This window comes from Synchiropus splendidus, chromosome 15 (assembly GCF_027744825.2).
Source record: "Synchiropus splendidus isolate RoL2022-P1 chromosome 15, RoL_Sspl_1.0, whole genome shotgun sequence".
In the NCBI taxonomy this organism is placed as follows: Eukaryota; Metazoa; Chordata; class Actinopteri; order Syngnathiformes; family Callionymidae; genus Synchiropus; species Synchiropus splendidus.
The window spans coordinates 9,240,448-9,304,361 of NC_071348.1; the positions used below are offsets into that span (position 1 = coordinate 9,240,448).

General features: G+C 42.9%; 3 protein-coding genes across 5 annotated transcripts; 1 reads left to right on the forward strand and 2 right to left on the reverse strand.

Annotated features, from left to right (window-relative positions):
• Positions 1–5,300: 5,300 nt before the first annotated feature.
• Positions 5,301–8,479, reverse strand: aldh8a1 (aldehyde dehydrogenase 8 family, member A1). Its single transcript, XM_053843544.1, has 7 exons — positions 8,110–8,479; positions 7,106–7,253; positions 6,860–7,015; positions 6,656–6,805; positions 6,184–6,440; positions 5,945–6,106; positions 5,301–5,890 (listed from the first exon to the last, which is right to left on the reverse strand). The coding sequence occupies exons 1-7, from the start codon at positions 8,254–8,256 to the stop codon at positions 5,438–5,440; spliced, it is 1,473 nt and encodes a 490-aa protein (XP_053699519.1). The 5' UTR covers positions 8,257–8,479; the 3' UTR covers positions 5,301–5,437.
• Positions 8,480–9,156: 677 nt separating this feature from the next.
• Positions 9,157–28,966, reverse strand: hbs1l (HBS1-like translational GTPase). Of its 3 annotated transcripts, XM_053887913.1 has the most exons (18): positions 28,819–28,966; positions 28,368–28,433; positions 27,922–28,053; positions 27,531–27,782; positions 16,707–16,815; positions 16,333–16,568; positions 15,662–15,827; positions 15,373–15,490; positions 14,307–14,453; positions 13,991–14,065; positions 13,549–13,666; positions 13,177–13,245; positions 13,007–13,111; positions 11,882–11,972; positions 11,702–11,810; positions 11,432–11,532; positions 11,223–11,367; positions 9,157–10,184 (listed from the first exon to the last, which is right to left on the reverse strand). In XM_053887913.1, exons 1-18 carry the CDS (start codon positions 28,859–28,861, stop codon positions 10,173–10,175), a joined length of 2,094 nt encoding a protein of 697 aa, XP_053743888.1. In that variant the 5' UTR covers positions 28,862–28,966; the 3' UTR covers positions 9,157–10,172. The 3 variants fall into 3 exon arrangements, with proteins under 3 accessions (XP_053743888.1, XP_053743890.1, XP_053743889.1); XM_053887915.1 differs by lacking the exons at positions 27,531–27,782; positions 27,922–28,053; positions 28,368–28,433; positions 28,819–28,966 and adding an exon at positions 25,713–26,528; XM_053887914.1 differs by lacking the exons at positions 9,157–10,184; positions 11,223–11,367; positions 11,432–11,532; ... (9 more) ...; positions 16,333–16,568; positions 16,707–16,815 and adding an exon at positions 16,852–25,707.
• A 3,999-nt stretch (positions 28,967–32,965) lies between these two features.
• On the forward strand, positions 32,966–38,917 carry myb (v-myb avian myeloblastosis viral oncogene homolog). The gene is made up of 15 exons (XM_053887906.1): positions 32,966–33,100; positions 34,483–34,600; positions 34,679–34,750; positions 34,902–34,994; positions 35,285–35,505; positions 35,686–35,905; positions 35,988–36,056; positions 36,127–36,231; positions 36,642–36,866; positions 36,944–37,062; positions 37,133–37,238; positions 37,318–37,410; positions 37,474–37,572; positions 37,644–37,730; positions 37,801–38,917. Exons 1-15 carry the CDS (start codon positions 33,078–33,080, stop codon positions 37,915–37,917), a joined length of 1,767 nt encoding a protein of 588 aa, XP_053743881.1. The 5' UTR covers positions 32,966–33,077; the 3' UTR covers positions 37,918–38,917.
• Positions 38,918–63,914: the final 24,997 nt, after the last annotated feature.

Here is a 63,914-nt window from a genome sequence, read left to right on the forward strand (position 1 = left end):
TACCTCTGGGATTGTGCAGATCTAGCTCACTGTAACTTGAACAAATGTTTAAGGTGTGTTGTGTGTTTAATATTGAATTGAATTTTCTGGTTCTCCACTGCAAAAGGATGCAACAGTGCGGCGGTGTGTTGCATGAGGCGCCACTCACGCTGCGATGAGAGTCCAGGACTGTGTAGTCTTAGATTAGACTCGGCCAAGTCTGACCACTTTCGAAAACCGGGTCCATAGTGGGAACTGTCTGTGACAGATTTGGCATTGACGCAAAGTTTTCAGCTCCACTGCAAACGGTGCCGGTGTAAGTATGTGCCGCAGGTATGTACAGACTGTGACACCTTGTACCACATGCAAAACATTTACAGCAAAAGACGATGTGCATTCATCGTCAGACCAGGAAGTAGAACATTTACATTCTTGACATGTCGCTTATGCTGATACTAATATTTCATGCGAGGCAGAAATTAAAACATGACTGCCAGATGCCAGATGTGATGTGATGACCTTCTGTACCTACACAGTACGTCACCTTGGTGTTTATCTTAATGCGCTGCATCCATCAAAACAATGGCAGCGGTGTTTATGGCGCATGGACAATGAGGTGCTGTTCTTTGGTGACACCCTTAAAAATACACTGCCACTCAACAGCACCCATTTCTACTCTATAGTTGCGGCACCATCGCTGCGATATCCTCCAAAACCGAACTGGGGGAAAAACCATGAGAAAGTGAGGGATGCTCCGTAGAAGTACACATGGTTGATAAAAGACACGACCACAGAAAGACCAGAATTGGAACAGATAACTTGAAAAAGGGAAGCTTTTTTGTGGAGTCATTTGGTGAATAGGTCCAGCTGATGGTCCCAATGACACCTTTTATCATAGCGGAGTGGAAGCAGGGCTTGGGGGCGACAAAATAAAAACGGAATCGAACAAACTCTGGGTAAAAATACTGTGTCTAGCAGAAGACTGCAATCCTCAGACGCAGCATTTTGAGCTGCACAAAACCCAGTTGATGAAAACAGTATCAGCTAATTCCTGCTTAATTGGACGTTTTGTGTTTCACATTTCCTCCCCTTCTCTGCCCTCGCCGACTCAGCAGGTCACTGGATTTGCGAACAACATCCGCGCGGCCCCTTTAGTCATCTTAATTCATGCCAGCAGCCGCTCTGCTCCGTCTCCCCACGTCTATTATCTGGCAGTCTGTTGCAGCGACACGACACCGAGGCCAGTCCTCCTGTAAAAGCACACCACTTCATTTCCAGACGGAGGGTTACGTAACTCACAGCGAGAGAGAGGTGCGCCGCACAATAGCCAGCGCTATATCATCCAATTAGCAGAGAAGTGGCAGGAGGGGAGAGGTCGGCGGCTCTCGGCTTATATGAGTCGATTGGTATTCACTGCGCGCGTGTTGCCAGCGGGAGTGAAAGTTAGTAAAACTGCAGACGAATCTGTATCGGTGTGTGCGCGGAAGAACAATGAGCTTTGAGCTTCTAGCTCTACAGAAGACGGAAGTCATCGAACAATACCGACATGATCCACCGGGACTCCAAAGTACACGGAAGGGGATGTCCCAGTTTGATGTCGCCTTTAATGGAGGGCTGTGATTCTTCTTAACACACTCTTTGAAGGTAGAGCTGGAGTTCAAGGGAGATCAGGAGATATATCTGCCACACAGAGCTCCAGACTGCACTTTAGACTGATATAGGTCTGTTTCATCTGCTCTGACATGTTGGGGGCGGGGGGAAGTCAAGATAACCGCAGAGATTAATCGCGATTAATCGCGATTAATCGCATATGAATGGCATAGCAAACTAGTTCAGGTGCTTCCTTTATACATTCATGTGTTGAGTAAGTGTAATCCCCAGGTTCATGTGGCTTTAACCTCTAAAACAACACCCTGGAACTGTGCTTTATCTTCACTGACCCTCCTACTAATCCTATAAAAATGAAATGGCTTTATTTGTGAGGTCAAGTGTGAAGCGCAGATGCTTTTATGAAGGCTTGAGTCATTGTTAGAAACTCATCAGCCGCCCACATAGACCATTTTATAGCAACTTACTGCCAAAGAGGGAAATTAAATAATTGCCGGTTGTCATTGTGTGTTGCCGTGTCTGTGTGTGTGCCATTGTCATGGAAGAAGAATCCCCGGAAAGTGTCTCTTTCTCCCCTGTGTGAGTCAGGAAATGTCAGTAAGACAAGTCGCTATTGTGAGGAAAGAATTGTGTGTGTGCGTTCAATGATGTGTGGTATTGTCGGTGTAATAATACAGTAATAACAACGCTTTATTTATCATGAACCTTTCTGGCCATATGTGCCGTACATGATTCAAAAACACTACAGCAGAAAACAATGAAGCATAATAAATGCAATGTGAAGTATGTGATGCTGTTATTTAAGTCACCTGACTGGTTATTTGAATTTCGAGGCGTAGGTTTTATGTTTCCACAAAGTTGCAGTATATAAGGTAGAAAATAAACCAGGAGCTAATGTTGAACCTTGCGGTGCACCACAGGGAAAGAACATCATGCTAATTTATGTAAAAGCAAGTGACTGACTGAATAACTTCATTCGAATAAGTTCCGAAAACTGGCTTCAAGACAGTGGTGATGCTGCCTTCTTATCAGTGTGGGGCAGGAATATCCATGTCGTGGTGTGTTCCGCAGGTCTGGGGTCACAGTGTGACGTAAACCCATTAGATGTGTTACGAAGGGTCAGATGTTTGTGTGGACAAGCTCGTATTTGAACCAACGATGTTTGCAGAGATGGTGTGTCCCAAACCGACCAATGGGAGAGCGGGATATTGGGGGTGAGCGGGGTGAATGAACTGACGTACAGTGACCAGGTTCGGGAAGTGACGCTGGTGTGAAGAGACAAACAACTGTGACAGAAAGCTTGCTGGAGATTTGGGGGGGTCAATGGAAATCCCAATGTTGCTTACTTTCAAATACATGTATATGAATATACATCATTTGTCGCAAGCTCACTTTTTTCTGAGCATCTCCTGGATTATGGTATTATGCTGGTGGAAGTCATTCTTGTGTGTAAGATGACTGTGAGTCGCTTCAGGCGGGGAACTTGTTGGTGTGTGTGTGTAGGTCTCACCTGGACAAGCCATCTGCTCCTATGGCTGTGATCTGACCAGTCAGCATTAAGGAACCTCGCTCCCAGTCTCTTGCTGGTGCCCTCACTCCTCCACCCACCCACCAAACCCACAGGTCCTGGCCGCTCCTGTGGGCCAGTTATGCTGGAGGTGTGACATCCTGGCTCCCTCCAGTGCTTTTGTCAAGTGAAATCGAGCTTTTGTGAGTCTTATTTTCCTGCAGGAGACTCTTATGACACCACACATACTTTTTAAAAAATCCATTGTGGCTCATTTCCAATTCATATATTCATGCAGCAGAGCCTCTGGCCTTCAGCGGATGAAGTGTCTCTGCCGGTCGCGAAGTTTGAGGGTGAAACTGGCTATTCTTAAAGCCATTACCATGAAGAGAGGTCCAGAGCGCTTCCATCGCAAGGTGCTGTGAGTGTTTGATCTGCTTTTATTTGTAAACAGACCGGCATTTTTCAAAGCAATGAAGTGACATACAGACGCAGGTGACAGCATGGTCGCAATTTGGTTCCTGACAGGTGAAGTATGGAGGACGACCGCCATGCTGCCCCAGATCAGCAGTTTACATAGACAGAGAGCAAACAACTATAAGGCAGTCTGACCGTGACACTTGCTAAACAGGTCAGAGGCATCTGTGTAACCTGAGCTCCGGTTTTATAACTCCATTATTGTTGCGCGACTGAGTCATTCAGAATTGATCAAGGCGTCTGCAAGGTTTGGCTCCATATCAAGAGGTCAGCGCGCGGATCAGCTCTGACCTGGATTCTGTGTTTTGTTTGCTCGGCAGGGACTGACATCCAAGCCTTTTGTGTTCTCTCGTGTCTGTTTTGTAACACGAGCGAGGCTTGAGAGGGGAGCGACATCTACAGCATCAGGCTGACGTCAAATGTTGCCACTGTGCTGCTGGAACGTTGATACATGGGCAGATTTGTGACTGATGTGCTTATATATGCGTCAGTACTGACCTTGTTTGAGCGATATCTGGATCATTACTTTCTACTACTTCTACCATTATTGTTATTATTATGTTTTCTTCATTATTGCACACTGTTCCAAAGCACGTTCCTGGTTGGTGGGATCCTCACCGTCCTGCAACAACAACACTGTTCCACTGTAACATCATGCAGGAGTGTGACACCTGCCGACTGGAGGGCGCCGAGTTCAGCTTCTCCAGCAGACAGACAACAGATGAGAAGAGAATGCTCCCCGCCAAAAAAGTACATTTCTCACGTGTCTTCACTTTCCGTCACATAACAAGACAGTGTCCCAGTTTAAAGGAAACATTTGCTGTTTGAAATCTGTGAAGGTCAAGTTGATGTATCCATCCTGTCAAACCTAACTGCACAGTGACTCCTGAATCCTCTTTTTTAAATGTATTTTTAATTCATTTTCCAAAACCTCAGTATCTGATATTGTTTTGAAAAAAGAAGCAACTTTGCTGGATGTATTGAGTCATGAATTACTGCTGAGGAATGACCTCATTGTCAACGTACTTTTAGATCAAAGCCACTACTAATGATACGTTTATGTTCACGTAAAACACAATGTGCGTGTCAAAAGCAGCCGAATAACTTGTAAAATCAACGTAGCAGTTTCTAGCGACACATTCCAGGCGACATCCGAAGTATCAGATGTGAAAAACACCAATGATAAGTCACGTTACCGGCAGCCCCCGGAAAGTCACGTACCTCGAGGGCGGACTATTTCTTCTGAACGAACTGTGGACAAGCAGAGAGATGAAAGATAAATGAAGCAAAGGAAGGAAGCCGGGAAACCAAGTGAAATGTGCCTTAGATTGATTGCCAAGATTGGGTTTGAGCATCAGTGCAGGAGATCACGTCTGGGTTTTGGTGTGGTCCACAGTGGAGTTAGTGAGAGAGCATGAGAAAGGCACAATGCCTCCTCTCTAGCCAAAACATTTGGGGGGAACACCCAGTGGCTGCGTGGGCAGAGTCACATACGAGCCTGGAGGATGGCAGGGCCCACATGAATCTTCTCTCTCCGAGGTCCCCAGCATGGCGTTATATTCCATAACCAGTCAGACTTTGACCATGTTTACAAGTCTATTTCATTGAGAGTCAAAGGTCCCCTGATAAACATCCCGATCACTGAAATATAAACCCTTCCTTCAACTCCAAAAACAACAACGGATCAATGGCTGTCGACACATGTGGCAGAGCGAACTGCATTCCACTGACGCGGTGATGCAACTTGTCACATGACTCATGAGGCGAGATCTTCTGACAGCGAACCAGCTGTTGTGATTTTATTTCAGGCAGTTGTGACACAGTCGTACCGAAACATCTCAACACTTTTCTACAGGAACTGGCTGCTCAGTGTTTGATGGTCACACACTTGACCTCGGTGAAGAAGTGATAGGAATCCTTCGCTCCCTCCCGGCCCACGCCGGAGTGCTTCATCCCACCGAAGGGAAGGTTCAGGTCTCGCAGCAGCCAGCAGTTGGTCCACACCAGGCCTGCCTGCAGGCTCTTGGCCATGCGGTGAATCTTCCCCACATCTCTGGACCACACCGTCGCCGCCAGGCCGTAGCGCACACCGTTGCCCTTAGCAACAGCCTCTTCCTCGGAGTCGAAGGGGCTGACGCAGGTGACCGGCCCGAAGATCTCCTCCTGCATCACCCTGGAGCTCTCGGCCAGACCGGAGATGACGGTGGCCGGCATGAAGTAGCCATTTTTGTTGGCCTCCGGCAGATCCAGAGGGTCCACTCCTTCACCGCAGTGGACTACTCCGCCTTCAGATTTGGCGAGCGCAACAAAGCTGCGGACCTGGAGGCGGAGACATTTTTAAAAATCCTACTGCACACACAAAGCGCTCTCCACCTTTTCCAGATGCTCTTTGCTGATAAGGGCTCCATTATTGTTGCCCGGGTCAGACGGAGCTCCAGTCTTCCACATCTTAGCTGCAGCCACAAACCTCTCCAGAAACTCGGAGTAGATGCTCCTCTCCACGTATATCCTGCTGGTGCACAGACAAATCTCTCCCTGTGCAGACGAGATTGAACGTTAGGGGTTTGTCGCCCCCGTGTGGACAGACTACAACGGCGCTACTTCACACTCACCTGGTTGGAGAAACTGGATCGGACTGTAGTCTGGATGCACGAGTCCAGGTCTGCGTCCGCAAATATGATGGCTGGGTTTTTGCCTCCAAGTTCCATCGAGAGTTTCTTACAGTAGGGGGCGCTGCGTGTTGTGATGTGCTGGGCAGTTGCAGTGGAGCCAGTGAAGGACACAAGTGGGACGTCTGGGTGACCCACGAGGGCATCGCCAGCTCGGGGGCCGACTCCAAACACGATGTTGACCACACCTGGGGGAACACCTGGACACAACACGGTCCAAAATTGTGGAACTGAAGCGTTATTTTCTCCTACTTCACTCCTCGCCTGTGTCTACCGCCACCTGCTGTCCAATTGAGCTCATTGCAATCGCTATTTTTAATGCTTAAAATGTATCAAATACAGTTGATATTGAGTGAAAGTAATTCTAATTCAAGTGTATGTGAGCTTCTTGGAGGACGTTTCAAGCATGTCCGACCTGCCTGCTGCATCAGCTTGCACATCATCCAGGCGGTGACTGAGGTCATCTCGCTGGGTTTGGCCACCACCGTGTTGCCGGTGGCGATGGCAGGTGCGATCTTCCAGGTGAGCAGGTACAAGGGCAGGTTCCAGGGGCTGATGAGTCCGGCTGCGTGACAGAGCGCTTACCAGCTGAGGCGGAGTGAGAATGTGAGTCGCTCACCTACGCCCACCGGGCAGCGGATGGTGTAGTTGAGGGCGCCCATGTGCGCCATCTGGCTGCAGTCGTCCGTGTGGTGCAGCACGGACGACGCAAAGAAGCGGAAGTTGTGGACGGAGCGAGGAATGTCCACCGTGCGGGCGAAAGCCAGGGTTTTACCTGGGGGGGAGGGAGGAATGTGGCACTTTATTTTCATGTTTCAGACCACCCAGCACCAGATACAATGCTAGGGCTTCATCACCATGTCACCTTGGTCTCGGGACTCAGCCTGAGCCAACTCCTCCAGGTGGGCTTCCATCAGGTCGGCCAGCTTGTTGAGAACCTGCGCTCTCTGCTCCGGGCTGCGGGAGGACCAGGCCGGGAACGCTGCCTTCGCCGCGGCCACCGCGGACTCCACCTGCAGGCAAGATAACAGTACTGCACCCTGTGCTCCAGACGCTCACATTTCAAGGCGTGTGTATTGAAGCGCATGTGGTTTGAACAGGAGGAGGCGTTTCAAAACGCCACAGCTGGAGTGCGTCAATCATCCACAGGCCTCCAGTGGGGCCTCTCTTCCTGTCTGGAGGTCAAGGTTCGCCTCCATAATCTCCCACACACTTTTCCATCGTGTCCCTAACAATGACATTTTGAGATTGAAGGTGTTTGTTGCCGCTCTGCTCAGTGACTCAACGCTGTTCCTTGGTTTAAAACTCAATAAGTTAGATGTGCTTTTTTTCATATCTTTGTTTTATTGAGGAAAATACAGCTCAACAACTGCCCGAATGTTTGCCAGTGCAGCTGCCAGAGATAATTTAATAGTCTTTTAGATGAAAGATCAACTTCTTTTCTGACTTTCTGACATGGCTGCACTCTTAAATCTGATAATATTAAACAAAGCTTGCATGAAACAGAGCTAATATAGAAAACAGTCACTTCAATAAGCAGTAAAATATTGAGGCCAGTGCATTCTCCAATCTGCCTCAGATTCATGGCATCATGTGACTTCAGGAGTGCAGGGAAAAAAAGTACTATTTTGTCAAGCATCAAAATTTGACTGATAAATTCAAGATCAAACAACGAAGCCGTTCACTTTCTCATGCACTTGTGTCCCTCTGCTCGGTGAAGAACGTGCTTCAACTTCTGTTGCAATCCACTGAGTTAATGCATGACCAGAACAGGAGAGCAGAGTTTGTCCTGCAGCCCGGCGCTGACAGTTCAAGAAATCAGGTTTGGAAAAAGAGCTTTGTTTTCTAGTTGAAGACAGGAAGTCCCACCTCTTCTGCACCGCTGTCAGGCACTTGGCAGTAGACCTCCCCGGTGGACGGGTCATAGGAGTCAATGTGACGCTGACATGGTACGAACGTTCCCCCAATGAAGTTCTCCAGCAGTAGATAAGATCTCGGCTCAGCAGATTTGGCCATGTTCGCTGCAAAGACGAGGCAGAACCAGACGGGCGAGTCGACGGCGCGCAAGAAAGCTGTGGCTGTTCTTCCCCGCCCACTCCAGAGGTCACTCACCCGTCTGACTGAGACACGTGTTTGCTTTGGCAAAAAGAAAACAAAACCTCACTGTTTTTTTCCACTTTCTTTGACACTTAAACCGAGTCGAGAGTCATAGACTCACCGCTATCCTCGTGAAGAACACATTTTTCATGTCGCCAAATACTCGCGTTTTTTTAAACGTTTTAATTGCCTTTTACCAAGATCATATGCGATATTGATGATTGATGTACTGTAGCAAAAATGGTGTCAAATCTTAATTTTAAAAAGTAGAAAAGTTCAAAAAATCTCAACAGTAAGCAGACGTATTGTAATATTTATTGAAATACTACTATTATTACTTCTACTACTACCGATAAGTGTGTAAACTACATATATTTCATGAGCATGTTACCCAATGTTGGACAAGAAAGAAGCACCTGCAAAACCAAAAGAGTAACTTACTTTACCATCCTGTTTTGCTGTTTTAAAATGGAAATATTTCACATTAAAAAAATATGAATTGTAAACTGCAGTTTTCAACATTAATTATGCTACATGGCTCCAGCTCATGAAAGGTTTACTTTTTAACAGGAAAATGTGCTTTCACAATCTACCATTTTTAACTCAATTACTGCACAATTTTTTTTATTTGAGAACTTAAATATATATACTTCAAGAAAAAAAGAGAGGTGGAAAATGTCTGGCTATGTTGTAAAATGCACATTAAATCTTCATGCTGGAAAGTCTGACTTTATTAGGATTAAATCTAACACGTGCAAAGGTGTTTTGGTGCAGCCGAACAAGTTGCTGCAATACTTGCAATACTAGAAAAAAATAAACTAAAGGAAAAATATTTATTCATTAATGAGCATTATTACATCAAGTACTTGGACAAAAATGGCAATACTTTGCTGCTGCACTATTTTAAATCCGCTTCATTAGAACCTGTTACATTCTGACTCTGAACCTTGGTTTTCTGGAAACGCTGCGTCATATCTGCTTCCTGTTCGGGCATTTATGGTGTACAATTCAAGAGTTATGACTGACTGATGAAGTGGTGCTTTCCCTCACAACCTTTCCTCTACGCAGCAAAATCACATTTCAAACCAAGGCCTTTTTTTTCCAGAGCCTCTTAACTCATCTCGACACCGAGCAAATCCAAACAAACCTGACCTGAAGAAGCGTTGCATGCACGCCATCCATGCCAGGAGCCAAGCCACACTTGAGTCACTTTATTTTTCATCACACCGACTCATCTTCAACACTCTGCAGGTGGTGCATCAGAAGCAAGGCTCCGCTCCCTGTACTGCAGTACATGTTACTTGGAAACACTTGTGCATTGACTTGACAAGTCAATTCCCTCATTCACTCATCAATCTTATTGATCTGGAATTTAAACAGCAACCCCCATTCTATCCTCACATTGATTCTTAATGTGAAGGAGGAATTTAACAGAAACCTACCACGTTATCAAGAAACAGATGCTTTTCATTTCACTCCGGATTTGTTCTCTTTTAAGACACTATCGTTACAGTTGACTAGCTGGACGTGTCGAACCTTTTTGATTTGACGTGGAGCAGCATGTTCTGGGCTTATTATGCAGAAGTACAGTGAAGTGACTCACTGTAAAATACCCCGCTGACAACTAGCAGTCCCTTTTTAGTGATGCTCAGATGAAGAGCTTTAGTGAAGTGTAGTGCGACAGCCAAGCTCTGCAGGGTGAGTGTTGGGGTCCTGGACGTGGTGTGTCCCAGAGAGGTGGATGGACCAGAGTGCTGCATCTACAGCAGTGATACACTTAGTCTGAGGCTGCAGTCTTCAAGTTTAATCCCTCCAACTTTGCCCAGGAAAAGCCTTCATTCCTTGATCTGCAATTGAAGGAACAGCTAATAAGATTACAGCAAAAACAATTTCAGTAAATGCAACTGTATAAATGGTCCTCTCAGAAGACTTTAACTGAGATGTCCTGGGTCTTGTCCAGGGTCTCCTCCCAGAGTGCCTCCCCAGTGGTTTATGCATCTAAAAAGATGCAACTACTGCACCACAACTGGTAGAGCAGGGCCAAGAAACTCAACTTTCTTCACCTCAGCAGTGAGAAGTTGACGTCAGCAAACCGAAAGACCCTTGTGAGCAGCGGAGGCTTGGCCCCGCCCTCACTCCTGCAAAGATCCTTGCAGGCAACTTAAATTCCACTGCTTCTATCAATCAGTCAGATGAATTAAAGAATCGCTGCATGTGTTCAGTCGACACTGAAAGTGCTGAATCATCCTTTTTCATTATGACGACCTTGCAAATTTGTACAGTGAACGCCTGAAAGTAGATTTCCCTGCAGCACAAAGTCCCCCTAACTCTCTACCTTCATTTTATTTTTTCCCCATCCATCGCTCTTCAACAAGTTCAGTGCTACTTGTGAACTATATTGGCTTTTTTTTTTATTCTTACTGTTCCCTTGCAAATTACTTAGAATTGAATTGAAAAATGAGTCGATCCAGAAGCCAGTTTTTGAATGACTTCAAAGCTCAGAGGTCAATGTAAAACTGACTGCAGGTCTGTTTCTGATGTCTCACCTCTGATCCGGTTTATGAAACCCAACCAGGTACAGCTTTTGTTTTTGCTGAGGTGAAAGTTCAACTGCAAAGACTCCACACATAATCCTTCATTCTCTTCAGAGGTATAATGCACCCTGTTTTCTTCACGACCTGAGCGCAACTGACTTTTTTTAAAGGTGAATTTCATGCTGCCATATCATCATCAATTCACAAGTGAGATAAAAACTTGGGGCTTTTTTAAAGTGAAAGTGATGAGTCATCAAAAAAAATGCAGACACATAGTTTTCTTTTTTTTTTAAGCGAGCAATCGCTGAAACAATAACAAATATAGAAACAGAAGTGCTGGCAGTTTTTTACCTCTGTGACGACGCCAGCTGCTATAGTGGATCCCACGTAGCGCAGCATGAACCGGCCCAGTTCCTTGTAGTCTTTGTACAACTCTAGTGACACGGGCCTTTGTGTCTGGATCTCCACAATGGCGTTCATCCCCTTGCCCAAACACCTGACGACACAAACAATAACAACTCATCTCCGAATCCGATGATGCGGCGTAATAAAACACGCACTTTGGTTTCTTTTTCAGAACTTCCCCACTACTCTTGTGCAATACGCTGACAAGCTTCCGTATGGTGGCCGGCTCACTGACCGTCTGGTAGTGCAACAGCACCTGCAACACACACACATGAAGACCGTTACACTACAGTGTTCTCCCTGGATTTAAGACAGCAATCTAAACATTGTACTTTGGTCCAGTCATCTTCATGATCCCACAACGATGCTGCTGCATCGATCTACCTCCCTGTTTTAATAAAGCAAATCCAACAGGTCTGACTCACCGGGAAACCTTGTGTTATCGGCACTTCAATATTGAAGAGCAGGACTCTGGCCCTGAATCGAGTGCAGGCTCGGATGGGTTCTTTCGGATCACAGAAGACGCATCCCACACTGAACGGCACAGTGACAGTCAACAACAGAGTCCAAAATCTCATCCAGAGGCAGAAAATAAAGCCTCTAACTTGATCTTGATGATATCCATGCCGGTGACCGTCAGGCTGACGTGATCCCCTGCCGCAGCCCAGTCCATCGGCGAGTCATGTAGAGTTATACCTGTCGAACCATATGCCAGTCAAAACGCTATAACCAGAACAAACCACTAAGGGGCAGTGTTCATCGCAGTTGGTTGCTGAGTTAGCGAGGAGGACAATCGCGAGAAAAAAATGATCTAAAAAACTATATTAAGGTCTCAGATCTCTGTGTTCTGTATCTGACAAACCTTACAAGTCAACTCATGAAAAAGTTCAAGTGCAGAGGCAGAATGATCATACAGCTAATTTATGGCCATAGAGTGTAATAAGTAATCTAATAAAAAAATTTTCACAGCACTATAGAAACCAATTTTGAATCCATTCACTCACTTAAGTTGGGAATATCTCAGATCATGTTGCAAGGTCAGCACTTTTTTTTCAACCAACCACTCGTCTTCCCACTGCAGCTTCCTTTCATCTACCATTCAGTCACATGACTAACAAAAACAATGGACTACATCATTCTACTAAACAGCTTTTTGCCAAGTCCAACAGTGTTTTTTGGTTGCTGGAGCCAACCCCAGCTGTCAAGGAAGAAAAGGAACCCAATCGAAGGAAAATCCTGGAAATATTAGACCCTGAGATAATAAATATGGGACTCGTCTGGATGTGCAAGTGCTTGTTAGTGCATTAGTACAGTTAACAATGGATGGAATTAATAAACAAATCAGTCACCAGACATTCGGAGGAAGTGCACATCAGGAGGATCTGTGTTATGGCTTTTGAAACAGAAATAAAGCCTGTTACTAACCCCTGAGCTCAAGTGAAAGTTTAAATTAATGAATTGTATTTTTAGCTACACACCACACAATTATTATGTGTGTATTCATAATGAACACGCCAAGTCAAACGTTTATATTTCCAAATCATGGAGGTTACTAAAAAGAGGTCACTTTCACAAAAAAGTGATTAAATTCAGGGAAATATTCTGGCACAGGAAGTGAGGCCCGCTTTACTGTAAAAAAAGGTCAACACTAGTTTCGAGAAGTTGTAGCCTCACTTTTCCACTGGAATGATGTAAACACTTGCCAGAATGGCTTTACACAATATACAAACCTTTCACTGTGCAAGTTTCGTTGGGAGGCATTGCTAAAATCTTGTCTCCCGTCTGTATGTATCCGGCCTCGATCTTCCCAGTGACGCAGAAGCCAGAGCCCTGGTCTGCAGGAGGAGAGTAAGGATCAGCATGGTCAGAAGCACGGGCTCTTCTGTCACTCTGCTTTCACCTTTAAATACGTCCGACACGCACAGTCTGAAAGGTTTCTCCACGGACCTCGGCGGAGCTTTGAAAGCGTCTGGGGGGGGAAAAAAAGAGGAAAAAAGAATGATGTAAATAAAGGTTTCTCTAGCAGTGGATGAATAACACGCTACACGGCAGTGATTAGTCAGAGAAATTGTGAAAAATTCTCGTAAGCAACAATGGCATCAGACTAGCTGTGAAGCTCTTGCACAGGCTCATAGCTGCATGGTCACAAACATTCATACAAACAACATTAGCATGAAAAACATTGACTTGATGCATGTCATTTTCTTTTTGCGCTAGGTCAGAGGTATGAGGTTCAAACGCTAAGATGAAAAGGGTGGACTCCAGCTATTACCGATTTGTTCCAGTAGACTAGGACCTGAGAACCACGAGGTGAGCTGTGAGACAGAACTTCTGGTGGTGAGGTTCTCCCCTGACAACCCGCTGGTGGGGATGAAGTAAACATCAGACTCCTGGAGGAAGCAGAACAACACAACAGGAGATGAAATACACAAACACTTCAGGGATGAACACTCAATTTGGCATTCCCAGATGTTCTCAGTGTCTCCTCACCTGGTGATGCCGTCATAACATCAGTCTCTCAAAACTAGGCCTGATATTATTAAGTACATATTCGCCCACTAAATGTCTTATGAACCCTTGAACGCCAGTGTTTTTATGAGGAACTATTTGCACACAAAAACGCACATAACGCTTCAAGCCTAAAACAAAAAAGTTTTTGCTTTGTTTCTCATACATAGAAGTCACGTAGTGAAGTGTTGACGTTTTTCACAGACCTTAAAACCAGCTTGTTTGAGGAAATGACCCAGTTTAGAAGTAATGTCCTGGAAGCGATCCTGCTGCCAGTTCACCTGCAAAAGATTAATGGTGGGATGAACTGAAGAGCAGCAGTTAAACGTTTGATTTATGATGACATGAACACGTTGGAAAGTAAACAATTTTACGGAGACAGATTAAAAAAAAACTACATAGTAGGTTTGATTCAAGCCAAGTACAGCAATAAACTCAGAAGAAGTGTTTCTGATGATCACTCGAAGACCCCACAGTGCTTCTGCAAGAATCTGAATTTGAATATTTTGTCGAAGGTCTGACCTGGTCCATCTTGTTGACAGCTACAGCCAGTTGAGTGACTCCAAGAGACCGCACTAACAAAGCGTGCTCCCGGGTTTGACCACCGGACTCAAACCCGGCTTCGAACTCTCCTCTGCTGGCATCCACCACCAACACCGCCACATCAGCCTGTGCACAAAAGCCACAGAAGTGGGAAAGTCAAATGTGAATATGGGCAGTAAAAGCAGACAAAAAAATGTCCTTCTGAAACAACTGAAACATGCTCAAACCCTGTCTGTGTTTTGGCATCTGACATCAGAAAATACAGAGAAAAAGCTTTTTAAAATGAAACAAACATATTCAGTTGACTGGGTGAAAGACATAGCACTTCACAGTTGAGAGATCAAGCATCCTTCTATATGAGGCATGTTTTATTAAGCACTATTATTTAATAAAACATTGATAACAAATAACCAATAACAGCAACAATTTAAACTTTCTTTGGCATGGAGCATTTTTCCAAGTTCCAAGTGAGTGATGATGACAAAAACATCCATGATGAATGAGACTAAATGAGAACTTCAATGTGATCATTCAAATATTAAAATGTGATTGATTCATATGAAAACCTCCATTTAAAAAAAAAAAAAACAATTTTTTATAACCCATAATTTTTAATAAAGTAAATTTCAAGAGACCAGCGACTCCAGTAATGATAAAACTGAAGATTAAATCATTCCAATATGATATGACTTCCATCAATCACCCACCAAGAACTGGCAGGTCATATTCGACCAAACCTTCTGAACATCTGAGCAAGACAGAAGTCTCTATATGATGCAGCATGATCTGAGAACAGTCATAAAGAGTAAAGAGAAACTACATTTCAGCCCCAAAACAGACAGACACACCCAGTAACGCGACAACACCCACAGACATCAACAGACAAACCAAACCAAAAGGTTTCTATGAATTAAGGTGAATTTTCAAGGACAGTGAAACGAGACAGGGAAGCTGCAGCTACTAAAGATACAAAGTTTTATTAGTTTATAGCTGATTAACGACTTTTTTAAATAGCTGGCACCATCAGGAGACAAGAGCGCCATACCTGTGCGGCACCGGTGATCATGTTAGGAATAAAGTCCTTGTGTCCTGGCGCATCCATGAGGGTCACCACCTTTGAGTTTGTCTCAAACTTGGTCATGCCCACGTCCATAGTCACACCCCTGCGAATGAAGAATCACCATGAGGAAAAGTTAAGACTGAAAATGAAAAAACAAACAAACTGAATGCTTGTATCGCCTTATGCTTTATTTCACTGTTAATATTGTAATTAACCATCCTACTGTCTTGGACACAATGTGGTTTCCAAGTGTATTTCTCCTTCCTGTTCTCACCTGTCCCTCTCCTCGCCAGTCTCATCGAGGACCCAAGCGTAAGCAAAAGAGGCCTTCCCTGCCTTCTTGGACTCCTGTTCATACTTGTGCATGGTGCGCTTGTTCACGTTACCCAGCAGATACAGCAAGTGGCCCATCAGCGTGCTCTTCCCAGCGTCCACGTGGCCTGCAGGGAGGACCGGTGGTCAGTCAACAAAGCAAAGGACTGAGAAGCGGCTGAGATGGTGTCAGATAAAAGAGGGGACCAGTGGCCAATGATAGGAGATAAGAGGGACGAAACTAGGGACAAATGTAACCCTGTGATAAGACAGGTAGGAAGGCCGAGCAGATTAGACGTGGCAAAGATAAGCTCCAGACGACTACGGGCAACCAACAGAAATATACAAGAGAAGTTGTGGTGTCTGAGGCAGGAAGAAGGGGGAGGGACAGCTGTGGGAATGAACTAGTGAAAGTACTGCGCTTAGTCCAACTGAGAATGATGCACATCATTCAGTCACTTTGTCCTACTTTAAACAATCAATCCTCAACATCATTTCTCCTCCGCTTCCATTCACTCACAAAACACTCACAGAATTACTCACTATGCTTTTTATACTTGTCAGTCATGTGTTTGTCATGTTTCTTTTGGGATGGGTCATCAGTGGATAAGAAGAGAAAAGACTTTTGCTCACCGATAACCACCAAATTTAAAAGTGGTTTGCCGCCTTGTCGCTTCTCCAGCTCGTCTTTGATGTTGATGGTCTGCTTGGTTTTTCCAGACACGCGGCCTGGAGTGGGAACTGATGAGGCATCATCTGCATTTGAGGCCTTCGATGGAGTCTCGGGGCGTTTGGGTGTGCTGGAGTCCTGCGCTGTAGTGTTCTCCGGGCTGCCGCCTCGACGCACCGCGGCTCCGTTATTCCCCGCGCTGAGACAGAGATTAAATGTTAGTTAGTGGTAGTAGTATGATCATCAGACAAAGAGCCTAAACTCTGATGAAGCATGGCCACGCCCTGCATTCAGACATGCTCCTAAACGTGTGACTATAGATGTGTGTGTTCGGTACCTGGGGACGTCGAAGCCCATGGTTGGCTTCTTGCCACAGACTGTCATGCGAGCGACTTTAGGTACAATCTCAGAATCCAGTTTGCTGTCGGACACGTTCCTGCTTTTAGCTAAATAAAAGAAGCAGAATAAAAGGATTACTGAACATATACCAACACTGGAACAAAAACTCCAAGATCATAACAAGTCATGTGGTCTGTCGAACAGCCCACTAGCCAACTCAGATCATTCCTGGCTTACCGTGCCGCACAGGTGTCCACACTTCCAAGGCTCGTGAGCCACTTCTACCATGCAACTGTTATTTACCCAGCTTTGAAAACTAGAGCTTGAAACTGCCTTAGATTCTTCATTCTAGCGTTCACCCAAACCTGTGGTACAATTATGTCACCTTCCATCACGTACACTTGCAGATACCAGAGAGATATACGCCATTAATTGAACATTTTTGCGTGTACTTGTCTGTGTTTTTGCTTTTAAATGTGTGAATAGTGAAGCCATAAGTTAGTTTGAAAAAGAAATGTGGCAGTAAACAACAGCCGGACCATGTTTCTGGTCGCGCTAAACGCATTTGTGACGGGAAATGGAACTGCTAAATGGAAGTAAATGATGCAATTATCAGCCCAAAATCTTTGACAAGTAGTTGAGCAATTTATCATCAGATGCACAGTGAGTGCTTTGTCATCCTGATTCCAAATGACCACCAGTCCAGTCATTTCAACCTGTTAATGATTCATATAGATGTGACTGCTGCAGGGTGTGTTTGCCGACATCCTGGCGCAGCAAGAGTTAATTTCAGAACCACCCGTGGTCTCGTCTCTTCAGAAAGTGATGTGACAGTTTTGGGAAATGCTTTTTGGAGCGGTGCAGGGCAAACTGAAATATACTATACACCCTCACCATTACATCCAACGGCAATAAAATATTTTCCATGTGTCTTTGCAATATAATCATTCAGATTTATGCCACTAAAACACAAGTTGTTTCTTTCAAACTGTGAGAAAAAGTAAGCGCTTAGTGTGACTCAACAAAATTATTTAAAGGACTTTCTTTAAAGTCTTCTCAAAATGACTGGATAGATGACAGACAAAAAAATCCCTCTCATTCTGAAACATGATACGCACGTCATTATGCAGACATTTCACTTCACACATCAGAACAGTGTTTATAAAAGGCAATGGTTGCATTAAAAAAGGAGACAAAGGTAGAGGAATAAAACCCTTTTTTTCCATTGAAAAATAGCCACAATCGCGTCATATCATGTAGATGCGGTAAAGAGGGACTGAAATAAACAGCGTTTTAAAAGTGCAAGCAGCAAGTTTAGTAAGTAAGTTCTTCCTCTTCATCTCCTTCAGTGTTTCACAGATCCATTGTCCAACATGCTCATCTCAATCAGTCTTCCAGAATCTTTTATAAAGTACAAAAAAGCAGTAAGTGCACATGGGCACGCACACTATGATGACTTTTTCCAGCAGAACAAAAACGTCTTGCTCCAATTCTAGCACCGTAAAGATAATGACGTTTCAGCTGAGTCACCAACACTGTTGCATTGCACTTGTTCCACTTCACAAACTAAAGTATTCAATTATTCTTAATATCATATAATAATATCGTCAATATTTCATTGGGAGAAATAGGCACCAGATTATCACTTTTTTAATTTTAATCATGTATTTATGATAATCTGTACATTATTTTACCTTAAAGCCTGAAGCAAAAAAACTTTAGAGGGAATAAAAAACCCTGTGGTTTTGGTTTGCTATTGACATAATTTAGAAAATACAAAACGTTTTAAGAGCTATAATTAAATAAATCTACCTAAGTAAAGCATTAATATCACCTTGATAACCATGTTTAATTAAGGAGAATAATAATTTTTAGATAATAGCTACTCACACAAATAACTACTTATTCCATCCAGATTACTAGAAACAAGACGCCATTAAAATACCAAGTAGGTGTTCCTATTAAGGTCATCAGTCCACCACTGAGTAAACAACAAACAACTTGAAGAGTTGACAAATAACCTACAGGCAGGTTCTGGGAACGCAAACTCACCCATCACATGTTTCTGACGGGACAAATATTTCAAGTTAAACTTTCAGCTATGAAATGAAGGCAAATATTACAATGATGTGGCACGGCCGCTTGAGCTGACAGACGACTTAAACAATAATCTTTTTACTCTTTATTAGAGTGGCATCATAAATAGTTGCTCCCAAACACTTGCAAGCAAAAAATATTACAAATAAAAATTCATAAACTGAAGGAGGCAGGAGGATGGCACATTAAGATGGATGGAGCATGGAACTAAAGCTCATGGATTCAACTTGAATTAACTTTGTTGGTTTAGAATGTTATGCTGCAGTCTGTATCCTTGCTTCATATTCTAATGTTGCTGTGAGATTCCATTCGACTTTACTTTGAAGTCATAATATAATGTGGCTCAGTCCCATGATGCTTGTCAAACGGACACTTTTGAACACCTTTAAATGACGGCTCAAAAAAACCCAAAACAAATTGTTGCGTTAGTCCGGCAATTAGACTTAGACTCTCTTTATTGTCATTGCACAAAAACATATCACTATATTATGGCAACGAAATTTTGGTCTGAGGCCTCTGGTTTCCAAAAACCAAAACTATATGTCCAAATGAATAAATATCAGATAAATACCAACAAAAAATAAATAAATAAAAAATTATATACTAAATATAAACAAATAAACAGTATTGCAGCTATTTAAAATGCATGTAAGCAGCTTAGTCTGACTACTGGAGCGAAATTCCTATTTCTCTTGGTGGGACTAGACGACCTGGATAATGTGGTGAACAGCTCGACTGAGCTGATATACAACATACAGTGATTAATGTAACATCACATAGTTTCACTAACTAATACTTAAATTAAGTAGGTAAAAAGTACAGCTCTTACACTGAGACTAGCCATGTTTATTTGAGGTGCACATACCAGAAACTTATTTGTTCACGCAACTTGACACGGTTACCTTATGTCAACAACTCTATCAAGCTGAGGCAATCCGTTTCACAGAAAACTTAACTAACTTGGGATTTGAATCTTTCTGTATGTGATGTATTTTCCAAAGGCATCAATGGATTAAGACAGTTTTCGAAAAAAGCTGGAGCTCCATCTCTCTTTGGAAGTTACAGTACGTTCACAGATGAGACCAGGGCGACATAATAATAACACGTCTCAACTGTAGTAGAGGAACATCTCAACAGTGAGGCTGAAGACAGCAACTGGGAGTAGTCACCTTCATCAAAGAGAGCAACCCTTGTTCATTCTGGAATTGACTGCAGTAACACCTGAAGGGATTATTCTTATCCATGCTACAGTTGCTTGAAAAAAAAAAACTTAAACAGGGGTTCATCTTGTTTCGACCCCAAACTGGTGAGAAAAGTAATCAGTTAACGTCATCTCGCTCTTTTAAAAGTAATGGAGTCACAAACAAACTTTCATCCCGAGGGGAAACAGCCACATGAAGCCATCTTCCCCCTCCATAGTTTCAACCCACTGCCTGTGCCACTCACTGACAAAACTCTTAATATCTCTGCAAATAATCTGCGTGCCAGATCTTATTTTCTGTACTAGCCTGGGAGCAGTACTGACAGGAGGCCCCTGAGGAAACAACTATAGACCACAATCAGGTTCTGAACATCTATTTTTACTAGTTGGACTGGCAGGTAAACGGCTGGCAGTCACCCAACCAGGAATTTAAGGTATAAGGACCCTTGGTGTGGCTAAGAGTGAGTCATTGAGCCTTGAGCCTGAGGGCCAACTGAGTACAGGATAAGAGGAGTCCGCCCAGGATATGCAAATATAAACCAACCCCCATCAAGATACACAAGTGCTCATGTCAGATGAAAAAAAAAAAAAAAAACAGGGGATGGCGGTGGTGAAAAGTAAGGGGATAATACTACCTTTCCGTCAGCATTTGATTCATAATGTGGCTTTAAAACAGTGACACAAAGCAAATGAGGAGGTGCAGGGGGGCAGGGGGGATTCAGGGAACGGTTTCAGTGCTGAAAGGAAAACTATTTTAATAATATGAAAATGTTCTTCATAAATTCTGATGCAGAGGACATGAGGAATCACTGGCGCTTCAGCTGCTGTGTGGCATCAGCATCATAGCCACTAAAACGGCCGCCTTTTATTATTGGTCAGTTGTACGAGTCAACTTAAGTAACTTAAGAGACCCCTGCACAGAGAGCTCTGGTTTGCTGGCACTCAGAATTTTTGGCTAAAACATGGCATATGTTTGAGACTGTCCTCTCTTAAAATGTTTGAGACATCTCAGCTCCAAAAGGTGATGCAATTGTAATGGAAAACAAAGTGCTAAATTATCTTTGCAGCAGCAACCACAACACAGACAAAACAACAAAGGTGAGAGTGCACCGTGATATATCAATGTTGAACTTGAGTGGAACTATTGTAGACAAGTAATTGATGACTTTCAATACGACAAATCCAAATTATAAAATGAGCTGCTATATTCAATGATCATAGGGCAACACTGATGCACAGTAGCAGCTGGGCTTTGGGGAGGGTGGAAAGTAAAGGTCAGTAAAATGTCAGCCATAAGTGACCAAGTACTTTAAATGACAAAAAAAAGAATTGTACAGCCACAAGTGTGGGGGCAAGTTCAAAAGGTCATACTGGGGTAATTACTTCTGGGGGTTGTAACATGAACTAAAATTAACATGAGTGACACTAAATGGGAAAACGTGAAATAAGCTTGACACGATGATCTCAATTGATGTCTCTTTTTTTTAAAGAACAGTTCATGTGATCAATATTACGAAGCAGGTGTTGCTCGATTACACGTTCTACCACTTGTAGTGAGAAAAACTGTGCTCCACAGAAATGCCACCCTGAGATCAAAACACTGCGGTGATGTGCATGCAGCTCTTGCAACAAAAACTGCGAGAAACAAAATGATTTGATGTGTCTCAAGTGTGAACATTAAGGGACATGATCAGATTTTCCTACGTAGGTGGTGTCAGAGAGACGACCTAGAGCTCGTCTGTTCTGAGCAGATGTAAGCTTGAGGTGACATTTTCTCCAAGTTTGCAACTTCCTGCTGAACCCACATAGACGCTCTGTCTTGTAGAACATGGACCAAATTGTGGTTGTTAATAAAAAGTACATTTTATTTGTGGCAATGGATATCTTCTGCCTATGATTTTAAATACCATCACACATTTTTTTTCTTAAAGATCACGTGAGAAACCATTTCCCATATGTTCACTGTATATGTCCGTGTTCCGTGCTTCATGTGAACCTTTTTTAAGCCCAGATTTTCATGAGCAGGATGACACAACTCCCGGCTCAGGAGCTTGCACAAACATTGTCTGATACATGGACCAGTGCATTTCTACAACGACATCTGTAGAACACACTTGTCACTGTGTTACCCATGGATTTCTATCAGTATTTACATAGCAATAAATCCATTTCATTGTGTTTACAGTACACAAACACTGTCTATCCATGATGACTACAAGCAATGGCAATGACCGATGAAGAATGATAGGATAACAAGGGAAAGCACTTGAATCCATTGATACCTATGAGGCGCTGCAACATTCAATTTAAATGGTTTTTATGCAGATTATTGGACCACAACTGGGCTACATTTCTGTAAAATGTATTTCTAAAGATGCTGAATATCCACTATTATTCACCCATTCATCTTTTATTTTTGAATCATTTAACTAGACTTCTTACTTTAAAATGATCGCTACACTAATAGCAGAGCAGATCAACAAAGACTTCTTGTTTGCTTAAAAACCTGTTTTACAAGTCTTATTAAACCCTTTCAGCCCTTATTATGAAGGTTCAGTAGTCTGTTTGACAGCCTCGGGGTCTTGTTCATACACCCTGCACCTGTATAAATGTGCCCACATTAATGCAAGAAGTGGAGCTCAAATTAAAGCACTCAGGCAAATACTTCTAGAAAAATTAGCAACTTAAACCAGAGGATATGTGATATGGATATCAAATATAGTGGGTTACCACGGCAGTAAAAACTATGAGTAATAACGCATTAGACAGTGAGTACACTGAACAAACCTTAAATAGAAATTTGCTATAGAGCCATCACTGCAAAAGAAAGGTTTGTCATCACAGAATGTGGAACAGTAGCAAAGTAGTAGCAGCTTTCTTATCCTAATTCAAAAACTCAAAGTCTTCATTTCTAGCAGGATTCAGTATCCAACTACAAAATTATTTGAATAAAAACAGGACTTTGCATTTACATTTTCCGATAAGAACCTCATTATGAGGTATTTAAGCAAACTAATATCATCAATCTTCTCTTAATGTATACACGGAGTGATGCTTCAGGGGCAACTTTAATAAAAGGTTACACAAAGGGTAAAGGGTAAGGAACAACTTGACACATTGGAAATATGGAAAAAAAACACATTAACATGCTTATTTAAGCATGTTACCAAAAGTCTAACCTCGTTTACCTATTTCAAATACCTGTATTTGATACAATCCTTCATACAGAATGGTATCATGCTAATCGTCGCTTTGCAGAATAAAAAAAAAAAGATATTTAAATAGAAAAAGAAGAAACTCTTATGAACAATTCCCTGTGAACTATTGAGAAAGGAAAATGTGACGACAAGTGATGGGTTTCAACTCGTATTGCTATTTAGGTATTATGAACATAACTGGAAATATTTTTTGGATTAAGACACAGCAGAAGCTAAAATGTAAATTTAAATCATTTTGATCAATAAAAGAAATGTTCAAGGATGCAATTACCCAGTCATCTTACTCTTTTTGGTTTTTACTTTTTGTGACAATTAAAACTTCAACCATTTTTAAAAATTGAAATAAGTATCCGCTAACAAAAAAAGTGCTTGACTGAAGTTCAATTTTCTTCCAAAAAAATATGTTGAATTGTTACCAAACATACACATACACATAATTATGCTGTATGAAAAAGACATTTAAAATCAATGAAAATACCGTCAACATTTTTTTAATCAGCTCCTTTATTTCAATAACAAATCATCTTATGGCAGCTTTAGTTTACTGACCAACTTTATATAAAATATACTTGGTCATAACTCAAAAAAAAACAACTTTAAAACAGTTCAAATGAACTTTTGCACCAGTGTCTTCAGTAAAAGTTAGTTTTACAATATGAAGGCAGAAGACAAAAAAAATTGCTTGTTACTGCGTTTGTGGTTTGACTCATGGGAAAATCTCCAGGTGTTCTAAAACCCAAAATGTTACCACCATGATGTCAAAGGCATGCAGCTGGAAACCAGCACAATGGTTAACTGATCCATATTCCAACAGCAGCAGCATCTGCAAAGCTCTGCCTTTTCTGCCTTGAAATTTGAGCTCCCGTAAGTGAGGCTGTTACATTAGATAAGTCAGCCTTAAGCATGAAAAACAATTTAATCGCAAAAACAATAAAAGAAAAACGTATAAAGCACCTAAAAATAGTTCATAAAACATACAATGGCATAAAAAACTGCAGTAATTAAGCTGAAGAAAGGTGGTGTGAGATTCAAGCTGCCAAAAAGATCTATATATATTCAACACTGAATGTACAGTCATCATCCTGATGTTTAAGACGGCAGAAGTAGACTTAACACTTCTGTAAGTAATGCTCGTAGTTTGGTCCATGGACTTCAGTCCCTCATTCAGTTAAATTGTGATTTTTCTCTCTACCTTGTGAAAGCTTTCTTCTGATTCGCACGGACAATGTCATCCGGTGATGGAGTGTCAAAGCTAAAGGGAACTATTTTTCCCAGCTGCAAGTTTTCTCTGGAACCTTTGAGCAACTTCCACAGAACAGCGAGATGGCCACTTCTCTTCGGAGAACTGTGTGCTTTATTTCGGGATCGTTTTGGATGTTTACGGCTTTGGAGTGACAGCGTGAGGGCAAATACAGATGGTGGCGCGAAAACCGAGGAACTGACTCCAAGAGTAAGGGGAGTGGGAAAAGATGGCGAGGAGATGTTGTCACCTGTGTCCAGAACGTTCTGTGACTGGTTCATGAGAGCACTGAGAGTGAGACTGCTACCCGAGTTTTCATGGTGCGATTTGGGAGGGAGCTTGGACTGATCAGCACACTCTGACTGTGCTAGTGAGAGAGGTGAGGTGCAACAAGCAGATGAGCTTGTGACTTCAGGACCAGTTGGAAAATGCGGAGGTGAACACAACCTGGTGAGGCCAGGTGGTCGTGACTGTAGCACGGTCGAAGAGTCTGTGCAATCGGTCGGAAGTGCAGATGAAGATCCGATTTGATGCTGAAGTGCTAGCTGAGAAAGTGAGACAGTCCCACTCTGGCAGGACGGTGTGACCTTCTCTAGACTAAAACCGAAGGGGGACTGTCCTTCAGTACTTTTGCTCTGATGCTGGAATGCAAGGTCTGACAGAGATGTACTTCTTCCTTGGGACCAAACAGTTGAGGGGTTACTCTCGGAAGAGACAGCAGGATTTAGGTCGCGATTTGTATGTTGCTGGATAAGATCCGCTAAAGAGGGGCTTCCCTTGGGATCAACACTTGTTGCATTGCAACCAAGACTGCCAAACCCAGAAGGAGCGGCTGTTCTGGGCACACTTATGGACAAGCTGCTTAGAGGAAGTGAAAGCAATGAAGTGCTGTGTAGGGATAAAGAAGGATTTAAAGACGTGATAGTTCCTGATGCAAGACTGCTTTGATTAGCTGTAACCGGTGGAGAACAGCTGGCACCCAGAGTCAGGCTACTTAATGAAGGGAGGACCACGGCTTTCTCAACTCCTCCAGTGTGCATAGTCTTCTGCTGATGCTGTGACATGAGCTGCGCCAAACTAGTAGCGCCGGGCCCCATTACACTGTGACTTTGAGGACTACTAGTGACAGCACTTAAGTTGAGTTGAGTAAAGCTGCCCAGTGACTGAGACACGCATGGATTTGTGGACGTGAACCCATCAGAGTGGGGACCGTGTTCTGAATGAGAGTGCGACAGGCAGGCTCCTTACCTTACAAAAGCCAATTGCAGTAGACGAGGAGGAGGGACAAGAACAGACGAATGGCCCGATGAATCACCGTGAATGAAAAAAGCAACAACAGAGAGAAGGCACTTTGTTAAACAGCTGTGTGTCTCACAAGTGTCATCATAAATGGAAAGTATGTTTCCTACTTTCCTAAGCAGCCTTGAACAGAACAACGGAAATCTACTTTCTTATTCTGAGCTTTGTAGCCTGTTACTTTAGAAATTGCTTCTTTCTATTCTGGTGCTCAGCGGTGTAAGATTAAATAGTACATATCAGAATATTGCTTGAGCTGCATTTTCACATGCTTTCAACCCAAGATAAATTGTGGGTTCACGTCCATCAAGTCTCCCCCTCCAAACTAGCTCATTATAGACAGGGGGATGTTTGTCTACAAAAAAAAAATGTAGTACACATAAATGTGCTGTCGACTGCACAGGGAGGGAAACAACCGTATCGATGACAGAAATCAAAACAAGTGTGGTTATAAAAATGCAGTTAATGGCCTGGTCAAATCGCCAACCATGGTCTGATGGACTAAATCAATCTTCCTCTCCGTGGTCAAGCAACAGCAGATAAGAACTACCAATTGCTTATTATCATGAAGCCACCTGGTATGTTATAGAGACTGGAAGCAAATCATGTGTTATCTATGTTCAACACTCAGCCACGTGTGTTTGATGATGCACAATTCAATTTTTTAGGGCGCCACTTAATAGCCCAACTTCCATGACAATTTGCAAGACACCTGCACCTACAGATCATGTTCTAGCTGTTTACAATTGTCTTTCAATAAAATTCACTTTCTTGAATACTTTCTTGAACAACATGTTTACCGATACAAGACAGTGAGGAGAAGCCTGTGAGTCAACAATGATGCAACTGTGATGCATCGCTACTGTATAGACATGCACACGATGGAAAAACTGAAAATTAAATTGGAAAAATAAAACGCCAAAAGGGCTTTCATCAATCAGTCATACAACTAAAAACGCCCCTCTTTCCAAAGCAATGCTGTGAAATCCACACAGATATGTTTTACGAACTAATCTGCGGCCCCATCTGAAAGTTTTTGGTATTTTGTGGACAACTACAACTTTATTATTTGGACTCACTCAACCTCTAGCATCATATTCAGGAGCAGTCTTCAACTTGGTCCTCAAAGGGGTGGTGCCTATTTGTGGTCACACCAATCAACCACTCGGAAGTAAACAAACCAGGTGTCAGCAGAAACAAGCAGCACCAGAGTGACAACTGAATGCAGCCTTCAGACAGCTGACAGGCTCCACTATGTGCACTATGCTTGAGAAAACCTGCACCACCCGGCCCTTTGAGGACCAAGTTGAAGAACCCCGATATACAGTGGCACCTTACAAGTTAACTTTGTTGCTTCACTGAGTACACGTCACTTCAGTGTTGTCTGAATTATCACCACCTGCTTCAGTGGAGTACTACGCTTGTACTGCCGAGCCAAATCGACAACAATTCAAGGGAGATAATCTGTTTCCTCTTCTAGGCGTCTGGCTTAGGTTACATGGAGAGAAAAAGGAACTGGGCAAAATAACTGCAGCACAAAAACTACAAGCACAAAACAGAGGTATGATATTTCCACTGCCCATGGCAGAGCTGAAGCTCTCTTCAACTTCAGGCCCGTAACTCAAAGCAAAAATACAACCTGGCTGTTAAAACGGCTGTTAAAGTAGAAAAACCTGCATATTGGTGCAATAATAAGTCAAGGTACTGATGTAATATAAACATGACTAATATTTACTGCTACTGTAGCACACACTCAGCTACTAGACGTACCTCTTTCAGTTGTAGCAGCTTGTTTAGTTCTTTGTGGAAGCGGCGCACTCTCCTGATTCATACGCAGCACAGTCGGCGGCTCCACCGCACCACTTTTGGTAACCGGCGCTGTCTTGGGGTCCTCAGACAGAACTGCATCCAGAGCTCTTTGTGGATCATATTCACATCTGATGGCAGCCTCAGTTAAAACTGAGTCTGGCACTGTCACTCCCAGTACCGCCCGCATTTGATCCAGACATGAATATAGCTTAGCTGGACAGAAGACATTGAACATTACGTTGTACAATTTTGGAAAGGAAAGCTTATTAAGGCAATAACTGAAATAAAATATTAGCTGACCGCAGTTATACTATGGGATCAAATAAATAATATAAAGACATATTAGTGCCACCTTGCTCAAGAGGGTTGAGATTGTAGCTGACAGTAGGCGACATTGGAACATCTTCCTCTTCATATTCTTCCTCCTCTAAAGGCTCCTCCTTTGGGGCTTGTCTTTCTTGACGTGAGTAGATAAATTGATTTGCTGTATAGACAAACAACACACTTCATCATTGATCACAACTTGTGCACAAATAGGCTTCAGTTTGCTTCTAGAAATGAGACCTTTATTTGATTGCATTTGTAGAGAATCAAATATACAATGACTGACCTTAAAGAACAAAAATAGAAACCTGGCTTTGCACAAATCTTTTACCACAGCTGGTCAAGTTTCTTAAAAGTATAATCAGCTGGATGTGATAGAGTTTCTGTGGTTTCATTGTTGAGTGCACACTAGTCACCACTGTTTTTAATGTGTTCAGACAGGCAAACCTAAAGTGGGAAATGAATTACACAAACCTGTGGCTGGGGAGATGCAGTAGTCATCATCTACTGACTGGCCATACATGTCATCGTCTTCAAAGTCTTCAAAAACATGAGAATGGAGGTTAAAAATCGCTATTCCATAGATAGACGTGCGTCTATCGCTTGCAATGTGACTTGTTCGACACACGCGTTAAAAACCTTATTACATAACGTAAACGAAGTCGTGTTCTTAATGTAACAAAACCAGTTAGCTACTACACAATCTCAGCACCTTTTGAACAAACGGAATAGTTATGTAGCCTTAATTTCTTTACGTCCGAAGTGTTATATGTGATATGGTGTACGTTGTAAAAGACAGGCTGAGAAGCCCAACAGTCTCGATCAATAACAATCACACTTTAGCATAGCGGCTAACATGCCTAGCTTATCGCGGCCCTGTTTTCCTTCATTTCCCGACTATATACACTCATATCCCCTCATCTACCTTCGTCGTAGTTGTAACCCCGGACATTTCTGTGCCGAGACATTTTGTTAACGTGTCTTCTTTCAGGGCAGGAAGCAAAGAGTTCAGTAAACAAGCTGTTGTTACATGTGGCTCAACACCCGGCAGCCATAGTTGCTGCAGCTGGTCTGCGCGCGTCAGTGAGTGACACGTCATAGACACGTCTGACTCATAAAAAAAAACATGTTAATATTTTATTTAAAGTACTTGCTGCCCTTTCATATTCATAAATAATTGGTTATTTATTCATTAAAATATTATATGTGAACGCTGACTTTTAATTGCTGATGTAACTTCCGGTTTGGGACCGCCGATAGAAAATGCGTCCTGCAGCCTTAACATGCAGGTATTCTGCTTTCCAGTTCTTTGAAAATAACCTTACTATAGTTCAAATCATAAATCAAAATAACAATAATAATAATTTTATTATTTTCCCAGACCATCATTTTACATTTTATCCCACTTTTTAATGACTTTTTTTTAATTTACTTATTATTTCATAAATAATTTCTCTTTCTCTTATGACATAGTGTATACACAAATAATCTTGCATATATGCCACAACCTAATCACACAATCTGTCCTTCTGATCCAACAGAACAAGAACAGCACAGTCATATGATTAATTGTAATCCTTCCGCTGCCTTTGAATGGGATTCTGTAAACAAGAGGGGGTACGCGCACAGACACTCTGCAACAGAAAGCATAGATTCATCTTTTTGTGGACATGCAAGCCAACCCATCTGTCCCACCTTGGAATATGTACACACACATACAAACACTCACTGAATGACGTCAGATTTGTTCTTCTGTTCCAAGCAGAAATCTGAAAGTCGACAGCGGTAATATTTGATATTTTTATATATACATATTTTTATATATACATACATACATGCCTTGTTCAAAATTATGACCAATGAGGAGGGCGTAAATGACACTGTCGCTCGTGCTGGTGAAAAGACTTGCGTCTGCACTGTGAAACGTTAAACTAAGTTTTCTTCTTGGTCTATAATTAAAGCACAATACAAACCGGCACCTGCCTATTTCCAAATAAATGGCTCGTATTTCATGATGGTGTAAAGTTCAGTTCGGTATAGGTGCAACCATCTTCCATGAAGTGTGTTTTGTTTTTATAGTAGCATTACCATCTGTCTGTTTGCATGTACCTAAAGCACCAGTGTGGGTGGAGGTTTCCCCTCTTAGATTCCATTTCCTTTATTTTGAAGTCTTTGCAACGCAAGTCTAAATAAGCAAGCAGAAAAAAGAAACGTTTTGGGGTCACACAGCTGAGAGGGAACTCTCAGGTTTGTACAGTGTTTCAGGTTGCTTATAACCTAGCTAGCCGAGAGATTGCAGATACTTCATTCCAAAAAAAAAATAGTAATTTTAATTCTCTATATTTAAATGAACTGACTCAGATGGTAACGGGTTGTGGAGAATCTGGGGATTCTGTCATGCAAACTTCAGGAAAGCTTTACCCCAGTAGCAAAAACTAAATTGTATCTTCTGACATCTCTGCTGAAAAAACATGGACATTATCATGTGACCCCTCCCAGTGTTTAGTCATCAGCATACACATTTCCAGCCAGTGTGATCACACTGAACAGTTTCTGGAAAGTCTTTTTAAAAAAAGGGGTCTCAAGCGGGAGAGAAATCAGAGTTGAGCTGATTAGATCCCAACAGATGGTCAGACAGACTGTTGGAAAAATTAAAGGATCAGCAGTTTTGTTTAAATTAGTAAACATAAAATCACACACAAAAAAAGATCAATAAAAGGGTTTATCGACGTTGGATTATTTTTCATTTGAAACCATCTTTGTCAACCACTTGGAGGAAAGACCAGCTGGTCTACCGGAAGCGATTATATCTATGAAATCAAGTGAAAGCAAACAATTGCAAATCTGCAGACTCCGGCATGTAAATCTGAAAACAGAATAATCCCGGGACAAAGCTTCTATGTGTGCATGGGTGAGGGGTGAGGCACTCATCCCTAAAGTTGGCAGAGGTAATGAGGTAATGCTTTACATAATTTGCCAATGGCAACATCCATCGCTATAGGAGCCTTGCACACAACCATTCCGGCGGGAAATGCAAAGCCAAACTCTCACAGGTGGTTCACACTTATTTTCAGAAAATATTGCATTCACAAACACATCATAACAAACAGTAATGTGCGCCAGGAGAATAACTGATGACATGCTTACCAACAAGAAAAAAGTTGAGACACAGTTGCATCACACTTCCAATAATGTGTCGTGACCACAGTTGCTCACTTGAATTCTCCATTAACAAAGTGAATCATCGCTTTCCCTCCAATAACAGGGAAAGCGTGCATCAGAGCCAAGTGACGCTCATGAATTAAACGCCTCAAATAAGTTTCAAATGATAAAGATCTGAGTGAAAAAAACAAAGAAAACATTCACCCGCACAGAGATGACATTTTGGAGTTAAACTCCCCATGTCATGTGAGGCAGATGTTTATCAGTTGGTACTAAAAAAAATACATAGCATTCATGCATCTACTTCAGATTTAAAAAACAACAACATTGGCTGAGTGTCAATGAGTCAACAACTCATATACATGCAAAAAGTGATCCCCAAAAGGTTGTGAAACCTCCAACAGAATGTAATGCGTCTAACACTCGTCATTCTAAACCCTCATAACAAAGGCTCTGAAGTGAAAATACACCATGTTTTGGTCATCTCCCACCAGGATTAGATCTCTAGTCCAGGGGCTGTCATTAAAAAAATATTCAAATGAGGCGACCTGTGCACACAATGCTTTGCAAAGGGGGCAGCCATCACAATACCTTCTCCCAACCTGTCCAATCGCGCCCATGCAAATGACCTGAGCTCGGAGTCAATGAGTCCACAGCTTCCTCTTCAACCTACAGTGGAGGGATTTGCATACCATGGCTCCAGTCCTTAAATTTGGGTTCTGATAACAAATTTATTATTCCCCTCAGGGCTGGTGGCAAACTCAGGGCCTGAGAGAAAGCAATGCAGGTCTTCACAGATCTCCAAAAAGTGCTACAAGTGTTACTAATGTTGTGTTACTAATGCTGTTTACTAATATATTGTGTTTTAATAGTGTAATTAAGTTGCGGGGGATATTTTGTTTGTAAGTGTTTTTTTTATTTATTTATTTTAATAATGACAGATACATTTGTGGAACAGTTGTTGCATATTTAATGAACATTTTTCTCTCTTTGGTTGCTCTTGTGTTTGAGGAGCATGCAGTCCATTTCCATGTGTGTGTGTGTGTGTGTGTGTGTGTGTGTGTGGCTCTGTATCAGGCGACTATTTTGATGACCGCCCTTGAACAATGGGCCCTTATGGGGTGATCATAATTACAAGTGACCAGGACAATACGGTCGCGTATGGAGGAACTAATACAATGCGAAGACACATTTATACAAATAAAGCCAGCCTCCCCCCTCACGGACATACGTGCATGCGCACTCACGGACACACGCACACACACACACACACACACACACACACAGCCCCCACCTTCTCCTCTAAGTTCCTCAAAGAACGGGAAAACAATTCTGGTGCTGGGGAGATGAGGACATCAGCAACCAAAAACATTTATCATCATAAATGGACTTTACAAATCGAGCTTAAACCTTTCGTCATATTACATAAATACAAGCAAAAAGTGAGCCAAAACACTGTGCTTTTGTCAGTTTATCTGGGCAGAGCACCTTGAGTTCTTTCCCAATTGTACTGGTTGTTTCTTTGTTCCAGGTGTTATCGCCAAGAAACATCTGTATTTTTTTAACATCCAAATGTGGGAAAAGCGGCGAACTTCACTTTTCTTGTTGTAGTTGACACCGTCTAGTTTACTTCTCCATACAAGAGGAGAAGTGCTGAGAAGGACATTGACTGAGTTAGGTCTCAAGAAATGAGTGCAGTCTGCCGGATGCTTTCAGGGTCCTAATTCTCAAAGAAGACTTGATATAGCTCTATTCTATCTAAATTACACGAGTTTTACTAAAAAATATAAGCAAAATCTCCTTGTATGATTTTTCTTTTTGGTTGAATTTACAGGAGATTAAGTTTCTTCAGTATCTTCAGGGGTCCCACTGGGCATGCGCGAACAACTAGCGGCAAATTCGCCGGGAGGGGAGGAGCCGCAAGCTTCTGCTCTTAAATGAATGTCAACCTGTCTGCTTCCAGAGAGCTAAGTAAACTCGCGGAGTGAAAGTACGGAACCAGCGAGCCCCTCAAACAGTGACATGGCTCGGCGGCCGAGAAACAGGTAACCAGCTTTTACCCTCCAATTCATGAGCTTGTTCGAGCTTCCTCAGCGCGACTACAGTGGCGGTTACTTACAGGACGAGAAGCCGCTCGTTTGTCTGGTTTTCACGCCGCTTACGACTCGCATGTTTAAGATGTATGTTATTTAGTGCGTGTTTTGCTGGCTGGATGGCCGTGTGTTGTCGCGCGCTCATGACAGGTGGCGGTCACCCGCATGCGGCCACTGACTGAGCGCTCGACTCTTGAAGCGCGCTTGACTATTGTGCATGAGTGACACCAGGCGCGTGCCGAGCGTATTCCAGACTTCTCATATTCTGCATAAAAAACAACGAATCCAAAGGGAATTTCATATGTTTAAGTCAGTTTGTGGACGCGGTTTTCTTCGCATCAGATGTAGGTGTCCGTTTGAAGTAGGCAAACTTACATTAGGCGCACAAAAATGAAGGTTATTAAAACATAGTATTAGCGATATCGACTCGGTGTTTGCAACACTATTACGATGTACATCACTTATTTATTTAGCGACACTTTAGTCGCATATGGCAGTCAAAATTCTCTGCTATGAACCTTTTTGTATACGTCTCATTTTTAATTAGTTTCCATCGTAAATGTTTTTAGTTTTTTTTTTCGGAAAAACAAAGTCTGACTTGTAATTCAATTGGTTGGCTATTATTACAGCTTGTAATACACGTTTGTTATTTTATACTTGTACTTCTTTTTTTCCCTCCAATGAAAATATATTGCCTGCATATTGTAAATCATGAGCTATTTATGTATAGATTTAATTTATAGCAAGATGCGTACATATATAATTGTAAAAAATATTTTTAAATGTTCATCTTATTTAGTAAATGCACTTGCTTCTTTGCGCTGACTTTTGGTGGGAGTGTGCTTCCTAATTTTATCTGAAAAATATATGCTTAAATATCAATATAATCTTCCTTGAATATCCTCTCTGCACCTGTGGCGCTCTTGCTCACCTGTTGCACAAGCCTCCACGCTGTCTCTACTCCCCAACCTCATTGGTTTACACTCAGTATCAGTGTGTGTCTGACTGAGTGCAACAGACATGGATGTGCTGCACTAAGCCGCTGCAAGTCTGAACTCGCCGGGACCATGAATTTATGATTGTATATGCCAATCCCAGTATCTGTGGAAACCAAAAACACTAGAACCTGTTCATCCAACCCCCCCCTTTCTGGCTCCTAGCCCTTGTGGGTGTCTTGGCCAGAGGCCTGCACCCAAACCTTCAAGAATGACTGGTTCTGTCTGTGCTGACACCTGATGAGTTAAATAATGGGCCAAGTTCTTTATGTACTTGAATGGGAGTTGTTTGGAGCGCTGTTATTTTCCATCACGTTTAACTTTCATTCTTATCCGCAGTGTTTACAGTAGTGATGACGATGAGGAGGAGAATGAGATGTACGAACACGATTATGACGGAACACTGGCGAAGACAGGGAAACGTCACCTTGGGAAAACACGCTGGACACGAGAGGAGGTATGCACGTCTTATTTAAAAAAAAAAAAAAACTCAGTTGGAGTTGAACACAGCTATAATATACTTGTATTTTTTTAGGACGAAAAGTTGAAAAAACTGGTGGAGCTTCATGGATCTGATGACTGGAAAGTCATCGCGAGCTTGCTCTCTGTAAGTGGGAGCACTCACTCACATACACACGTTTGAGTAAACACGCTCATTAAACTGGATCAACCTGAAGTCTTCATATTTAGTTGAGCTAATATTTATTCATAGCAGGATATGACATGCGATTAAACTGACTCTCTTTCTATCGGATCAGAATCGAACTGATGTGCAGTGTCAGCACAGATGGCAAAAGGTTCTGAACCCGGAACTCATCAAAGGACCCTGGACCAAAGAAGAGGATCAGAGGGTGAGAAAATGGGGAGATTTTAATTCAAGAATATTAAAATTATAATACTAATGTCAGACGCTGTTCTATTCTCTCTTAAATTGCACATTAGATTTGCTTATTAAAATGTTCTGTAGTGGGGCAGAGGAAGGTTTTTCTTACCAGATGCTACTGTAATGATTAGCAAAGAGGGTAACGTTCCCCTGGAAACTCCCTGCTGGTGTTCACTAGCAGGTGCTGACCTATAGATAAAGGAAAAGGAAGGAGTCCTTTGCTAATGTACATATCTCCTTTGTTGTCTCTGTCCTTAGGTCATTGAGCTGGTGCAGAAGTACGGGGCCAAACGCTGGTCAGTGATCGCCAAACATCTCAAAGGTCGCATCGGAAAGCAGTGTCGAGAGAGGTGGCACAACCACCTGAACCCTGAGGTCAAGAAGACATCGTGGACGGAGGAGGAGGACAGGATCATCTACCAGGCGCATGAGAAGCTGGGCAACCGCTGGGCTGAAATCGCGAAGCTGCTCCCTGGCAGGTGAGTTGAAGTGTGGAAAAGAGAAGCGAGTGAAATCAATTTCTGGTGTGATTTGTAATGCTGTGGTCGGGAGGGCGAAATAAAGGGAAGGACACCAGGGGCGTGAGCCGATGAAATGACTCGGGGTGAAACAAGGTTTTCAGTTGAGGAGAGCGGAGAGTCATTGTGTTGTTTCCCAAGGACTGACAACGCCATCAAGAACCACTGGAATTCCACCATGAGGCGCAAGGTGGAACAAGAAGGTTACCTCCAGAACACGTCGAAGAACAACCTCTCCATCAGCCATGGCTATGTCAAGAGCAGCAATCACATCATGGGCTTCCCTCACCATTCGCCCAATCACGCGCAGCTGCCTCCCTTGTCATCGCTTAACTACACATACATCTCTGACACACAAAGGGTGAGTGAAACGCAAACTGAAATCTTGCGCAGAGTTGAAATTTAAACCCTTGTTTTTGATCAATTTCCCTTCCGTCCGACAGGTCCCCTTTCCCATGGCTCTACATTTGAACATCGTGAACATTCCACAGCACGGCACCGCTGCTATCCAGGTAGGCCGATGGCGGCTGTGTTGAAGACATGACCTGTGGTGCTAACTTCCCCTTGCTGCTCTGCCTCCAGAGACACTATAGCGACGAGGACCCTGAGAAGGAGCAGAGGGTGAAAGAGATCGAGCTGCTGCTCATGTCCACAGAGAACGAGCTGAGGGGCCAGCCGTCACTACCGGTGCGTTGACAGCTAAATTTATGTAGCTCCGGCTCTTAGGACGGTGGTTGGATTTCAGTGCGAAAGGAGGTGCAGGAAACATCTGGGCCCCTGTTTCTGCAAAAGTGGCGATATAGGACTTTATCTCGACGATTTCACCTCGTGCTTGTGGGTTTTCGTGACCCTTGTGCAACCCATCGTCATCCTGCGAGCTTTGACTTGTTAGTTCCCTTTATTCTGTGTTCAAATGTTAGCCTCTTTTCTAATGGACCCTGCCCCTTACAGGAAGAGCTCTTTCTTCTTTCAGCATGAATTAAATCTACTTTTACTTCAAAATCTCATTGCAAAGACTTTTGTCAGTCCATACTTTGCTGAAGTGAAAGCTAAGCTAAAAACCTCGCTCATCGTTCCTTGTGTTTTCTCCTCTCCAGATAAACCTGTCCTATCCCAGCTGGGCCAGCCACAGCTCCGTGGCCCACAACACGGAGGGCGTGTCGATGCCGTTGCCTCACCTCCAGACGGCCGCGCCTGCTCTCGATCAGAGCTGCCTACCGGAGGAGAGCGCGTCTGCGACTCGTGCCCACTGCAACAGCATTAGCAACAGCTCGCCCTTCTCAAACTCCATTCCAGAGTTCATGGAGTCCGTCATTGACTCGGTAGGTGTCCACAGAACGTTTTCCTTTCGTTACCAGCACTTCACCGAATCGCTTTAATGAATCTGGTTTATTGACAGTTCCTGAACCAATCCATGAGTCCCGAACATTCGGACAGTGACAGCCCGACTTTAAGTTCACCAGTGGACACCAAACCGGTGGTTGACCCGACACTCCGATCTCAAAAACACAGCGAAGTGTAAGCAACTCTCCTCTATTTCCGACCCCCTAGGCTTGCTTAATATTAATACATAGTCTGCTATGCTCAGATTCCGGAGTCCAAACAGCCGTTTGGAGTCTTCTCCTCAACCCCCGGCACCTTTCGGGTCGAGCCTGGCTCTACAGGAGGCCAAGTACAGGCCCCTCAAGCTAATGGTGAGTAGAGATATATCCAAAAGATTACTTCGATATAAAGGTGGCTTGTGAGTTTAACAGGTTGTTTGTTGTGTTGCAGAATTCCCCTCTAGGTCAGATGGTTGACGCCATTAAGCAGGAGCCAATGGAGTGCGCCATTGATCAACCACCTCTGAAGAAAATAAAACAAGAGGTAAAAAGTCTCGCGGTAGAGTCAGTAGAGTCTCAGACTATAACATTTGCTTTTGCCCAACAGGTGGAGGCTCCATGTGAGCGGAGTCCGTGCATGCAGTGGGAAGGACAAGACCTCCACACGCAGCTCTTCTCCCCCAACGGTCCTGCACAGGAAGTACCAGTGAGTGTGATGCAACTGCAGCTCCTTTGCTCTCGAGTGAACTTGAAGCTAAACTAGCTCCCCTCCTGCAGGACATGCTCGCCAGCTCATTACTGAGCGAGGACGGACACAAAACCTTCCATCACCTTCCTCACAGGACCATGAGCAGCCCACTACAGGTATGTTCGCTTCTTCTATGCGGTTCTATCGCCACGTATCCGGAAGTCTAACGCATATCTGTTTTGTTAGCAGCAGCTGAGCTCCTGGGAGCAGGTGACCTGCGGGAAGACAGAGGAGCATGTTCTGGAGTCCGAGCAAAGCCACAGCTACATGAACACTTACACCACCAGGACACTGGTCATGTAGACTGAGACGCACTCAGGGACCATATCATTCTCAGCGCTGGACGCGGCGCCACCTATACAGAACGTGCAACGGTAGCGAGGCATTGTGTTTCTACACTCGCACTTGTTGAAGTTCAACCAAGCAAAGACAATCGTTACTTCACACAGTTTTTACCTATATATGAATTAATATTCAGAATTACTTGGGCTTTTTTTTTACAATACAAATGGGGATGGTTAACTATGTCATTTTCACTGGGCTATTTTTTAATTCAGAATTTTGATATTAATATAAAGAACAAGTTGATTAATTTATTTGTTATGGTTTTAATTTTATTCTCATGTTTATATTTTTAATAATTGGCGATTGCAGCAGTGTTTCTTTATAAGTATTTAAAGCCCTTTTAGCATTATTCCAAAACTGACTTTTGTTATTTAGCAGGCTTTCTTCTGAGAATTTCAAGTGTTCATATCAGCCACTAAACTGTTTTCAAGGAGCCCGACTTTGACGGTCTCTTTTTAGTATTAGCAAACCAGCTACAGAACATTGGCACCTCTGATTTCATCTAGTTTGCATTTCAATTCATGTTGGGCCTTCCACAGTGTCACCCGAGGAGAAACATCAAAAGAACAAAGGTTATTTTTACGATCAACAGATATAGTATATTTATGCATGTGGATGATGTGAGCGTCACCCAGTAAGAGTATGATCAAGTTGCACTTGAACTTCATGTCCTCCATTAAATGAGAGCGAGTACTAAACACTGATATTTTTTTTTACTACAAAGCAAAACCCAACTGAAACTTTTGTATTAATGTGATTTTCGATGCTTTTAAAAATGTTCTGTGTTGCATTTAAGACTGCAGTAGCCCTTAAAAACACTTAGCAGACAATCTTTTTATACAATGCCTTTTTATATGTAGCTTTTGTGCGCTATTGACTTTTTTTTTTCAATGGAAAAAACATTTATACTTGCTAAAATGTCTTGTTTTTATACGTTTTTATACTGCCTATTGAATAAAGTGTGATGTTTTATTACAAGTTTGACTTCAGTCTTTGCTTATTGGTGTGTCATTGAAATTTGTGGTTCTCAACTGGTGGGTCGGGACCTAAAAGTGGGTCACCAAGCCACTTTCAGTGGGCTGTTGCTGTAGTACGCAAAGTTCAAAATGCACCCACTTTCTTTCAATACTACAGGTGAATATCTCCTGCAGTACTAGTTTGCAGTACACAGCCACCAAAAATATCTGATCTGCTCGGATATATATTTACCGCTTTACATTGCCTGAAAAAATGCACCTGATTGGTTCAGATTTTTGCCACAATACACAGTAGTAAGTGAAAGTCCCACTCCTCCTCAATAAAAAAAAAAAACAGGATTAAATGGTTGAAAGCTGCCTGTCATATTGCTTGTGATAATTCATATTTTCCTGCCTCAAAATGCAGTTTTTGGTCAATGCAATATATTTCCTTCTCATCATTTTATTTTCCATAACTTTATAACAACATTCTAGTCAGAAAATGTTCTTTTTTAAGTTTCCCAATAAATAAATACACAATATCAACTTATTTTCAGAATCTCATTCTGTTCGATGAAGACTTGTATTTAATATGTGCAATTTTCCAGTCATGTCTTTATCATCTAGACTGAGTATTTTTTCTTAAGTCTATCTATTGGTGTTATTTATTGTTTAACATAAACACTGGATATTTGTTACATTTAAATTTTCACTTTTCTTTAGCAGTTCACCATAATTCCATCATGACCTCACCAAGTCTTTCTTTATTGGAATACAGGAACTTCATTTTCATTTCTATTTATTCTCACATTTCCCTTTTTAAACTTCGCAATTTAATCACAAGTTTATGTTATGTATCACATATTTTCAAGTTCCATTCAGTGTCTTATCACAATTATTTAACAACCATTCACCATACCTGTTTATTCTCCTGTTATTATGGTTATTACAAGACATTTTGTAATTATTTTTTACATTACGCTCCAATGCCCATTTTCTCTGCATGTGTCACTAGACTTCCAACAACTTCTCAAAGTTTCATCTCCAATCCCTGCATTTAAAGGTTTAATACGTACAGAATATCTTTACTGTGATATATTAATAACTGGCTCACATCCCATAGGTAGCAGGTTCAATAATCCGACATGTTATGTCATGAGACCTTGAACCTGCTTGAATTGTATTGCTATAAAATGACTTGGCTTTGATCTACCTTCCTGGTATACTGTAGTATATCCTCTATTTTATTTACTTCAGCCTTACAAATAGCTCCTCAAATACTTCCCCCATCATACTATTGTTTATTTATTATCTTTTCATTCACGCTTCTTTCATTTCGTAAGACTCAGACTCCTTGTCATGCACTCTCTGAATGAAGTGAGAAGAATTACAACACATACAAATGTAGCCCTGTGTATTCCCTATGCATCACCCCCACACCCCCACAATCTAGCCTCATACAAAGGTGCATTGTCATAAGGAAGCACTCATAAAACTCCATCTGCCAATTATAAAAGCGTGAGAGGTTTATCAGCCGCTGGGTTATGGGGAAACATCATCAACCGTTATTTTTGAGTGGTACAATGAAGGAGGAATGTCCAGGTACGCGACTACAAAGGTTTCCACTTTACTCTAGTTTGGGTTTATGGCCCATGTGCAGGGGTCAGAATCTAGTGGGTTTAAACAAACAAAACCCGCCCACATCATTTTGATGAAGTCTCACGCTTGTTTTCCAGTAAGGCAATGTGAGTCACAGGAGGACGAGCTTACCCCTCCTCCCCGCCGTATCTCAGCGGACCCTCATCTGAGGTTGTGAATTCTCAGTCAACAGGGTGATAAAGATGAGCCCTTTTAGTTTGGATTTCACGGTCAAGAGAAAGTGAGCGTGTGTTTTGTGTCTGTGGCAGGGTGAGGACGGTGGGAGGGTGGTGCGTGTCGAACAGTAGCAGACTTTCACAAATGGAATTTCTCCATCTTGTTCAGCACTCAGAAAAGCCCCAAAGCCCCAAACCCCATGAGATTCACAGACACCTGTTTCCACTGAGAGATGAGGCAGCTGTCTCTGAGTGTGTGTGTGTGTGTCACAGCAAAGGCGCTGGTTTGTTGGCAACAACAATATTCAGATGGTTATCGACAGACACAAAATGAACTGGAGTGTGTGAAAGGATGAAGTGCTTTCAATGTGTTTTCACTTTCCATTGCACGACTTGTCTCCCTAAACTAATTTCTTCAAGCGTCGCCATGTTTTTTTTTTTTTTTTTCACTCTATTACAGCCAACTTTCAAAGCACAAAGTTTAAATATTTTCGCTTCAAACAGAGACCTCTTACCTTTTAATATGTGTTTGTATTCTATATATTTTAAATACATTTCTTATACTTCATATGCATAATTATATATTTTCATTCCCGCATTCATTCATGTTTAAGCACACATCTATGACTCACTATTCCAGACAGTCAAAGCTGAGCTTTTGCGCAATCATTTTCTTCATAATTCTAGAATTTTCGTCTTCTCAATTGAGCGCTGAAAGTCTTGCCACTGCAATACAACACTCTTCAGAAGGTGGCTAAACCAGCCTGGTTACTAAAGGCAAGGTCAAGTTTAGTATATGGAGTCTTTACTTGAGGAGAGCAGGGATGTACCAAAGTACAGCACAAACAGGACCCCATAAAGGTTTTTACTGGTCTACTAAAAAAAAAAACTATTCTGTTCCGACTTCCTTTATCCTGGCAGCAAAAGTGAGGAGGGATCCAAGAGGTCTAAGTGGGTGGTTCCAGGACTGAATATTCCTCTCGCAATGTTTTGGTTCGATAAGTCTTGCTTCAACAACCAACCTTGAATGGTAATGATGGGATCTTTGATGCATTGAGAGATCAGTATTGACAAGAATGGAAACCCGAGACGTTAATTTGGTTTCTCACGTACAGGCAAGACCAAAAACATGGAAACCATTTGGTCAGGAAATGTTGCTTTTGCCAGCACATCTTTTGGAATGGATCACTCTTCATTGGCCAACGGATCAGGTGCCTACTTCTGTTTCTGCATCTGGGATATGGATCTGGTCATTTCAGAGCTCTCCACTGTTTATGTGTCAACATTTTAGACTACTTTTGGATCATTGTTGCGGTGGAAGGCGTCACTTTCTGACCAAATATGATGAGAAGATGATGGTGCCAGAGGCAGCAAAGCAACCCCAAAACAACTTTGACCCGCCGCCATGTTTGACTGAAGGAACTTTCTTCCTCTTCTCTAACTTTTCACTCCCTTCTCTCACCAACATGATTCGCCTCACCAAAAAACCCTTACATACTGGTCATCAGTATGGCAATAAATCCGTCGTCCATGTTTTCTTCTCAGCAACAGTGTCCTCTTAGGTTCTCAGACAGAGGGACAGTGTGAGCGCACATCATTGTTCCTTCTGCCTGAAGGTCACCTTGAATTTGTTCAGAGGTTGATGAAGGTTCATCGCCATCTTCCCTTGTTCAAGGAGGCTTGCAACAGCCACACACAGTGGATACACCACAATTCCGGTGCACACAACCGAGTCCTCTTATCCCATTTCTCCACGCTCAGTGAGACACACAACATAAAGGTTGGCTTCTCTCCATACTCACTAAATTCCACGTTCAAAATGCATAAAAATACAAATTGTTGGAGCACGAATTGGTAGAGATAAATTTATGTCTCATATTTCTGACCAGCAGTGTAGCTTACTATGTCCTTTTCAGCCATGACAGTGTCACAGTCACACGACGGAAGGGAATTGAAGAAGATTGCAGAAGATTGCTTCTATCAGTCTGCTTTTCAGTTGTTGTATACAACTTCTGTATTTTTGTAATCCACCCCACTTTTCATTTCAAATCAAATATCTGTCGTAAGCAGATTGGGTCATGAATACGGTTTGACATGTCACAATAGATTTACGGCCGGATGTTGCAGAGACGGCAGCCTCCAGAACATGCGCGTCAAAAATATTCATCAAACTCGCACACTTAAATACACACACACGCTTTGGCAGCCTGATTTCTTCATCGCCTGAGTTTTTTTTTTTTTTTTTTTTTTTGTGGTTGTGGCAGATATTCTGTCCTGAGCAGCCGCTCCCTGCTGGCAGCGGTCAGAGGGTTTGGCAGGGCTGGCAGTCCCTGATAACTGACCTCTCCACCATCCATGGAGCCAAAATGAGGAGGAGGAGCGAGGAGAACAGAAGTCAACAGGGAGAGGCGACATGAAACTCAAGTTGGCTCTACCTCTAAGTGTTTTTGGTAGTATTTCAGCATGGTAATTTGCCTGCTGGCATGGTAGAAAGGTTCCGTGTTCACCATATCCATGTGCTTTCTTGTACGATTTTGGTTGATGACAAAATAGGAAGAGATTCATGTCTGACACATTGCAGTCTACATTTGGACTCGCAAACTTTCCAGGTTGTCCCCAACCACTGAAAATTCCCAGAGTCGATAAGCGACAGAAACTGAATGAATGGATAAACAAGTGAGTCCACTAGTCTTGAAAGACTATGTCCAACCTCTGCAAGAAAACTTTAGTGCGGCTGGGGGGAGCAGTGAGTGGCGCCGAGGCTCTGTGGGTGAGAGGGGACAGTGGGCCTGAGGGGGATTAAACTGGGAATAATGTAGCTCAATGGCTAGTAAGCTGTGTTCGGACCAGTTATGACGTGCTCCCTTCTACAGTCAGCCATCACCCTTCGCCCCCAAGCCAGTCTTTCTTGAGCATATACTCACGGAATGGATGGTCAGTCTCAGTACCGCAGTCCTACCGACGGTAGAGGACCATGGTACCACTATTCATTGTCATAGTGAGGACAATTCTGTTGCTCCCTGATGATTATCAAAAAAGATCTTCAAGGTTGGGCTTGCTGTAACATGGGAGGACTTAAGACATAAGAGGGAAAACCACCCATTAGAGTTGGGTGCACAAGGTAAACATCATGTTTTACCTCAGGTAGGCTTGAGTGAAAGGCCTGCCTGCTTGAGAAGACAAGACCCCAAGTGGAATGTCACTTGTGAGCCCTCTTGATGTGTTGCAGGCTACATTTACAAAGTGCCTGTGAAGCGGGTGCTCACCTGAAGACCCATACAAGTACAAAGTGGTTTATTGATGTTTGTTATCGTGTCGAGTCCAGTTATCTGACAATGTATAAATAAGCCTATACCTTTCCTGTCACCTGTGACTCGACAGATTTCACCAGGCGACTTGACCCCTGATGGGAAGACGATGATCCAGATGGCTTATTACCAGCCCCCCGCCACATTGTTTGAGAGACTGGCCGATACATGTGACCATTCTCAAGAGGAACCACCTTATCTGGGCCGCTCACTTCATCTCGCCACACACTGCCGCTCCTGTAAGGCGCTGATAAATGTTTGGCACTGATAAAAGCACATATCATCAGGTCCAGGTTAGATTAAACTTTGTGTTGATGTTGACATTTTAGTGATCTTACAAGAGCGTCCTGACATGGTGACCCTGTGTAACTGAAGCACCAGTGTCCCGTCAGATTTGAATTATTCTTTCATAAGTAACTCTATTTGTTCTTTACTTTAATGGACTCACTTCACATTTCTTTGGAACCAGTCTGCTTGGCATCTTCGATCACATGACCAGTATATTCCGTGTCACATGCAGGTTTATTTGTACATCTTCTGGAGTAGTATTTATCTATTATTATTATTTATCTATCTATTTATTTATTTTTGAACATATAGTTTTGTTTAAATATACTGGACCTTGGCCTAGCAGACAGAACTCAACCATCCCCTCTAGAGAAGAATATGAAGAAGTAGAGAAGGTTTGTCTAAACACACAATATTTGGCCTTTCAGATAATGACGCATCATCTCATAACAATAAATTCAACCACTGCTGACACCTTTAAAACATTTTACACCAGTCTTTTGTGAAAATGGCAAACAGGTTTGCTACAAACCTGTTAGAAAAAAAAGACTTCATATAATCACCATCATATATTCTACATTACATTTTCTACTTGTTGGCGATGATCTCATTTGGATGGATGACCTGTGAGTGAGGCCTGTTGTTAGCAATTGTATAAAGACTGACTCAGTGAGATACTCACCTCAAAATGAAAGTAACAAAGATGTGCTATCATATCAATTATTATCAGGACTTCACGGTGTTAGTGGTTCAGGCCTGTATCATGGCACCTGTACATATGCACCCACCTATATATATATATATATATATATATATATATATATATATATATATATATATATATATATATATATATATATATATATGGGGTTTTTTTTCCTCCAGCTTCATGGTCCTTTGGTTTCTCAGTATTGTCTGTTCAAACATTTCCAGCTGCCGATATTATCATGTCATGACAAGTGTCATACAGAAGAGGCTTTAACGCTGTTGCACATCAGATCCGTCAGTTTTCAGTTGTCCGTTTCCAGATAAATATACGGGTGCAGGACAGCACCCATACTGTAAAACAATTTGCAGCCACGTGAAGTCCCCAGCACACGGACCCGGTGGCAGACTCAGCCGCACACAATCACAATGAGACAACACAGATTGAAGCAGATAACCTGCTGGCTGGACAGATAGACAGGCCCTGGTGAAAGAGAAGCACTGAGCGATGGAGACTGTTGGAGCTGCTGCTGGGGTGATTAGACTCTTTTCTAACAGTTACAAGTGTCCCAGATTTGGCTGCCATTCGTTTGGCCGTTTGTTTGTTGTTTTTCTTCACTGAAAAATGTATAGATCAACGTGCCTGATGGAGATAGCTCAACAATAACTGTAAATATTTGAAAAAAAAAGTAGGTCACAGTGGCTGAAGTATTGTAACTATGTCAGGGAGCTAAACAGACGTTTGATTATGAGAGGGGGAAAACACAAAAACAAGGGTGGGGAAGGTGTGAGATGTAGATTGTAGCTACAATCAAAGCGCTGGGAAGTGATGGGTATTGATGGTTTGTTTTCTGTTATGTAGTAAACAGGGGAGGTCATCTAACTTAAATGTTTTTTAAATGATGCTTGAGAGGTTAGAGGAGGTCAGGGCACAAAACACTTTCAGTTAAGAATGAGCACCTCAGAGTGAGCAGCAGTGTGGTTTCACCCCCAGGAAGAGCACCACAGAGGAGGGTCAGATGGAGTGGCACTGCCTATGACAGAGCTCCTAGAGAGGACATGGGTGAGGACATTGAGGCTGGGGTGAAGTGGGATCAGCTCTCTGTCCCATCCTGGTTGCTAAGGTAATGGTCTGACTGTCACATTGGGAAGTCATGTGAGTGTACAGTGAGGAGGTGAAGTTGGGGAGGTGGAGGTATGAGCTGGAGGAATCAACATTTGTAGACTCAATACAGAGAAAAAGTGAGGCGAAGAGGTGGGTGCAGGCAGGGTGAAGAGGCAGCAGGCTGAGTGCAAGGCACAGCAGTGACACCTGCCATGATGTTTGGTTTGGAAGCAGTAGCTGCGACACCAAGACAAAAAGCAGAGCTGCAGAGTTTTCTCAACTGGATGGACAAGAATAGAAAATAGTTCAAAGACAAATGTATGAGATGGAGAGTCAAAAATAAAGGAGAACAGGAGGACAACAATGATGCTGTAAATGATGACACAGGCCATTTTTTTAGATCCAAAAGTTCCGTATTACCAGTTCCTGAGTGCAGGTCTCTTGTACTGTACATACACACCTACACAACTGCCCAGATACCTACACAGGGATATAAGAACCCATAGTTTACATATGCTAGGTGTGCACCTATTAAATACACAGTGTCAAATAACACACATGCACAACAAATACATGCACCCACCCACACATGCCTCCAAAGTGACATGTTTTCCCGCTCAGGCTTGGTCCAGCTTCCCTATTCACCTGGGTAAATAGAGCAGAAGGAAGGCCCTTTCAGCAGAGCCCACACACACTCACACAAGCGCACACACACTCTCTCACACGCACACAAATGAAAACGTCTGACACACACCCGCGCACATAACAATCTGACCAACACTTCACCTGACCAACAGCATCCTACTGGCTTCTTCAAGTCAACAAATGAATCTTTCATCTTGGACTTTCTCTACTTAGGTCTTCTTCTTCCTCCTCTCTTCTTCTCCTCCTTGGCCACTTTCATCCGCTCCTCCATCCCCTCCATTGTTTTCCCTAAGTGATAGTGACACGTCGATTCACATGGCAGGATCACGCCTGACCGCTCACATGCAGGGCACTTGTCACCGGGGTCCCCCAGTCGTCAATAAATGCACCCCCTTCAGCCCCCTCCTTTCGCTGGCCTTGAACTCATTCGACGGGACGGTGCATCGGGGAGAAAGTGTTGGTGTGTGCGAGCTGGACTGGAGCGTAACTGCTCCAATCAGACAACAATATTCCAGACCTCAAGCTTGTTTGCTGTCCAAAACAAAGCTCCGCTGAAAGGACACACGCACACACAGACTTGCACACTTTCTCTTTGTCTGTGCGACACCTGTTATGAAATGAGCTCGCGAGGAGAGCGCTGACACATCGCCAGGTCCAGGCGATTTTCACTGTTTAGGAAACTGACACAACTGTTCATGTCGGACAATGAGACTAAAGCTCTGTTACGGCTGGCAGTGAACGCATCACACAATCCTGCTGTCGAAAGGACCATTATAGGAGTTGACACATTCCACTTTTCTTATGTACCCTGCGGGTCATGTTATAGAATTTTAAGCTGCCAAATATGATTAACCACTTGTGTTTGAATAAGCTGGTGTACAAACATTTAAAAAAAAACAAAAAAAAAAAAAAACACCCAAGGGTGCGTGTATAGCCGCCGCCCACTGGGATCATTTATTCAAATGAGACACAATGTCTCATCAATATTTTTAGACCTTAGATATAGAGTTATGGCTGCCATTATTTATTTTAATAATTGATTGAAAGTACAAAGTATTGTTTCAATGTAAACAAGGCAGCACAACAACAAACATAAAAATTTAAATGAGAAAATTCATATTCACACGCTGCAGTAGTTTGCATGTTTAAAAGCCGGTTTAATGTGGATTTGGAAAAACTGAGTGAATTTAATTTGTTATTATTATTATATATTTTAATTTCAGGATTCCTTTGCTTATGATTGAAGATTCATCCTCTATGAAAGATGATGACGTACCATGGCAGCTGATGGTGAAGGCAACTGCTGAAATAATCCTGAACATCTGTTTTCAAAATAAAGAACTTAATAACTGTAAAATAACAGGAATCAATGGCATCACCAGTTCAGTTGCCCTCAGGTGTTTTCCTGAAATATCAGGAGTCATGAGATCCGGGCGGAGGATCAGATCTCCGCTCTGGTCGGGAAGCATCTTCCTCAGTCTGGGCTGGATATTGTGGCCTTGGAATTGAAAGGGACTTCCTGCTGCGGTAAGATGAGACATGAGTGATCTGGAGAATATAGATATCTTGCGCACAGGTGTATCAGTCACATGATCAGTGGTGTTTACAGTGGAGTTTTTTATTAATGGTCAGTGGTTGGGCTGGATTTCTGTTCTGGTCCTGACAATCTCTGCAATTCTTATTTATTTTATGATCTTTTTGATGCCCTTAATCTATCTACTTTAATAAAAATACATAAAATAAAAATGCATTCCCTGAATGGTTTGCTCTATTGAGGTGGCTAAATATAATGTTGATGTGGATATGTTCTAGTATGAGTCTCTCCCAGATGACTCATTTCAGCCGCTTGTTCTCAAAGCTGTAGATGCAAGAAGGAACAACTGATAAATCGAGAGCTCTGCCTTTTGGCTCAGCTCTTTCTTTTGTTCTCTTTTGTTAAAAACTAACCCTAAAGTGAAATGTTTTCTGCCCTATATCTGAGGTGAGTGACAGTTTGCGGTAGTGAACTGGTCATAAACTCACCGTGATGTGACTTGGGTGACGTCACACCACAGTAATAACGCATCGCTCTATAACAGATAATAAGCAAAGAGTAATGCGACATCTCACCGCTGAGAAGTTGAAAACTGAGCTTCTATTTTACATCACCTGCTTCAGTCTCCACGATAAAAGGAAATAACAATATAATATTGCGTTAAGTTCATCGTCTCTTTCTGTTGATTTTCTTCAGAAACATGAAAGTTTTGATGAATCACTTCCTAAATTTTGTCTTTCTGGAATGGTCACGCGCATTTGTTTTTAGCATATCCTTCCATGGAAGCAGAGGGGCAGAACAGCAACTGCTGACAAAGGAAATCATAAAAAATGAATGTGTTAACAGCGCTCTCCTTCAACCCTTTGTGTTAGCCACTACATAAAAAAGGGCCTGTGGGCTCAACAGTCACTGTCAAAAGAGGCACCAATGCAAATAGAAGAAGAAAGCGAGGGAAACTTTCAGACATGCTGGAGGAGAACTTGATTCCTCAGATCAAAACGCCGCTTTGTTTCATATTAAAATATTAGTTTATGCGCCAAGGAGGCTGCTAAGAAATGATTGTATCATTGGCGGTGAGCAAACACGCACTGTGTGTGAATGTGTGTGGGGGTGTGTGTGTGATAAACCGAGACACCTGTCCCCCTCGAAGATAAGAAGAGCAGATACAACTAAGGCAATAAGGTGTGTTTTACCGCTCTTATCTCAGATTAAGTAACTTTAATGTTGGCCGTCTTGGCGACATTTGCTCTCAGACACATAGGTGTTTGCACATTCGCCCCCCCACATACACACACATACACTGCCATTACGCAATTGGTAGAGAAACATATACTTGAGTCCGTATGCTGCTCGATGTTCTTGAGCATGTTCTCATGCTTGAGAACATGTTCTCATTTTTGTTTTCTTTTTTTATGGCCCTACAGTGTGTTGAATGAAATGACAGCGAGAGGCTGTAAACTTTCCCTCACTTGTCACATAAAATAAATCCTCCTGTCCTGCCAAGAACTCTTCAGCAGAGCAACCTCTTTTACTTGTTTCTAGTCTGAAGCTTCATATGGTGAGTTCAGGGACAGTTTTGTTCATAGCCACTTGGTTCCATGTGGGATCATGCAAGTGGCTGCAATTGGTCAGTCAGTTGATTTCGTGGCCCCCCTGCTAAACCAGGGCGCACTTGTCACTATCTTAAAATTTTAATCTCGATTAATCGCACGAGAGGTGAGTTAACTCGCGATTAAAAACAAATTACCCACACATCTGTTCGCTACGAAACTTAAAGGAAGATTTAACCAACACAAGAGTGGCCTTTAATGCTTACAATTTCCCGCTTTTAGCATGTTTTTTAATCTTTTAAGTGTCTCTGAGGTTATTAAAAAAATGTTCTTGACTTGTCTGTTATGTCGGGATGTTGTAGCAAACTAATATTTGCCTGTAGAATGCATTAATGGTCCGTCTCATGTTGATAAAATCTTCATTTATAAATTCCATTTAGAACAGATACAAGACGGGTCAGTAATTTGGCATTAATCGCGAGTTAACTCAGAACGATTAATTGAGATTAAATTCTTAATCTAGTGACCGCCGGACTCAAAGAAGAAGAAGAAATGGTGCAGCACATTGGTAGTTTCTCCTTGGATCAGTGATGCAACCTTTTATTGCAACATTAGTGGCATATCTTGCTGCTGTAGTCCTATGAATTTGTTCAATTGTTGTGCTTTGTAAAGTCATTTTTTTCCCTGTTTTGGCTGTTTTTTACTGAAGATCCCTATTAATCCAAAGAAAGCCAGAGAACTCCTCCAAAATCAAACCAAATTTTGATCCATTTCCGACCAGTTCTAAAGGTTTTATTGAAAAAACAATAGGACCAAGCAGTTGACACAAATGCAGCAAAACAAGGAAACACGAAAACAACACAGAGCTTCATTGGAGATCGTTTTATTAGGGATTAGACAAAGTTTCACAAGGGAAATATTACACACACCTTGTGTATTGTTTCAAATGCACACACACACACCAAACCACAGGTTTCACACTGAAGTTATCTGAATATAACATTTGTGTAATGTGAACAAGGAAAGGGGGGGTGAGTGTGTGGATGCGGAGTGCGTTCTGGGGAGCACAGGCGCGCAGAGAGATAAGAAGCTGTGGGATAGTTGTGTCGGAGAGAGAGAAAAAAAAAGAGCACAGATGGATGGAGCGTGTGGGTGTTTGTTGACTGCCATTCACATAAAGATTACACACTGTTTTCATTCAACTGAAGTGCGTTGTTGGCTATCAATACCGAAGTCTTGTGTTGCGTAAACATGAGTTTTAAAAACAAAACTCTATCCATCTTTCACTCACAGAATTTGTCATTTCACTTGCTGCTTTTATGTCTGCTTGGTTAGTCAAGTGCATCTGCTGTTATCCACTCACCAGGTACCATCTGCTGGGTGCAGCTCCGCACTTGAAAATCTGAAAGACGTTAGCTGGGGATTCCCGACCGTCTTTTTCCTGTGTCCAGCGCCTTTAAAGCCCAGTGTGCCGCTGAGAGTGGCGATGGTATCCAAATATGTGGGGAGTCTGGATTAGCATTGGCTACGTCGGCGTGGTCAGACCAGAAATACATGGACACACACTGATACAAGGTGAAGAAATGTCTTTTTTTAAATCAAAAAGTAGCAGTGTCAGAGGCTTTCAACAAAACGACACAATCGCTTCATGGTAAAATTACCTTTCCTCCGTCACCTACCTCGCTTCAGATCCTCGAAGGCAGCGGGTCAAGCGAGCGACGGCGGACATTTGAGCAGACGACTCAAGGGAAGCGAGATGCGAGTGTGTGATGAAAAGAGAAGCAGGGCTTATGCAAAAACAACCACGTGACTCAGATTGGTGTGGCTGAACGACAGAAGAGAAAACCAGGAGACGGTGGCTCGTCGTGGCTGCCGTGATTTTCGTACGTTACAACCGACGCGCATTCCCATGAAGATAGATGAGAAGAAAAGTCCAGCATGAGGAAGTGTCAAAGGTGGAAAGTACCTTCAGGATAACGCGGCTCGACTGACATCTGCTCTGACAGAGATATGAAGCATCGCCTTGAAACAACACAAGTCTCCAAAAGACCTGCAACCCAACCACCCCCACCCCCACCCCTTCCCCGACACATTATCTGAGTACTTCTGAATCATGTCACCTTTATCTCTGTTTTCACATTCAGTTTCATTGCAGTGCCGGAGTCACGTCGGGTGACACTTTAAACCAGCAAAGAGCTCCGACTGATATACACTGCTCTACATGACTAGGTCAATAGACGTAGCGCGGTCTTAGCTCCATCAACATAGATGCCTACGCTCATTCACGAGAAGCGTTGTGTGCACGAACGTGGATATACTGTAAATAAAACCCCTTAAGGCCCATTTATGCTCCCTTTACGTACAAAATTGTATACGTTGTTACCGTCATTGATCACGTGCTTCCATGCGTTCTGTGTATTGGTGTTCACCAACATATCCACCAGGGAGCTCAGCCCAGAATCAAAAGTCAAAAGGCCCACGACAAGCTCCAAAACCAACAGGGCGACTGTGAAAGAAGTATTCATAATGTAGGTCTTGCACAAAAGTAGGAGGCGGTGGACGGTGTTTAATATATCGTGAGGACGGAGAATTTCCGCCATTGTTATGTGTTCTTAGCGCCTCATCAGAGCTCCGTGTCGGGTAATAACAGCAACACTGCCCCTATGGTTTCCAGTGGTAGTGTTTCGTTTGGTCCGTATCCATAAGCCTTGTGGAAACAGAAATGCAGAAAATGCAGAAATACGGAGGAAATGACGTAGCATTCAGATCCGCAACGTTAAGCATAAATGGGCCTGTAAGTAGCGTTTGAGGGGCTTTACTAGCTAGTGACACGTTGTTACGATAGAAACAAAGGAGTGCTATCCCATACCTTACCTAACTCAAACCTCCATCTTTCTTTTTAATGACTTGATCAGATGGCGGAAACATGTGCTTCAATTGAAAACCATGTTTTTTGACTGTGGGAGGAAACTAGAGTGCCCCGAGCAAACCCATTCAAGCACAGGGCAAACTTACACTCCACTCAGAAAGGGCTGCCTTCATCCTTCCATCCAACCAAAACTTTTGAGGGCTATGTTAAATGACTTTGTGGGCCAGATTTGGCCCCCAGGCCTTGAGTTTGACGCTCGGTTTTCCTTAACCTCTGGCCACTAAAGTTTTCTTTTGGCAGTCAAAACCATGCAGGGTCTAAATGGTTGCCGCGCTCATGTCCCAGCTACTTGGGGGAAGAGGCAGGGGACATTAAAATAAAAGAAAAGTTCAAATCTCTCTTGTGTGCAGCTGCAAAACCTTTCACGTTCCTTGACCTGCATGTCTTTTTGGATAAAGAGGCCCCCGATCTTTTGTGGCCATGATAGGAGCAGCAGGTCCTGCCCAGCCCCGCCCTTCCTGAGAAGGAGCCGCACACACTCACGGTATCTGACCACAGTAGGTGCATCTCTTGACCACAATTGACTCCCCCATCTACACACCCTGACGCCTTGACCCCCCTCCCCCCACCCACTCTCACACCCACCCCTGGGTAGATCATTGCATAATAGTAAAATAGACACCTGCTTGCCGGGGGAAACCGCCTTGACAGGTCTGACCTATTGATGATATGGAGCAAAATGCTGTGATCATCTAAAGCTGTAAACAGGTCTGTTGTGAAGTGCAGGTGTTCCGGGAGGCAATGTTTTACATATGCAAACACTCATACACACACGCACATGCTCACTTGGCACTGACGTAATCTGTAAAATTCAGGTCAATATAAATATTAATATTTGTGAGTTACTTTTCCACTTTGGCAACGTAGGGCTCGGGGGCCAACGTAAGGCCCTTTGACATCACTACTTGGCCAATAAGAGAACCCTGTGAAATGATCATTTTTTGGTTGTATTTCTGCTATTAAAAAAAAAAAAAAATGTCTCTATAATTATTTCCATAATATTGTATATTATGTGTTGTTTTCTACAGATTTTCTCTAGTTTCCTGGCATTTTAACTTCGATTTTCAACTATTATTTAGTTATTAAGTCATATTTTCGGCCCCTCATAATAATACATATAGCATACATAAGTCATACCTGGCCACCACCACATTTAAGCTCATAAATCTTAAAAAAAAATTGCATTAATATTAAAGGAAATGCTGCTTACTCCTGTGTACGTTGCAAAATAAGTTGGTCTTCAATCAGACTGGCGCAGATGTTTTTGAGGAGGGCACAGTGGAGATTGCAAAACAGGAAACACAAGCCTTGATAGCAGCAGCCACACACTGGATGAGCTGAAAAAGCGAGTGTGAGAGACGCTCAGTAATGCACAGCGCGAGAGCGTGATAGCAACAGCGGGGCCTCCTCTAATGCTTTTTCTTGTGTTGACGTACGGAGCGCCCCGACGCTCCCAGCCTCAGTACTGTACCAGGGAAGATGGATGATACCTGCGTCCCTCATCCTCACTTCCACTCTGACACACATAAACACTTGACACGGGCTTTTTTTCTCTGAATCCCAGGCAAGTCTCGGCACGCCGCGATGACTGAGAACACGCCGCTTACACACGTCGGACCGGTCAGACGACACTCCGGGCCACGCTTCTCCAGAAACACAACACAGGTGAAAAAAAAAAAAAAAAACGGGGTGATTGTTCATGTGGTTCTTCATGTGACAAAAGATCCCGCGTACTTGATGGGAAGGTACGTGGCCCTGCTTGTGTCAGCACCGCCTGTTGACACAAGACAGGAGTGGTGGATAATCGTCACCAGCTCCCTTCACTTTAGAATTGATATCCATTGAAGAAGTCGTTTCTCTGGGTTGGACGACTCGCTGGGGCTGGGTGACTTAAATGCACCTGGGAAAATTTGTCACCCTTGAGCCAAGACAGTCACATGACTTGAGCCTTGAAAGCATGGAAGCGTATTTTATATTATAAAGTGGTGAGCTACTGCTAAAATGAAAATAAAAAAAAAAGTTTTACAACAGCACAATTTCAACAAAATGTATTTTTATTGATCTATAAGTGGCACTTCTTAAAAAACCAAAATCTGTCCATTTCCTTTTTTTCCCGCTTTTCTTCTCATCAATTTCTTTCATGTTTTTGGAAGTTTTGGAATTTTCATAAGACGACTTGACTGTGTCATATGTAACACAACATTTTATTCTGATTATGAATCGTACCTGTCAAAAAAAGGCATCACCAAACAGGGAAAAAAACAACATATATAAGTCGCATTTTCAGATGGAATTTATGATACAAAACCCGTAGCATGTCAGGTCCTCCCGCAAAGTCATTCGTGCTCATTGCTCCGAGAAGCCAGGCCGCGAAGTGAGTCGACTGCCATGACAGTGTTCACTTCTAAGACACGTGTCGTGTTTTCCTGTTTCCTTAGTCGCGGGATTTCGGCTTGGAGATTGCCCTTCTTATTGGGGCGCATCACACACATGAGGTCACTCCTTATTCAGGGGGAACTAACATTAGATATTTTGATATATACAAGTGAGTTTAAGTGTCTAGTGGAACTTTGAAAATCAAAAAAAGTCACTAATATTCCGGAAAATATGGTACACAATCGGTCAAGAACAGCATGGACATGTCACAGGTATCCTTAAAAAAAAGTCACTGAATTTTTCAGATATGATTCGCATCATTATTTTTATTATTCTTATTAAAAAAGAAAGCTAAGCAAATGATGCTAATATCTATAATATAATTTATAAAAAAAAATCTGTGTTATTTTTTAAGGATACCCGTGACACGTCCATGCTGTTCTTGACCGATTGTGTACCATATTTTCTGGAATATAAGTCGCTATATACTGTGATAGCACAAGCCTTTCCATCATTTACTTCCATTTCCAAAGCAATTCCCACCAGTTTTAACTGAGGTTAGCGCCACCTGTGGGCCCTCCTAGATAGAGCCTTTCACTTTGTAGTTCAGCTTCATATTTCGTATTTAACTTGTGATTATTTGGATTTTTACTTTACACTTTTGACCTATCATTTTATTTTTCCAACAAACAAACATGAGTTTGATATGGCGCCCTTTATGAGGCTTTAATGACTCATGACGGATTCTTTTCTGTGAGTGTTTGTATTGGGGAGGGGGAGGGGGACTCCAGGATGTAGATGACTACTGTTTGCATAAGCCCAAAAGAAAATAAAAAAAGGTCCTCCAGCTGCAGGTCCATGTGTGCCAAGCCGCGCCACAGCCTACATTCCTGCTGAGGAGAAATTTCAGCAGTCTCAAGTGGGATGAATTGGATCCGCAGGTCCCTCCAGGCGCCGTGAAGCCCACTTCTTCTCTCCTCTCCCTCACGCTGAGGGAGCAGATAGCAGCAGATAAGTTGCCAAGTAACACACCCACATGCAAAACTATGCAAATGAGATGCAAACATTGAGTCACTGCAATGGTTCTGAGTATATTCTGAGCCGAAAAGTGATATTTCATACGTAAGTAAACACCTTCTCACTGACTCCTGATTTCACATCTCATATTCAGTATCACTTCAGGCTCCAATGATTGAAGGTTTAAGACCCCGGAGCGATGTGAGCAAATGTTTCATTATGACCCTGCACGATCAGCGAACAAGCGCTGACGGCTGGTTCTCTTTGAAAGTCTCTTCAAGAGTCAAGCAGAAGAGTTTTTCCTATTGTGGCTTTTTCTTTTTTTTTTTCAGTTGAGTCTACTCACAGTGAAGTCAAAGGTCAACCACAGTTAGAAACCTTGCTCGAAGGCGTCTGGGGGAACACAGACACTTGTCATCTGCTAGACAGCCGACGTTTGCCCTCACAGTTTGCAGAGAGAAGAGTGTGTGAGTAGTTGGGGTGGGATGGAGTTTATTTTCCATCCGGGGGTTTGCTCACTGCGTTCAGATGGACCCAGAGACAGTGGGGACCACCTTGTACACAGCACATCCTGCTCTCTGATGCCTCTTCAGCTGTGATCTGTGTAGAAACTGAAACGTGATTTCCAGGTATTTGAGCGTCGTCGGAAACACCTCGCTCACTCCTTCCTTCCTTCTTGACCTCTTTATTAACTTCCTATTACTGTTCATTGAAAAAAAAAAAGTTAATTTAAATTAAATTAATCTCATCGATTTAAGGTTTTACAATAAAAATAATCGCGATTAATCTCATTTTAAGATTTTACTTCACATTTATTGAAAGAAAAATGTTAAAATCTATTGGAAAATAATATAATCGATTAAATGTTTGTAACTCCACAATACTCAAACTTGAGATGAATCTGTACATATGATCATAAACATGAAACTCTTTTATTCAGCCTCTTTAAACTGTACTACCTGTTTGGTTGAATTGAGATTAGCATATTAGACACTTTCTTGATCATTTCCCTCCATATTTATTTATTAAAGATTATTCAAGCCGTGTCACCAGATAAACACATGTTTGGAAGTTGAAATTTAATTCAACTTTTTTCACATGCTGTGCATGTGTGCGCTTCAAAGGGCGAAATAGAGAAGTGTGTGTCAGTCCGATTCTGATAAAAGCACCTTTGAATGAATCATTTTAATGTTCAGATTTTAGTTTGATAGAAATGAAAAACAATGTTGCCATTTTAAATAAATAAATTACAAATAATAACAATAATAGTATTGTTATTAAATGATTTGACAACACTGATTTGAAGTTTTCATTAAGTTTTCCATAACAAAATTTGTCACCATGTAAATCCAACAAGACGCTCATATGGTCACCTCCAGATTCTCTGGTTTGGTTGTCTGTGTCTCCTACTAGCTGTATGTCAATAGGCTTTAGACAGGTCATCCATGTCCAGCATCTACGACCATGGCTTCCTTGCTGTAGGACTCCAGCAATGCTCCACTGCTGTGACACACATAGTCCAGTGGATCCAGACCCCACTTCTATTTTTCTGCTCTTTACAATTCGGCATGGCGCACACGACAGGGTGCCACAGAAAAGCGACAGCAAGTGAGACAGAACGGGTTTGACCTCATCCTCCTGTGAAGGTGGATGGATGGATGAGCGGGAATGAAGACAACTATCGATTTTTTTTCAAGTCACATGCCTGGTTCAGAGGCGGGTGGAACCACTGAACCGCACCCTGGCATTTTGATGCCAGTGTTTACGGTCCTTATCTGTTCTTATCGCCTCCGATCTTGACACCAAAACAGATCAAATGATCTTGAAATGGCCGGTAGATTTTTATCTATGGATCGTTCCCCTAATCCTCCCCTTCAAACTGACTCGCCTCTTGAGGTCGACACCACTCTCATTCTACACATCTGCTCACTTTCTTCATCCTCACCTGGACTGTAAAAAAAAAAAAAAAAACGCCTGAGGATTTTCTCATGGGAAACTCTTGGAGAGGTATGTTGCACCGTGAGCTGGCAATCCCGTTTTTCTGGGTCTGGCCTCACTCCTTGTTCCGTGATCCCATTTTCGGTGTCGTGTCAGGACTCGCAGTCATGTTAGGAAACTCTTTGCTTATCTTGCTGAGCCGGATCTTTTCTTTTTTGTGTTCTGTGGTTTGCGCACATGAATCACAAATGGGTGATTTCACCACTCTTTTCTGATCAGAGTGTTAATTTCTGCTCCGGGCTTTGAACCAGAATAGCCTTCATTTTGCTAGTTACACAAATGAAAGCTAATATTTGGCAAATGATCGATTTTCCTTGTTAGTCACTGATCATATTTTACCATTGAGGTCATCACGATGAGTCATCACATACAACACGAAACAACCTCTGCCAAGGTCTTGCAAGAAGTCAAGTGATTTTCCGGAATCGTCTCTCTGAAAGTTGATCGGCATGGGATCAATTGAGCCTATATGTCTGTGATATGCCTTGTCACAGACATATACTACACATATCCCGTTTATGCTCCCTTTACGTAGGAAATTGTACCCATCCATTTCAAGCAATGTTTCCGTCACTTGCTGCCATGCGTTCTTTACGTTGGTATTGCTGTTCACCAATATATCCACCGGAGGGACGATCCCAGAGTCAGAAGTTTATCACCACAAACTCCAAAACCAACATGCCGACTGTGGAAAGTATTGATAATGTACCTTTTGCACAATACGGGGGCACCGTTGTAGGAGGCGGTGGTTGGTGAGGTTGTGTCTCGTGACAGCGTAATATCTGGTGGTAACAGCAACACTGCCCCCAGGGTTTCTGGTGGTACTGCTCCGATCGGTCCCTATCCATAAGCTTTGTGGACAGGTACAGAAATAAGGACGAAATGAATGCAGAGCACAGCGTAACGTCAAGCATAAGTGGGCCTTACAAATCTGCCATCTTGGCTGCCATTTCTCTGAAAGAAAATTTTTCGGAATCGCACCACCGTCCCGTCTTAACTGTAAGGTGTAGCCCCCTGTCTTTCAGATATACCAATGCTGTATCCGTTGTCTTGCAAGCGGTCCAGAATTTTTTAAACAATCGGACCCCTAGTTTGTCAGCAGCGGGGTTTTGTTCACTGGGTCTAACAGAGAACCCCTCACTGTCTCGGATGATAAGCATCAGACATCCCGTTCCCTGTTTGTTGAGAGGGCAGGACTACACTTCTCTGGCAACCCTTTTGGCCGGTCCTAACTGAAAGACAACAAGATAAGATAAGCAAATCCTTTAAACGTCTCAACGAGTGCTGAGTGGAGCACACTGAAGGTGATAGTTGCCCTGGGCCCTCTCACAAAGGCTTCTGTCACTACTGAGTTTGTGATGGTCAGCCCATGTTGGGCGCTAAAATATCAGTGCTCTGCTTTATTCTCTGATCATTTCACTTGTTGGTCTGAAAGATCATCTTGATGTCAGAGAAATATATAGACGTGACTTCCTTGTTCCTCTTTCATTGCCTGGAATAGAAAGTGAAAGTCTAGATTCAGTCTCAGGTGAGAGTGTTTCAGACCACTCCTGGTCAGGGCCTGGATTGAATGCTGTCTGGACCATGGTCAAGGTTTGGTCCCAGAGAATGTGTGACTACTAAAATGTATCTTTGGATTGTGTTAATCCTAAGATTAACCTTGGGCAGCTGTGGTTCAGGTCATACGAGGCCAGTTCCGCAGCACCAAAAAGGAGGACACTTTGCTGCGTTTATAGAAGTACATGCAATTGCATCATACGTGAGTTGTGTAATCCCCTACACAATAGAATTCTGCACGTGACACAGTGATTCTGAGACAGTCTTTTCATTGATGGACAGTTTAATACTTGGAACTTGGAACAAGCCTTTTAAGGCACTGGTCACATGGTGTCAAACGGTGTGTATCTTTACTTTTGCGTTCCGTTGTTGACGTCGATGTCAACATTTTGTCAAGCATGTTAATGCATAGGTATCTTGTAATGGAATGAAATGTTTCCCTTTGCCGTGTGATGCTCCAAAATGTGGCAGGAAGTAGGACTTGCATGGTAGAGAACGATGGGGAGCTCTACTTCACTACTTTGTATACAGATCCCCTTGGCTGCACTGCACGGTCATTTGAGGCGCTTTATATACCAAGTGACACAACAAGCTAGACCCCCCCAAAAGTCCGCTAGAAAGTCGCCGCTATTTAACGGCTTGTTGGTGGCAATGTGTTGCAACAGATCGTATGCTGCGTTACATTCAGGTGCACCTCCAAAAATGAAAAAAAAAAAAAAATGAAGGAACTGTCTGCCCTACTGAGCCATGCTCAGTGACGCATACGGATCCGGACGGAGCCTTCTGTCTGTGTTCTGTGTTCATTGCGTCCGTAGTTCTGCATGTTTCCACCAAGCAGTACCACTGGAAACCATAGGGGGCAGTGTCACTATTACTACCCGGTATGTAGCTGTAATGAGACACGAAGAAGACATAACAACGTGGGAAATTCTCCGTCCTCCAGTTGCTATTTATTTATCCTCCTTCAACGCTGCCTTCATCTACGTCTTTTGTGCAAGAGGTACATATCAATACTCCCTCCACAGTCGCCATGTTTGTTACGGTGAATCAGCTACTGTTGAGGGGTACTGTGCGCGGTTCAGACTAGATCCTCATCTCACTTAGCTCCTTGAACTTTTGACCCTTTTTGTAGAGGACTACAGTACACCTGAGTTACCTGAGGTCATAGCATGCAACAACACAATGAGACTCCAGCCATATGAGAGAGAGCAACATCTGCACATCTACACAACTGCGCAGTCCCTTTGCATAAGCGGTGACATTTATATGGACTGGGAAGATCTGAAAGGTTAAATTTAATGGTCATGGAGCGATAGGAACCAAGATCATTAAAATTATTTGAATTGGGAACTAAAATTTAGGAACCTGCCAAGCGCTAGAGGAAGTGTGATAGAGAAAGAACAACAAACACAAGTGTTTTTCTTCATGTGTGCAATCGAGCCTAGCATGCAGTTATCTGTTCATTTCATATGCAGCGCAGGCACACAAACACACGCGCACACTGGCGAGAAAATAGGGAAACTCTGTCCAATAGAGTGGCATATCTCAACATGTTTTACTCCACACTTCCTCTCTTTGTGACAACTTCCTCCCTGGTGTGCTTACTACGCTGAGCTGCAAATGAATGAAGAAACACACACGCACACACACACAGACAGACACCACGAGAAAGAGAAGAAAGTTGTTTTGCAATTAAAAAAGAGGAAGGTAAATGTGTCACTCATTCTTTTGTGATGCAAGATCTCTCAGCCTAACACACCTACGCACATGTGCGCTCCAAAAAAAACAAAACGGATTACGGCGATATGTTCATCATGCACACACCTAGACACACACACCAACATATGACTTACACATGACACAGACACACACAAAAGGCACACACCAACATATACAAGAATATATGCGGACACAAACACGTGTTTGTATTCCAATTGTGTGGGGACCGCTTTCCCTGGACATCCAAAACAAAGTTAGCCAGAACTCAACACCAAACATAAACTGACTTATAAGGACCCTGTCATTTTGAAGTTTGTATCCTTAAATTGAGGCTTGAACTTGTGGGGTCCTCGCAGGTGTAGCTATACAAGCTACACACACACACACACAGGTTCAATCATCGTCTTCACAGGGGGGATCACGGAGATCAGATCAGAGTGGATCTCCCACCACTTTCCCTTCTCCCCAGTCTCCATCTGTTTTGCATCTCAATTTGCCAGGCAAATGACATGCAGGAGAGAAGGGCTGTGTCTCGGGAATTCCCCCACACCAGGGAGCCTCCCCTGTCACTCGTGAGATACACTGATAAGAGCGTCTGATCAGGCGAGCAGCAGCCAGAAAAGCCCCTGGTGCTCCGGCTCAAGCTCAAGTGCCCAAGTGCTGCAGTGCGGTTCATGACCCGAGGACAGATGTTGTCGTCGCCTCACTGCTGGAATTTCTCTGGTTGCCAGTTTCCCTCATGTGCAGGTTGTTGCCACACGTTTAGAGTTGATGTTGAGGTCACTAGAGGTCAATGTTATGATGTAAATAAGGCATAAAAAAAAAATGCTAGTTAATAAATAACAATAATAAATAAATAATTAATAAACTAGTTGAGAGATTCCTTACACATAGAGCGAGACCTTTCAAGTCTTTATCTCCTGCACTGTTGTCTGTGGACGACAACATATGGACGAAGATTCCAGGGTCTGGAGGGGCATCGTATCCCTGACGCTAAGTCCAGTGTGAAGTTTTCACCTTAGCGATGATGGAGTCGTGTTCAGACAGACAGCTGGGCAGATGAATGGATGGATGGAGGATGGAAACAGACAGAGAGAAAGCGACAGATGGACAGACAAGCAGGATGAGAGCAGGACAGTTGGAAATGGATAGACTGACGGACAGAGAGAAGACTGGAAGGAAAGAGACAGACAGGAATGGTCAGACGGACAGAAAGACTGGGACAGAGAGACAGACGGACGGACATACAGGAATAGACATATGGATGGATAGACAGATAGACGGATGGACAGACAACTGGCCAGAAATGGACTGGCTGAAAGACAGATGTAAATGACAGACAGGCGACTGGACAGAAACAAATAGCCAGACAAAGAGACAGACGGATGATGGAAACAGACAGACAGACAGAAATGGACAGACGGATGGATGGACAGACAGAAATGGACAGATGGACGGACGGACAGACAGAAATGGACAGATGGACGGATTGACCGAAAGACTGGGACAGAGAGACAGACAGACAGAGAAAAATGGACAGATGGACAGAGAGACTGGGACAGACAGACAGACAGCTGGATAGAAACAAATATACTGACAAAGAGAGAGACGGATGGACGGACAGACAGAAATGGACGGATGGACTGGGACAGACAGACAGCTGGATAGAAACAAATAGACTGACAGACAATGAGACAGATGGATGATGGAAACAGACAGACAGAAATGGACAGACCGACCGTCGGACAAAAAGACAGATGGATGACAGGGTGCTGGAAAGTTATCCAGACAGACAGACAGACAGACAGACAGACAGACAGATGCACGGAAACAGCCAGATACACAGACAATACAAATACATCGTTCTGCAACACTTTTGAGAAAGTATTACAGAAGTACTGCACAGGACTGGGTCGAGCAATGACTGTCGAGTGGCGCTGAAATCTGGCGTGATAAACTGAAGTGAACAATTCAAATGCGCTGCTAAACAGTAGAGCAGTGTCTGGAGTGTGAAACATTAACTATCCAAATGTTGAAACAGATCAGCAGCTGCTGGCTGCTGGAAGAGGAAACGACACCCCTTGTGGTGATGCCACGTAACTGCACGACCCACCTGTGGGGATTAAGGGATTTGAACCCCCGACACCATAACAAGACTCAGCCAAAGCATCAACAGAGTTGCGATGGAGCCGAACCCCATCGCCCTGTGTGCATCAGCAACAGCTTTCTGCTCGAATCTGATGGAAATATGATTTCAGTCATGACGTCGAGCTGGCGGAGCCGGCCCGACCGGTCTGACTGGACCTGTTATTACAGGAGGAGGGGAGAGGCGCTCCGGGAAGAGCCTTGGCTGAAGTGACCCCCAGAGGCAACTCACTGCAGGAACTTTTATTTGTCCATGAGTCATGTTCTGTGAGAAACAAGGGACACACACACACACACAACTCTCCCAGA

What these genes read in the sequence shown, in the direction of transcription:
- aldh8a1 (XM_053843544.1), bottom strand. Translation starts at nt 8,256, where the DNA reads ATGGCCAAATCTGCTGAGCCGAGATCTTATCTACTGCTGGAGAACTTC. An exon ending in CAAGCTGATGCAGCAGGCAG is followed by an intron (nt 6,441 to 6,655) that starts GTCGGACATGCT and finishes TGTTGTGTCCAG; the next exon opens with GTGTTCCCCCAGGTGTGGTC. An exon ending in GCAAAGAGCATCTGGAAAAG is followed by an intron (nt 5,891 to 5,944) that starts GTGGAGAGCGCT and finishes CTCCGCCTCCAG; the next exon opens with GTCCGCAGCTTTGTTGCGCT.
- hbs1l (XM_053887913.1), bottom strand. Translation starts at nt 28,861, where the DNA reads ATGTCTCGGCACAGAAATGTCCGGGGTTACAACTACGACGAAG. An exon ending in CTGCATCTCCCCAGCCACAG is followed by an intron (nt 28,054 to 28,367) that starts GTTTGTGTAATT and finishes TTGTCTATACAG; the next exon opens with CAAATCAATTTATCTACTCA. An exon ending in ACTGGCGAGGAGAGGGACAG is followed by an intron (nt 15,491 to 15,661) that starts GTGAGAACAGGA and finishes CTTCATTCGCAG; the next exon opens with GGGTGTGACTATGGACGTGG.
- myb (XM_053887906.1), top strand. Translation starts at nt 33,078, where the DNA reads ATGGCTCGGCGGCCGAGAAACAG. An exon ending in TGGAGTCCGTCATTGACTCG is followed by an intron (nt 36,867 to 36,943) that starts GTAGGTGTCCAC and finishes GTTTATTGACAG; the next exon opens with TTCCTGAACCAATCCATGAG. An exon ending in ACAGGCCCCTCAAGCTAATG is followed by an intron (nt 37,239 to 37,317) that starts GTGAGTAGAGAT and finishes GTTGTGTTGCAG; the next exon opens with AATTCCCCTCTAGGTCAGAT.